The sequence below is a fragment of the Sciurus carolinensis genome, chromosome 11, assembly GCF_902686445.1.
Source record: "Sciurus carolinensis chromosome 11, mSciCar1.2, whole genome shotgun sequence".
NCBI classification, from domain to species: domain Eukaryota; kingdom Metazoa; phylum Chordata; class Mammalia; order Rodentia; family Sciuridae; genus Sciurus; species Sciurus carolinensis.
The window spans coordinates 69,905,845-69,977,933 of NC_062223.1; the positions used below are offsets into that span (position 1 = coordinate 69,905,845).

General features: G+C 38.0%; 1 protein-coding gene and 1 pseudogene across 2 annotated transcripts; both read left to right on the forward strand.

Annotated features, from left to right (window-relative positions):
• The first annotated feature begins 7,169 nt into the window (after positions 1-7,169).
• Positions 7,170-34,605, forward strand: LOC124958023 (interferon-induced very large GTPase 1-like). 2 transcript variants are annotated; one of them, XM_047515667.1, is made up of 2 exons: positions 7,170-7,280; positions 26,651-34,605. In XM_047515667.1, exon 2 carries the CDS (start codon positions 26,653-26,655, stop codon positions 33,937-33,939), a length of 7,287 nt encoding a protein of 2,428 aa, XP_047371623.1. In that variant the 5' UTR covers positions 7,170-7,280; positions 26,651-26,652; the 3' UTR covers positions 33,940-34,605. The 2 variants fall into 2 exon arrangements, with proteins under 2 accessions (XP_047371623.1, XP_047371625.1); XM_047515669.1 differs by lacking the exon at positions 7,170-7,280 and adding an exon at positions 7,425-7,539.
• Positions 34,606-58,207: 23,602 nt separating this feature from the next.
• LOC124959513 (serine/threonine/tyrosine-interacting protein-like) lies at positions 58,208-62,490 on the forward strand (annotated as a pseudogene).
• The last annotated feature ends 9,599 nt before the right edge of the window (positions 62,491-72,089 follow it).

Here is a 72,089-nt window from a genome sequence, read left to right on the forward strand (position 1 = left end):
GGATTCAGTGGGTAGGTGAGTTGCATGAAATACTGGGATTCAGTGGGTAGGTGAACTGAAGCCAGGGTGAAGGAATCAAACTGGTTTGATGGAGTAAGATTGCCTGAGTTCCTGTGGCTCCTGTGGCTCCTGTGGCTCCTGGGTGCTGCTGGGACCAGCACCACTTACCTGCTGCCTCTCTTGCAGATTTGATTTCTCATTCCTCAACCACTCAGAGGTCAGTTGGAACACACTGGAAAGGGAAGTGGCTGTTTTCAAGTTCAGTACATAAGGAGATCACCTACAATTTTTTTTCTTAAGTAACAATTTATAACATCAAGACGACAGGAGACTGCTCCATACCACCAGGAGCACACCAGGAAAAGATTCAGAGAGAGGAAAAGGAAACTTTTTTTTCCAATCACTTTGAAAAGAAAGCCATTCTAAAAAGTTTCTTTAAAAGAATAAAAGGGACTATTTTGCCATGGGGCACTGTTCAAGAGATAGAGACTACTTACTAGAAGCACTGGATCCTTTCCCACCTCTCTCTTTTCTTTTTTATCAACTAGAGTCAGAAACTAAGGACTTTGGCTTCAGGCCTGTAAAAGCTCAAAATGAAAGAAATCATATGTTAAATCACCAAACAAATAAATAAACAAATAAAGTAAGAAAAAGAAATGAGAAAAGGGGGAAAAGAAAGAGAAACAGACTATTGCTTTAGGTTTCATAAGTCCAAAGTGCAGAAAAAAGGGGAACTTTAAGTACTGAGGAAGCACCAGGTCCCATAACATCATGCTAGACTTAGAATACATGTTGATTCATAAGCAAAGCTGTAGATCAGGAGTGGGGGGAGGGGAAATAAAAGTAAATAAATTATATATGATATTTATTATAAATATATAATAAATTGATAACTTTTATATATATTTTCCATAATTTGAATCAACTGGAAATTTGAAATGCATAGGTTAATTTATATACTAAAGAATTTATATACCAAAAGCATAGGAAGGGAATTCAGTGTACCTTCCAATGTAACATTAACATTTGTTAAAATGTACCAATTGACAAAATTTGTGGACGTAATGCTGAGGTCAAAACTTCTGGCTATACCTGAGGATCCCTCTACATTTAAACACTCAGCATCAATCAATCTTGAGAAGATAAATAATGTTTTAAAATGACTGTATCTCCCTCTAACTCCAGCCTTGCCTGTTGTTCTCGTCCTCATATGCCTATTGCTATAAAATAACCCATGTTTATCATAAAAACTCTGACACAGAAAAGAAATTAAAATTAAAGTAAGTTTGGGGCCTTTGCAAATTGTCATGTTGAAATGGTATTCCACAAGCTCCAAGTTGATAATGTGGCCTGTGGTAAATTAAACAGGGCCTAAATAATTAAAATTTATTATATAAACCCTACTTAAGGGGCAATTACTGACTTTTCTCCATTTAACAGCCCAAACTGTTCTCCATTTCTAATTTAAGAAAAAAACAAAACAAAACACATGCAATGATACATTTCTAAAACTTTAACACTGTCATTCATTAGGACCCACAGCTAATTTGTAATATTATTAAAACTTCTGATTGTATTTTACTGACAACTGGTAAATATTTTGCTCCTATACTATGGTTACCATGTTCTGTGCAAAGCTGGTTTCATACCTCCCAGTTTACCCCCACCTTTGAAGGACACAGTGCACTATGCAGGCTGCCAGGGGGTTATTCGGCAGCTTTGTCATCACACATGATCTTTGCAGACATGATCTTAACATAATCATGTTTTGGATGTGATTCACCTTGTCCAAGAGCAGTGAGATGACATTGCATTGAGGACCTCCTCCTCTAAGAAGATTCATTTAACATATATATTAAATACATGTATGCTAAGTTAAGGTCTCCCTGGGCAATTTAGCAAGATCCTTTCTCAAAGTAAAAAAAGAATCAATGGACTGGGATAATAGCTCAAAAGTATAGTGGCCCTGGGTTTATTCTCCAGTACTCCTCCCACCCCCCAAAAAAAAATACACACATTAATACACTAATTAATTAAATATTAAAATGAAATAGTATGTTGGATGGCATCAATTCCTATAGAGAAAAATATGGCAAAGGGGATGATGAATTACTCTTGGAGGATCACGGCTTCATAGTTTGTCTTTAGGGCAGACTTCTTTGAGTGGGGATATACAAGGGAAGTTTGGATGACAGTGATCAGTGAACCATAGGGAGAGCTGTGAAAGGCAATTTTCAAACAAAGACAGCAAGAATGATGACCTTCAAAGGGGGAGTGCCCAGGGTGACTGAGGACAGCTAGGAAGCTAGTGTGGCTGTAGCACAACAGGAAGGGAGGAGATGTCAGAGAGAAAGTAGGGACAGAGCAGGTGTGATGGCCTAGGGCCTTGGGGGCATTATAGGGAGCATGACTTTTGCTAAGAGTGAAATGGAAAAATCTTGGGGGTCTGCATTGCAGAGCAATAACATCCTACCAATTTAGAAGGATCAATTAGGCTACCATATGAAGAATAAGCTGAGAGGATGGGGGCTTAGATTAGAATTGCAAAACAGAGAAATGAGCTAGAACACTGTGTAACAATCCAGGAAGGAGACCATGGCAGCTTGGGTAAGGGAGGTGGTTAGTGCTGCATATGGTACAATTTATCAGAATCAGCATGTATTTTGAATATACAGCATTTTGATGGTAGTGCCATCAGGATCTGTTTGAATAGAATACATAAATAATATCTCCATCCAGATTTGTGATTTTGAAGGTTCATGAATATCTCTAAAATGATATCACAAATTCCATGAACTACAAGTCTTATTTGACTAAACATAAAATCCCTGAATCAGTTTCTTCCTCAAATTGGGTCCCACCCTACTGGGGCATTTATGGTGATTATTAATCTCTTTATTGCCCTCCATAAACACCAGTGGTGTCAGAAGGGAGGGGAGTCCCCTGGAGAACCAACAAAGACCATAACTGGTGCCACATGGCCTGTAGTTTTTCCTCTAAGCCCATCCCTATCACTGACTTCCATGGTGGCCACTCTGTAGAGTTCAGCCATGTTACAGTCTCCCTGCACTCTCTGCAAAGGGAGCTGCCCTAAGTTCTCACCGACTATGTATTCTCTACAGTTATTCCTTCAGATTTCTACTGGTTGGATATTTAGCTTGCATTTTACAGCAATTACTACAATAGATTATCTGAAAGATAATAATTATCTAGAAAAGTACAGGAGTTTCTCCCCTTGACTTTGTGGTAAAAGCTTGCTTGAATTCCATCTTCTGTTTTTCATAATGAGGTTCAATATCGCCACACGAGGCTGAGACTGAGTTTATAATAGAGTGTCCTCTTCTTTGAATGGAAAGGAGACATGAAGGGAATTTTTGAGCACCTATTTCAGGTGTGCCACTGGAATCATCTAATTTGATCAACAAAACTGACAGGAAACCTGAATAAACCCTCTAGTTTCACTTTCTTTTATTAATTAACCAATTGATAAAATATTACCAATTTTTCAAGATCACATAGGGAAACAATACATTCCCACTAGTTTATTATAGAGAACACCTCTGCCTTGTAGGTCAAACTGATAACAGTTACCTAAGTTATTTTCTGGAACTTGGAGGTAGCTAAAATATGTCTAAACAGACCTTCTGTTCATCCTTGCACAGTGTGAGAGAGGAGCCCTATTTGCTAGGATGGCAACACTTGATAATTTGCTCAGAAATTCATGCTTTCTGAGTGAAAGTGCACAAGGTGGGCATATTATTGGACAGCTGAAATAGATAATATTCCAAATATACACAGCACGGGATATTATCTTCCTCTGTACTTCCTCTGGCAAGCTGGAGCCTACTGACTACAGCTGACCCTGCACTGAGAGGTGGGGAGAGAAGCCCACAGAAGGCAGGCACTGATGCCTCCCTGACTTTCCCTGAGTTGTCTGACTTTTGTCCCTCTCCTCCTTTTTTTCTTTGTTGTCAAGTGTTGCCTACTGGATTTCAAGAGGTTAATGAAGTCCCTTAAAAAAGTAACCTCTTAGACAACATTTGAGCCTGCTTTAAGGAAAAGACTAGTGGTAAATTCCAGGCAAGAAAGAACCAGTAATCTTAGCTGCCCTTTACTCTTTAACCAATGGAGTGGGAATGGACTGGCCCAATCCACCAAGCTGTCAGGCAGAGCCAGGCGAGGGCTGGAAATAGGGTGTCGATAGTGAGGCACTTGGAGTACAAAGTTGAGCAAATACTCTCAGTTTCCCTTGCCCCCCCAGATGCCTCTCTTACCTCACCCTAGTCCTACCTATGTGGTCCTGGGTCATGTGACTTACTTGAGGTTCCCTGGGAATGTTTTGGTGAATTTTCTTTCCTTCAATGCATCATAAAGAGGCCAGATTTTTTTCAAATGGAACTTGGTAGGTGACTGACAAGGGAAAGAAAGAAGAAATAACAAGACACAGGCACATCTAGAGAAAACAGCTTAAAAAAACTGTGTCAAAATTTATGTTAAAAATAAGCCTTTTGGGGAATTGAGATGAGACTCGTAAATGAAACTGAAAGTCTGTTTTCAGTGTTGGGAGTGGGCCAGAATTTCAGGACACAGCCAACAGTGGAATGGAGGATTTTACCCACTTCATCAATTGAGACACACTTGCTGAGATCCTACCGTGCACAGGAAGTGAACTCTCACTGTGAAGAAGGCTGGGATCAGACATGGACTATCACCTGCAGACTCCTAGCATAGCAATAGAGAAAACAGACACCTGTTAGAGCCTCAGCACAAGACAACCCCCCAAGAGCTGTGTAGGGACAATGGGAAAAAATCCCCTCTGACCTCTCAAGAACAACTGGAAAAATACAGACAAAGATTAAACAGGAGAAAAGGCATATGAATTTATTTTCATGCGAAATGAGAAAATTCCAGCATGGGGTACGATCACATTATGCACAAACTTACATATCTCCTTTTATATGGGGGAGGAAGAGGTTGGGACAGGTAGAAAGTCTTGAGAGCTCATAAATTATTCTTAGTGGAGAAGGTGGTCTCCAGGACTGTCTCTTAGAATTTTGAATGAGCTCAAGGGATAGAATCCTGTAAGGAAATTTTATGCAAATGTAGTTTTATTTCTCAGTCCTCATTTTGAGATAGATAATGGGAATTCAAGGTGGCTATAAAAAGGAATCATTCCCTTTTGCACTTTGGTTTTCTATTTATTTATTGTCGCGTCCCCTCTGCCCGCAGAGAGAGACACGGCAAACGTCTGAAGCTTTGGAAGTTTATTGTGCACAGTTTCTTTCCTACGCTTCTCTTACCCCTAGCTTCTGCGCACTCTCATCTTCCCTTTTCCCAGCTCCTTCCAGCTTCCAACTCTGCTCCAGTCTCCGCCGCCGCTTCTTCCGCTTCTTCCGCTTCTTCCGTCCCTTCCTCAGCTTCTGCCCTTCCTCAGCTTCTCTTCCCTACTCTCCCACCCACCAGGCTTATATACACTTCAACCAATCAGGGGAGAGTACACGAGATAAACGGGGACAGCTGCAGGCACAGGATGGGTACACGAGGGGGGGGCATGCTCTAATCACATCGTTAACTAGCCAATCATTGGAATTCGCTGGTTGTTTACTGTATAGCTGGCCGCTTTTGGCTCAGCGTCAGGCGCCATCTTGACCATGTCTAAGGCCGGGGGCTCTAGAAACCCCGACAATTTATTTATTTATTTTTAAATTTTTTACAGACTACATTTTGATTCGTTGTATACAAATGGGGTACATCATTTCATTTCCATGGTTGTACATGACTTTGATCTTAATGAAGATAAAAAGAATTCCAGAGAGAGCTTCACCTTTTACCTCAAATTGCATAGCATGCCAAAAAATGCCATCTTTCAGGAATGCCATTCTCTGAGCCTCAAAAACTCTAAGATCCTGGCAGTCCTTGGGAAAGTCTCAGAGGTTCAGATTAAACTCCTAGAATATCGTAGCTGGAGGGACCCTTCCCAGTAATTCCTCTTGTGACATTTGATCTTCAAGTCAATTCTGTGCTGGGGAAAAAGAATTCATATTTGAACATGTACTTCAGGCCAAGCATTAGGTGAGAGTCACCTATGTCATCTCCTTTTGTCCTCACGGCTGTTATTGACTTAGATAATAGTACTGTCACTAGCAAATTCATCCACCATTTGACTGTTTCTCATTACTTAGGTTGCTTTCCTCCTACATACACGTAGTGTAAAGGAAGCTTTAAAAACTTAAAGCTTCATTTTCCTCCAAAAGTTTTAATATGTTTAGTCAACAGAATGAGCTCACGACATACATACTGTGAGGTAAAAAATGCATACAAATTATTAATGTGCTTAAGCATAGCATCCATACTAAAGTATGCGACTGAAAGAGGGCAAGATGGGTGAACTTTATGCAGAGCTAAACAAAGGGATGAGAACCTGGACCTCTGGGAGGGAGGTTGACATGAGTGCTTGAAGGGCAGATAAGGAGAAACAAGCGAGCCACTCTTATCACCTTGATAGGCAGGTGGAGTTTCCCAGTGACCTGGTGTCAGAATCCCAATCTTTTCTTTTTGTGAAAAGATCTTTCTCAGGTAGGAAGGGAGTATCAGATAGAAAATCATTTACCTGAATCCATGGTATACTTTACTAGTGCAGTTAGATATAGATTTCTGTTTACTAAAGGAAAACTTTCCAAAGGCCTTCCTTTGTCTGAGATTAGGAGTCTCTCTGAATAACCAATTCAAACTAAGAAAAATAAATATATATTTGGAGTTAAATATTTTGAATCCCTCACTAGTAACTGTTGGATCCTGGGCTCAAACATTGACAACTACTAAAACTTTTGATCATGAAGAAATGACATGCTCCCCCCAAAAGGGAGAAGATCAGTCTTATTGGTAAGACAGTGTGTCAGCAGCCTCATACCCTCTGTGTTCCTCAGGTCAATTCATTTAACTAGTCATTGTCATCCCCAAAGACAACTGAGGAAACCAGCTCAGATACAGTAGTTTCCTCATTCAATTGTCACATATTGCTTGAACATTCACATTTTTCATGTTCTTTGTATGGAACTAAAGAAATAAACATGAATAAGAGAGAACCTCCCACAACCGGAAGGAGAAGGGGGAGGTGGCCTGCTCTGAGGTTAATTTCAGTCTCTTCTCTCACAAAAGAAACCAGAACTAACTGCAGCTGTGAATCCTCTGCCTCCCACACCTGGGTAGGGAACCTGCTCTTGGTGGTGCGCTTTTCTCTGGAGCAACCTGAAGACAGGCTCTTGGACTTAAGGAGACAAGTAGGTGAATAAGAAGTGAAGAAATGGGGTAGACAGGGAGAGATAACCACAGACCATGTTGTTTCTGAAATCCAGATGGGAAACTGCAGCTGGAGATCCTTGATTAGGTTTCCAGATCTGAGGGCAATAATGACTCCCTGGGCTCTTGGTTCTGCCCTCTAAATCATCCCTCCTTTTTCATAAAACGTAGTAAATGCTCACAGTTGAGCAGTTTTAGCAGCTTGCTTCCTGCCAGTAGAATTTGAGGATGTGGTTGAAGGTATGTAACAGCCTCCTTTCATTTTGCACTCACTGTGTCTCAGTTCAAGCTGGCAGGCTTTCTGTTTACTAATAATATGGGTCTTAGAGATCAGATACAAGTCCTTGTTCCCTGATGTTGAAGATTAAACACCTGAGAAATGTTGAGGCAAGGGTAGGAAGGAAATTTTATTTACAAAAGTGATAGAGTCAGACTTCTCCTAAGGGAAAATGGCCCCAGAGCTAGGTGTCCCCAGGACGGAATGCGTCTTGCCCCTTATAGACCCCAGAACCCCCTTTTAATCACTGCCTTCTCTTTCTTCCCCATGTATGTGCCTGGAAGCAGGGAAGAGGGGGTTAATTATTAGCCACCCAGAGTTCCCAGGACTTGATTGCAGAGGTTAACAACCCATTGTTCTCTGTGTAATAACCTGCCCTTATCCCCTCTGTACCCCCTCATTCATAACCTACACTGAGTGTCTGACCTTCGCTCCCTGCTTCAGTTTGCTGACAAATGTGACATATCCTGTCCATTCAGGTGAGGCAAAGTTGCAGGCAGATTGCTTTCTGACAAAGAAAGCATGTGTGTGTGGGAATCAGCACCATGGGCTCATATTATAGAATTATTCTCTTAACCTGGTGTTCCCACCATTCTCATCTATCTGTGCCCTTGCACTAATATTCTCAAGAACTTGTGATATATGTCACTGGAGCCTCACTCCATTAGACTCAAGTCACATCGATAGGTGACCTTCAGGTAGACTCTCCTATACATTTGTCTTGTGCTATATTTTAAGAATGGTGGGGGCTGGGGAGATAGCTCAGTCGGTAGAGTGCTTGCCTTGTAAGCACAAGGCCCTGGGTTCGATACCCAGCACCCCCCCCAAAAAAAATAGCATCTGAAAGAATGGTGTCCTAAGGCTTCCTCTGAGACTTCTGGTTTGATTGTTAGCACTGTGCCAGACTCTTATTCTCTTGAAAGAGTTCTTTACGTACCTGATTACTCGAACCTTTTGATATTTGTGAGGTTTTAGCAAAATATTGTACGATCAATCATACCTATTTCCAAAAGCATAATCCATTTTCCTCATGCCATTCAAACAATGAAGTCATGATTTTGAGAAAAAGGAAAATGAATTTTTATTGCTTTGCTGGCAAAGGAGAAGGTCAGAGGATTTTTGTCTTAGAGTTTGTGATTCTTCCCATCAGAAACAACAAAGGGCTTTTTAAAGAGGTGATGCAAAGGTTACATTTTAGGTGTTCCTTGTCAGGGGTCATAATTCACTTTGACCTAAAATATAGCCATTTCTTAGGTCTTCTGTTTCCATTCCTAAAGTCTGAATTACTTCATTCCTGTGTATGTGTGTTGAAGGATAGATAACTTGGCTTAGGATGGGAAGAAGGGTAATCTTGTTTCCCCAGTGTTATGAAGGGGGAGAAGGAGAAGAGAAAGAAAAAAAAAAAAGTCAGTTTAAAAATAAGCCTCAGTGGCAGAGAATCAAGGGTTATGTTCAAAGCATGAAGTGGACCACTGTTTCATAACTAGCAGAGCTTCATGACCAAATATCTCAATTTTAATGTTTTCTGCCTTTTGGAGAAAATGAGAAATTCAACATTATGCAGTCCTGATGTCTTCTAGTTTAACAATTCCTTCTTTAAATTATCTCTCTGTTCACATTTCATTAAAACTAACAAGAAGAAATCAGGAGACATCTTCAACATTTTGCCTTAGAGGAACCTTACCTCCATAATCAATTTTATCACTTATTAGTTCCACTGTATACATAACCCCTGGACACAATTTTTCCAGGCTTTCTGCTACACATAACAAGAATCTTCTTTCTCCTGGTTCTGATGCCACGTTCTTCTCTTTTCTTCTAAGTCCTCACTATAGCCACTTCAGAGTCTAGGTTTCTGTTCATTGTCTATCCAAGGTAATTTCAACTTTCTCTATCATGCTCCTCAAAATTCTTCTGGTCTCCAGGCACTTACCTGACTCCAAATATGTTGCCATGTTTCTAGGTATTTGTTACAGCAATGCCCAACTTCTTGGTGCCAAAAGCACGTATTTTATAATGCTTTGTAACAAGTTATCAGAACTTAGTATCTTAACACAGTAACTGTCTGTTTATCTATTTATCAATCATCATCTCTTTCAGGAGCCCAGTGCTTAACTGAGTCCTCTGCTCAGGGTCTCACAAGACTGCCATACAGGAGAGAACTGAGTTATGTTTCCTACTAGAGAAAAAATCTATACCTGTTGACACAATTCAATCTTTTGCTGTTGTAGGATAGTTCACTTAGGTTTTTCCTCCTTTCTTAGATATTATTATTTCTTTGGATTTGGAGTTTCTTGTTGGACATGTGGCTTGTTCTACAATATGTAGAATGGCTTGTTCCACTAGAAAATCATTCTAAATTCTATCTCTAGCCATTTGTCCAAATTTTCTTTTAGGAAACCTGATAAAGGAACTCTTTGGAATAATCCTCATCTTCCACTAGCTTTTGTATTCCACTCCCACAATGCTTCATGACATCCCTACAATTTACTACTCTAGTCCAGAAATCCAGTTTCCTGCCATTTCTTCACAAAGTTATTGTCCTTTCCTAAAAAGTATGAAAGCATCTTGCTTTATTCATTTCTTCAGCTTTCACATTTTTTGTGAAAATACTAGGCCCATATAAACTTAGTAAAACTTGTATGCTTTTTAATTATTAATCAGTCTTGTATTAATTTGGTTCCTAGATGGAGCCAAAGACCTCACAAAAGAAGTGAGAGGTTCTCTCTTAGCAGGAAGGACCTCTCAAGGAAAAACTGTCCTAAACCTCTTTGAAACAATAACTGCTCTAAATCCTGCTCCTCCTTACTTCCTCTTGGGTTTTATTTCCTGTATTTTGAACATCTGACTTTACTAGTTGTTTCACTTTAAACAAGAAAACATGCTCAAGTCTTTTGGTTCTATTTAAATGCAGATTGTATTCTGGTTCCTCTATATATTTTTGCCTTCATTATTTTTCTAATATTGCCAGATTTCTTGCCTTATAATTTATATTAACAGAGACCAGAAAATTAATCCTTATACATATTCACATATTAGATAGTAGAAATAAGAATAATATTCATTGTTGCTATTATTTCTAGTCAGACAGAAATTTCTCTGTAAATGTAAAGGCTAAATCTCCATCTTTCTATGGGTTCATATCTAGAGATTTTTCATTAAAACACATTTTAAGACAACACTGGGATTTTGTTAAACAACATGAAATGAAGTAGGTCTTATGAATGCTTATAATTTTTTAATTTGTTATTTTTAAAGATACATGACAGTTGAATGTAGTTTGACTTATTAAATACATGGAGTATAACTTGTTGTAATTAGGATCCCATTCTTGTAGATTTACATGATGTGAAGTTTTGCTGGTGGTGTATTCATGTATGAACACAGGAAAGTTATATCTGATTAATTCTACTATCTTTTCTATTTCCATTCCCCTCCCTTCCCTTTGTCCAATCCAATGAACTTCTATACTTCCCACCCGACTTGTATGTTAGCATCACACATATCAGAGAGAACAACATTTGGTTTTGGGGGTTTGGCTTATTTCACTTAGAATGATAGTCCCAAGATCCATCCATTTACTGGCAGTAGTCATAAAGTCATTTTTTTTGTGAATGAGTAATATTCCATTATGTATAAATACCACATTTTCTTAATTCATTCATCTGCTGAGGGCACCAAGGCTGGTTCAATAGCTTACCCATTATGAATTGTGCTGCTAAAAAAATTAATGTAACTTCATCACTTTAGTATGCTGATTTTTAATCCTTTGGGAATATGCTGAGGAGTGGGATAACTTGGTCAAATGGTGGTTCCATTCCAAGTTTTCTAAGGAATATCCATACTGCTTTCCAGAGTGGTTGCCCCAATTTGCATTCCCACCAGCAATGTATGAGTGTACCATCCCCACATCCTCACCAACATTATTACTTGTTTTCTTGATAATTGCCATTCTGACTGGAATGAGATGGAATCTCAGTGTACTTTTAATTTTTATTTCTCTAATTGCTAGAGATGTTGAACATTTTTTCATATATTTGTTGATCATTCATGTTTAATTTTTTCTGAAGTACCTGTTCAGTTCCTTGGCCAATTTATTGATTGGGTTATTTGGTTTTCTTTTCTTTCTTTCTTTCTTTCTTTTTTTTTTTTTTGAGTTAAGTTTTTTGAGTCCTTTTTATTATTTTAATTTTTTTCAAATATATTTTTAGTCATAGTTGGAGACAATACCTTAATTTTTTTTATTTGATGCTGAGGATCAAACCCACTGCCTCACACCTGCTAGGCAAGCCCTCTACCACTCAGCTACAAACCCAGCCCTTTGAGTTCTTTATATAACCTGGAGATTAATACTCTACCTGAGGTACAAGTGGTAAAGATTTTCTCCCATTCTGTAGGCTCTCTATTCACATTGTCGAATGTTTCCTTTGCTGTGAAGAAGAATTTTTGTTTGATACTATGCCATTAATTGGTTTTTGACTTTACTTGCTGTGCTTTAGGAGTCTGTTGAGGAAGTTTGTTCATAAGCCAACATGATAGAGTTGGGCCTACATTTTCTTCTAGTAGGTGCAGGGTCAGTAGTCTAATGCCTAGGTAGGTCCTTAATCCATTTTGAGTTGAGCTTTGGGCAGGGTAAGAGATAGGGGTTCGATTTCATTCTGCTGCATGTGGATTTCTAGTTTTTCTAGCACCATTTGTTAAAGAGGCTATCTCTTCTTCAATGTATGTTTATGGTGCCTTTTTCTAGTGCAAGATAACTGTATTTATGTGACTTTGTCTCTGTGTCTTCTATTTGTTCCATTGGTCTTCATGTCTGCTTTTGTGCCAATATCATGCTGCTTTTTGTTACTATAGTTCTGTACTACGATTTAAGGTCTGGTATTGTGATGCCTTCTGCTTCACTTTTCTTGCGAAGAAGTGCTTTATGAATTCTGAAACTTTTATTTCTCCAAATGAATTTCTTGACTGCTTTTTCTATTTCTGTGAAGAATTTCATTGGAATTTTAATAGGAATTACTATCTATATAGCACTTTCATTAGTATGGCTATTTTGACAATGTTAATTCTGCCTATGGAAGAACATGACATACCTTTCCTTTATCTAAGGTCTTCTTCAATGTCTTTCTTTAGTGTTCTGCAATTTTCATTGTAGAGATCTTTCACCTATTTTATTAGATTGATTCAAAAGTACTTTATTTTATTTGAGGCTATTGTGAATGGGATAGTCTTCCCAAGTTCTCTTACAGCTGATTGATCATTGGTTAATAGGAATGCAATTGACTTATGGGTGTTAATTTTATATCCTGCTACTTTACTTTTTTCATTTCTGACATCTAGAAGATTTCTGGTGGAGTTTTTTGGGACTTCAAATACAGTATCATGACCTTGCTATTCATAGCAATATTTTGAGCCCTTCTATTCCTGTTCATATATTTTAATTTCTTTCTTTAGCCTAATTACCCTGGCTAGAGTATCAAGGACTATGTCGAATAGTAGTGGTGAAAGAGGGTATCTATGTCTTATTCCAGTATTTAGAGGGAATGCTTTCAGTTTATCTATATTTACAATTATGTGGACCTTGGGTTTAATGGATATAGCTTTTACAATGTTGAGATATATTTCTACTATCCCTAGTTGTTCTAATGTTTTGAACATGAGTGGATGCTGAATTTTGTCAAATGCTTTTCCTGTATGTATTATTGAGGTAATCATATAATTCTTATCTGTAAGTCTATTGATGTGGTGAATTGATTTTACTGATTTCCATATGTCAAAACAACTTTGTATCCCTTGGGTGAATTCAATTTGATCATTGTGCACTATCTTTTTAATATGTTTTGTATGCAGTTGCAGTCTTTTATTAAGAATTTTTGCATATATGTTCATCAGGGATATTGGCCTGAAGTTTTCTTTCCTTGATGTGTCTTTGTCTGATTTTGGTATCAGGGCGATACTAACTTCATAGAATGAGTTTGGAAGTGTTTCCCCCTTTCATATTTCACAGAAAAATTTAAGGAATATTGTTGTTAGTTCTTCTTTGTAGGTCTAGTAAACTAGGAAAAACAATTGAAGAAAAATCCTAGCAGAATTTTTCCATTATTTAATGGTTCATGAAATATTTTCTACTTTTCCTTTGTAGCTCAGAAAGAAAGTTGGTTTCTAGCAGAGGTCAACTGCTTCCCTAGGAAGAAATATTTCTCCACAGCAGATGATTGCCTTTAGGGAAAATCCAGGAGAAACTCCAGAAGAAAGAGAGCAATCATCACAGCTGTATCTGACAGTTCCCTCTGCCCCATAGTTCCAAATACCATTTAACCCAAGCTGGGGAGGGCTTCCTGGATCATCGGTTCTTGTTCTTCTCCCAGGGAAAAATAAATAAATAAATAAATATATAATAATAAATATTATACATTATGATATATAGAACATATATGTAATATACATATATATGTATATGTATATATAACATATATATATGTATATATAACAAAGGACTAACAAATGTTGGAAAGGGCATGCAGAAAGTGAAAGTTTCATACATCATTGGCAGAAGGTAGAATAGTACAATGTCGTATAAAGTAATCTATAGATTTCTTAAAAAGATAAATGTTAAATTATGATATGACCTAGAAATTCTACTGAGAGGTGTATACACCCCCCAAAAATTAAAAATACTTTTACACAAGTGTCCATAGTGCTACTATTCACAGTAGCCAAAAGGATGGATATAATACGAATGCTTATCAATTGATGTATAAATAAGATGTGGTACACTCATACAATGGAACATGACGAACCATAAAAGGGTGTGGTGATGTATCCTCAGTGTGGATGAACCTTGAAGACATTATGCAAGGTGAAAGGAAGCATACAGAACAAGTGAAATATTATATCATTCCTTTATAAGAAATATTCAAACTACATAAATTCATAGAGACTGAAGGCAGATTGGTGGTTATCAAGACCTAGGGAAGCTGGGGAGGGAGAGTGCTATATATCACTTGCCTTAGGGTTGGTCAGACTACAGCTATAATTCTTCCACAGAAACTTCAACTAGAAACAGGGAAAGAAGCAGAAGTCCAGAGACAGAAAACTTTGCAGAACACATTCTTCAACTCTTGAAAGTGCTCAGTCTTTACTAGCCACTGTTTGTTGTTCTCAGGACTGAAAGCTGAGTAACACAGAGTCTCTGCTTCCTGAGATCACAGATGGTGGTCTAAGGGAAGCAGACAACACCATGAAGTTTCCAATCAGTGGTGTGTAGTCAATGTTTAACACTCAGGAAAAGAAAACTGATGTGGAATTTTGTCATTGCTGGGGATCAAACCCAGGGCCTTGTGCATGCTAGTTAAGTACTCTACCAGTGAGCTATACTCCCAGTCCAAAATTTCAATGTAATATTAATTTGCATTTCCCAATAACTAATGCAATTATGCATATTTTAATGTGCTTGTTGGCCATTTGTATGTTTTCTTAGGAGAAATATCTATGCAATTATATGCTCATTTTAAAAATTGGGCTGCTTTTCTTTATGGTAATGAGTTATAAGACTTCATTTTATATTCCGTGCATTAAATCAATATCGTACATAGGGACTGTCAAATATTTTCTTCCATTCTTTGAATTGACTTTTAATTTTCTTGATCATGTGCTTTGAAGCATACAGGTGTTTAATTTTGATGCTGTCTTCTTTCTCTCTTTTCTCTTTTGTGACTTTTGCTTTTGGTACCATTTTAAAAAACACTCCCAAATCTCAGATCATAAAGATTTACCTTTTTAATAAGTATTTTACCTCTTAAATTTTTGTCTTTGATCCATCTGGAGTTAATTTTCATATATTATGGGAGTTAGGGTTTTACATGTAGATATCTAGTTGTCTTAACACCACTTGTGAAAAAGATTTTTCTTCCCATTGAATTATTTTGGCACCCTGTTGCCGCCTGCAGCAACGAGTCAGCGGAAAGGAATTGGAGGCGGACTGGGAATGACCAACTTCTTCTTTTTTTTTTTTTATTATTATATACAAATGGGATACATGTTGTTTCTCTATTTGTACATACAGTCAAGGCATACCATTTGTGTAATCATATGTTTACATAGGACAATGATGTTTGATTATTTTTTTCCTCCCCCCCATCCCTCCCACCCCTCTTTTCCCTCTATACAGTTCTTCTTTCCTTCATTCTTACCGCTCTCCTTATCCCTAACCCTAAAACTAAAGCTAACCCCTCCCACCCCCCATTATATGTCCTCATCTGCTTATCAGCGAGATCATTCGTCCTTTAGTTTTTTGAGATTGGCTTATCTCACTTAGCATGATATTCTCCAATTTCATCCATTTGCCTGCAAATGCCATAATTTTATCATTCTTCATTGCGGAGTAGTATTCCATTGTATATATATGCCACAGTTTCTTTATCCATTCATCAACTGAAGGGCATCTAGGTTGGTTCCACAATCTGGCTATGGTGAATTGAGCAGCAATGAACATTGATGTGGCTATATCTCTGTAGTATGCTGATTGTAAGTCCTTTGGGTATAGGCCAAGGAGTGGGATAGCTGGGTCAAATGGTGTTTCCATTCCAAGCTTTCTGAGGAATCTCCACACTGCTTTCCAGAGTGGCTGCACTAATTTGCAACCCCACCAGCAATGTATGAGTGTTCCTTTTTCACCACATCCTCGCCAACACCTATTGTTGCTTATATTCTTGATAATCACCATTCTAATTGGGGTGAGATGGAATCTTAGGGTAGTTTTGATTTGCATTTCCCTTATTACTAGGGATGTTGAACATTTTTTCATATATCTGTTGATTACTTGTACATCTTCTGTGAAGTGTCTGTTCATTTCCTTAGACCATTTGTTGATTGGATTATTTATATTCTTGGTGTAGAGTTTTTTGAGTTCTTTATAGATTCTGGAAATTAGCGCACTATCTGAAGTATGGTTGGCAAAGATATTCTCCCACTCTGTAGGCTCTCTCTTCACATTGCTGATAGTTTCCTTTGCTGAGAGAAAGCTTTTTAGTTTGAATCTACCCCAGTTGTTGATTCTTGCTTTTATTTCTTCTGCTATGGGAGTCCTGTTAAGGAAGTCTGATCCTAAGCCAACAAGTTGAAGATTTGGACCTACATTTTCTTCTATAAGATGCAGGGTCTCTGGTCTGATTCTGAGGTCCTTGATCCATTTTGAGTTGAGTTTTGTGTAGGGTGAGAGATAGGGGTTTAATTTCATTCTATTGCATATGGTTTTCCAGTTTTCCCAGCACCATTTGTTGAAGAGGCTATATTTTCTCCATTGCATATTTTTGTAACCTTTGTCTAGTATGAGGAAATTGTATTTATTTGGGTTTGTGTCCATGTCCTCTATTCTGTACCATTGATCTACCTGTCTATTTTGGTACCAATACCATGCCGTTTTGTTACTATTGCTTTGTAGTAGAGTTGAAGATCTGGTATTGCAATACCCCCTGCTTCACTCTTGCTACTGAGGATTGCTTTAGCTACTCTAGGTTTTTTATTCTTCCAGATGAATTCCACGATTGCTTGCTCTATTTCTTTAAGGTACATCATTGGGATTTTAATTGGAATTGCATTGAATCTCTATAGCACTTTTGGTAGTATGACCATTTTGACAATATTAATTCTGCCTATCCAGGAACATGGGAGATCTTTCCATCTTCTAAGGTTTTCTTTAATTTCTTTCTTTAGTGTTCTGTAGTTCTCATTGTAGAGGTCTTTCACCTCTTTTGTGAGATTGATTCCCAAGTATTTTATTTTTTTCGATGCTATTGTGAATGGGGTAGTTTTCCTAATTTCTCTTTCTGAAGATTCATCACTTAGGTATAAAAATGCATTGGATTTATGAGAATTGATCTTGTGACCTGCTACTTTACTGAATTCACTTATGAGTTCTAAAAGTTTTCTGGTGGAATTTCCAGGTTCCTCTAAATATATAATCATGTCATCAGCAAACAGGGATAGTTTGAGTTCTTCTTTTCCTATTCGTATCCCTTTAATTTCTTTGGTTTGTCTAATTGCTCTGGCTAGAGTCTCAAGGACGATGTTGAATAGAAGCGGTGAAAGAGGGCATCCCTGCCTTGTTCCAGTTTTTAGGGGGAACGCTTTCAGTTTTTCACCATTTAGAATGATATTAGCCATGGGCTTAGCGTAGATGGCCTTCATAATGTTAAGGAATGTTCCCACTACCCCAATTTTTTCTAGTGTTTTGAGCATGAAGGGATGCTGTATTTTATCGAATGCTTTTTCTGAATCTATTGAAATAATCATGTGATTCTTAACTTTAAGTCTGTTGATATGGTGAATGACATTTATTGATTTCCGAATGTTGAACCAACCTTGCATCCCTGGGATAAAACCCACTTGATCGTGGTGCACTATCTTTTTAATATATATTTGCATGCGATTTGCTAAAATTTTGTTGAGAATTTTTGTGTTGATGTTCATTAAGGATATTGGTCTGAAATTTTCTTTCCTCGGTGTGTCTCTGTCTGGTTTAGGTATCAGGGTGATATTGGCTTCATAGAATGAGTTTGGGAGGGTTCCCTCCTCTTCTATTTCATGGAATAGTTTGAGGAGTATTGGAGTGAGCTCTTCTTTAAAGGTTTTGTAGAACTCGGCTGAGAACCCATCTGGTCCTGGACTTTTCTTTGTTGGTAGGCTTTTGATGACCTCTTCTATTTCATTGCTTGAAATTGGTTTATTTAAGTTGTGTATGTCCTCCTCGTTCAGTTTAGGCAATTCATATGTCTCTAGAAATTTGTTGATGTCTTTGAGGTTTTCTGTTTTGTTGGAGTATAGATTTTCAAAATAGCTTCTAATTATGTTTTGTATTTCAGTCGTGTCTGTTGTGATGTTTCCTTGTTCATTCCGAATTTTAGTAATTTGAGTTTTCTCCCTCTTTTCTCTTTGTTAGTGTGGCTAAGGGTTTATCAATTTTATTTATTTTTTCAAAGAACCAACTATTTATTTTGTTAATTTTTCCAATTGTTTCTTTTGTTTCGATTTCGTTGATTTCGGCTCTGATTTTAACTATTTCCTGTCTTCTACTACTTTTGGTATTGGTCTGCTCTTCTTTTTGTAGCGCTTTGAGCTGTAATGTTAACTCGTTTATTTGTTGATTTCTACTTCTTTTTTTGAATGCGCCCCATGAAATAAATCTTTCTCTAAGTACTGCTTTCATAGTGTCCCAGGATTCTGATATGATGTGTCTTTGTTCTCGTTTACTTCTAAGAATTTTTTTATTTCCCTCCTGATGTCTTCTGTTATCCATTCATCATATAATAGTGTATTATTTAATCTCCAGGTATTGGAGAAGTTTCTGTTTTTTATTCTGTCATTTATTTCTAATTCAATCCATTATGACCTGATAGAGTACAAGGTAGTATCTCTATCTTCTTGTATTTGCTAACAGTAGCTTTGTGGCATAAAATATGGTCTATTTTAGAGAAGGATCCATGTGCTGTTGAGAAGAAAGTGTATTCGTTCTTTGTTGGATGGTATATTCTATATATATCTGTTAAGTCTAAATTGTTGATTGTGTTGTTGATATCTATAGTTTCTTTATTCAATTTTTGTTTGGAAGATCTGACCAGTGGTGAGAGAGGTGTGTTAAAATTGCCTAGTATTATTGTGTTGTGGTCTATTTGATTTCTGGAATTGAGAAGGATTTGTTTGATGTACGTGGATGAGCCAATGTTCGGGGCATAGATATTTATGATTGTTATGTCTTGCTGATTTATGCTTCCCTTAAGCAGCATGTAATGTCCTTCTTTATCCATTCTGACTAGTTTTGGTTTGAAGTCCACATTATCTGAAATGTGGATGGATACTCCAGCTTTTTTGCTATGTCCATGTGCATGGTATGTTTTTCCCCATCCTTTCACCTTTAGTCTGTGGGTGTCTCTTTCTATGAGATGAGTCTCTTGCAGGCAGCATATTGTTGGATTTTTCTTTTTAATCCAATCTGCCAGTCTATGTCTTTTGATTGATGAGTTCAGGCCATTAACATTCAGGGTTATTTTTGTGATATGATTTGTATTCCCAGTCAATTGACTCATATTTGTTTTTGACATGATTTGGTTTCTCCTTTATTTGGCTATTCCTTTAGGCTAGCGCCTCCTGTTGCTGATTTGCATCGTTGTTTTTCATCTGTTCCTCATGGAATATTTTGCTGAGAATGTTCTGTAATGCTGGCTTTCTTTTTGTAAATTCCTTTAGCTTTTGTTTATCATGGAAGGATCTTATTTCATCGTCAAATTTGAAGGTAAGTTTTGCTGGGTATAAGATTCTTGGTTGGCATCCGTTTTCTTTCAGGGCTTGGTATATGTTGTTCCAGGCCCTTCTACCTTTTAGGGTCTGGATTGAAAAATCTGCTGATATTCTTATTGGTTTCCCTCTGAATGTAATTTGATTCTTTTCTCTCGTGGCCTTTAAAATTCTGTCTTTATTTTGTATGTTAGGTATTCTCATAATAATGTGCCTTGGTGTGGGTCTGTTGTAATTTTGTATGTTTGGAGTTCTATAAGCCTCTTGTACTTGGTTTTCCATTTCATTCTTCAGATTTGGGAAATTTTCTGATATTATTTCATTGAATAGATTGTTCATTCCTTTGGTTTGTTTCTCTAAGCCTTCCTCAATCCCAATAATTCTTAAATTTGGCCTTTTCATGATATCCCATAATTCTTGTAGATTCTGTTCATGATTTCTTACCATCTTTTCTGTTTGGCCAACTTTGCTTTCAAGATTAAATAATTTTTCTTCAATGTCTGAGGTTCTGTCTTCCAGGTGTTCTATCCTATTGGTTATGCTTTCTATGGAGTTTTTAACTTGGTTTATTGTTTCCTTCATTTCAAGTATTTCAGTTTGTTTTTTTTTCAGTATCTCTAACTCTTTATTGAAATGATCTCTTGCTTCCCGTATTTGGTCTTTTAACTGTTGATTGGTGCGATCATTAATGCCTGCATTTGCTCTTTCATCTCCTCCTTCAATGCCTGCATTTGCTCTTTCATCTCCTCATTTGCTTCCCTGATCGTTTTAATTACGTACATTCTGAACTCCCTTTCTGACATTTCTTCTGCTGTGCTGTCATTGGGTTTTATTGATGTAGTATCTAGGTTTGTTTGGGACATTTTCTTCCCTTGTTTTCTCATATTGGTCAGCTGTCAGTGGGACCCTGAGATATTGCAGATTTCCGCTATTGGCTTATAGTGTCCCGGTAGATTTCCAGTGTATCACCTCCCAGCCTTCAGTAGCCTGATGTCTTGGAGAAATTTGATAATGCAGTGCATTCGAAGAAAGCTGCCCCTAGCCCCCTACTGGTTTTAGGGTTTGGAGCTGGCTCTGTGTGGAAAGGCTCTCACTGGGGGCCTGCACTTGGCAGCTGGCCGTGTGGGAGGAGCCCACCGCCGGAGTGTGGAAGGCTACCTGGGGAAGACTCTAGCTGCCCTGCCCTGCTCTGATAAGCCACCCCTATCTGTGCCTGCCACCCGTGCCGAGCTTTACCCAGTGGGCAGACTCACCTGTGGCTCTATTTCAGTCCGAGTCTCTCAATGCCTCCCCTTCTTAACTCCTGGGTTCTGGAGCGACTGGGGATGCAGTCACCCTCTAGGCCGCCATCTTGGATCGCCCCGTGGAAAGAGCCTGCGGCCCGAGTGGGCAGAGCCGCCTGAAGAGGTCTCTGGCTGCCCTGCCCTGATCCCAGAGGCTGCTTGCGGATCGAAGCTCTCCATTGGTTCGGGTTCTTGTGGCTGGCTCTACATAGAAAGCCTCTCACTGGGCGGTCTGGGCCGAGAAGCTAGCCTTGAAAGGCACCTCCCACCGCAGGAGTCCAGGCTGCTTGGGGAAGTCTCTGGCTGCCCTACCCTGGTCCCTGAAGCTACTTGCGGGCCGGAGTATGCTGGGAGAACGCTGCACTGGCTCTGGGACTTGGAGCTTGTTCTGGTCAGAAGGGCTCTCACTAGGGGGCCTGCTCCGAGAACCTGGAGAAGCTGGCTGTGTGGGCGGGGCCCACCCCCGGAGTGCGCAGGGCTGCCTGTGGAAGACTCTAGCTGCCCTGCCCTGCTCTGATAAGCCACTTCTATCTGGGCCTGCCACCCGGGCTGAGCTTTACCCAGTGGGCAGACTCACCCATGGCTCTATTTCAATCGGAGTCTCTCAATGCCTCCCCTTCTTAACTCCTGGGTTCTGGAGCGACTGGGGTACAGTCATCCTCTAGGCCGCCATCTTGGATCGCCCTGTGGAAAGCGCCTGCCCCAACTTCTTTATTTTACTTTTTGGGGATGCTTCCTTGCTTGCTTCTCTTTGCAGGTCTTGCAGGCTGAAGCGTGGGCTGAAGTGCCGGTCTCCCTTCGGCGCCCCAGCCCGACGTTTTCTGGGTCTTCCTCGTCCTATGCCTCACGCTGGCTCCAGATTTTTCGGGCGCCGTGCAAGCTCAGCCGGGTTGCTTGCCGGGCAAAGGCGGGGGAGGAGGCGTCACACGCCAGCAGGTGGGCACGTCCTCCTGCGCACGCCTGCGCGGCCTCCTCCCCAAACCTGCAAGGGTGTCTCTACAGCACCCTGTCAAAAACACTTGGCTCTACCAATATGATTTACTTTCTGATCTCTTCATTCCATTTCACTGATCTATATGTCCATTCTCATGCCAGTACCACACTATTATGATATCTGTGGTTTTGTTGTTTTGAAATTAAGAAACCCGAATCTGTATGAATTCATTAACTACGTTCTTCATTTTCAGTCTGTTTTCAGTTAGTTGAGGTCTTCTGCTATTCCACATGAATTTATCTTGCTTCTAATCTCTACAAAAAAAATGCCATTGAGTGACATCTCTGTCTGAATTTGGTATCAAGCCAATGTTGGCTCTATCAAATGAGTAAGAAAGTATTTCTTTCTCCTTCTTTTTTAGGACAATTTGCTGAATATTGGTGATAATTCTTTTAGTGAAGCCATCTGGTCATAAGTAATTTGTTGAATTACATATTTTCACAATATCCTTCTAAACTCCATTTAATTTTATCACTGTAAAGTTGGTAGTGATGGCCACAGTGTCATATCTTGCTTTGGTCATATGAGCCCCCTCATTTCTTGTCTTTTTTTTGTTTTGTTTCATAAAGCTAAATTTTGGTTGTGTTGATTTTCTCTACTGTCATTCTCTATTGAATTCATCTCCATGCTAATCTTTATTATTTTCTTCCTTCTGCATTCTTTGGGTTGTTACTCTTCTGTTTCTAGTTCCTTAAGGGGTGGATATGTCTCATTGATTTGAGATCTTTCAATGTTTATAATTTAGGAATGCACGAGTGTAAGTGTCACTTCATCTTATAAGTTTTGGCATGTTACATTTTAATTTCCAATCATCTTAAAGTATTTTCTATTTTCAATGTAATTTGTACTTTAAAAATTCCTTTTCTATTAGTGCATCATAGTTCTAAATAATATTGGGGTTTATTTTGAGATAATCATACAGGCATGGAATATAATTTCCTCCACTACAGTCACCAGTACTTCTCCTTTCCCTCCACTCCTCCATCCCCATTTCCCTTCCTCTACTGGTCTTCCTTCTATTTATTTTTAGTTTTTTTTTTTTTTTTAATTAGTGCTTTGTAGTTTTAAAGGTGAAATTTACTTTGATATATTCATGTATGTACATAGCATATTTTGGTCAATTTCATTCCACAGTTCTCTTTGCCCTTCCCTCTTCACCCTTCCTCAATCACCTTTCTCTGCTCCACTGATATTGCTTCTCATTTTCATAAGATTCCCTCTATTTTTCCCCCTTACTTTGGTCTAGCTTGTACATATGAGAGAAAACATTCCACCTTTGATGTTCTGAGTCTGGCTTATTTCACTCACCATGATAGTCTCCAGTTCCATACATTTACCAGAAAATTTACTTTATGGCTAAGTAAAATTTCATTGTGTACACACCACCTATACACAATGTCTTTATTCTTTCATCTTGATGCAGATTCAATAATGAAGACAAAGTTTTGAGAAAAAAGAAAAAGTGTTTTGTTATCAAAGGATAAATGCAGGAGATTCACATCACACAGGCAACCATTCTAACTGCCAGTGGAAACAAAGAGCTTTAAAAGGAAGGCATACAAGGGCAGTTTTTCTAAGTATTATTATCAGTAGACCTTTGTTCTGGTTTCGAGTACAGTTTCTTTATTCTCATGGACAATGAGTGGAAGGGCAATAACTCAGCTTAGCACAGGAAGAATGTTAATCCTGCTTCCCCCATAGTTGGGGAAGAAAAGAAGAGGAAGAAAAACAGGTTACTTTAAAAAATAAGGCTCTAGTGGTCAAACAAGATTTATAGTGAATATATATATAGTGAATATGAATATATACATAGTGAATATAAATGTACAGTGAATGCATAAATTGGACCCTAGTGACTTAAAATGAACCCTATTATTATTGACTAACAGTTCTAAAGTCTGGAATGTCCAAAATTAAGGTACAGACATATGAACAGAGCCTTCTTGCTGTGTTAGCACATACAGAAAGCAAGAGTGCAAAAAGACCAAAGAGGGTTGAAATCATTCATTCATAATAGAGTTAGTCCCATCCATGAGCGTGCAGTCTTCATGCCAAAATCATCTCTCAAGGGTAACACTTTGCTAAATTGTACAGTTCAACAATCGTTTTGGAGGGTACAAACATTCAAATCACAGTGGATGAGAAGATGATTAATCCAATGAAGACAAGGAAAGAAAAATCTAATAGACAGTGTGTAGGGGGTGAAGAGAAATAAGAGTAGAGAGAGTTTTAACATCAAGAATACAAATAACAATAATTGCTAGTGGGGATGTGAAGGAAAATATGGTACACTTGTACATTCTTTCTGGGACTACAAATTGATACATCTACTTTAGAAAGTAGTCTGGAGAGTCCTACAAAGACTAGCAATGGAACAACTATATGACTCCACTATACCACATTTATCCAAAATGCCTAAAACCAGAATATTTAAATACAAGCATGCCAATGTTCATAGCAGTGATAGTCATGGTAGCCAAGTTATTGAATCAGGCTATGTGTCAACAGGCAAATGGGTAAAGAAAATATGGCATATATACACCATGAAGTTTTACTCAGTCATAAAGAATAATGAAATTATGTCATTTGCTGATGAATGGTTGAACTAGAGATTATGCTAAGTGAAATAAGCCAGCCTCAGAAAGACGAAGGTTGAATGTTTTCTCTCATTGGAGGAAGCTAGAGAGAGAGGAAAAGGAAAGGAATAAAAAAAGGCATTTCATGAAAATAGAAAGGAGAACAATATAGTAGAAGAAGGGGATCAAGAGGAAGGAAAGAGGGAATGGCATGGAGAAATATTAGAGAACAAAATCTATGAAACTATGCTACAACTGGGTGTGACTATACCACAAAGAATTTCAATTTTATACATTATACTAATTAAAATCACAATAACAGCAATCACTATATTAATAGAAGGGAGAACAGTAGAGCAGAGCAAGTGGATCAGTAGAGGAGTGGTGGGAAAGAAAGGTATCACAGAATGAGGTTGATCAAATTATGTTATGTGTATGTTTGTATGTGGCATAATGAATCCCACTTTTATGTATAAATATAATGTACCAATAAAAGTTTTAAAAATCAAAAAATTAACTGAAATCCAGGTGCAGTGGCATACACCTGTGATCCCAGTAGTTCGGGAGGCTAAGGCAGGAGGATTGCAATTTCAAAGCCAGGCTCAGCGGAAGTGAGGCACTAAGAAACTCAGTGAGACACTGTATCTAAATAAAATAAAATGTAAGACCCGGGATGTGGCTCAGTGGGCAAGTATCGTGAGTTCAATCTCTGGCCTTCCCCTCCACCAAAAAAAAAAAAAAAAAAAAAGATAGGTGCTGCAATATGGATAAACCTTGAAAACATTTTGCTGAGGGAAATAAACTAATCACAAAGGACCAAATATTGTATAATTCTATTTATATGAAATGTCCAGAATAGGAAATTCCATAGAGATAGAGTAGATTAGTGATTGCCAAGGACTGGGGTGAGGAGGGAATGAAGTGACTGCTAATGAGTAAGGGGTTTCATTTTGGGGTGATGCAAATGCTCTTGAATTATATAGTACTAGTGATTGTGAATATATGACAAAACATTGAATTGTACTCTTTTAAATGTGAAATTTATGCTATGTGGAATTAAACCTATTAGAAAAATAAACAATAAATCTTTTTGAAAAGGAAAAAAGAGGATAAATAAATTTGTATTTGTAGGCAGATAGGTGTATGGGACACACATTGAGCAAGTATGCTAATGACATCAAATAGCACAGGAATTATAGGATGAAGTAAAACTTAATAATGCCTAAAATTGGAAGAAATGAAATCACATTCTCATCTTCCATCTAAGGATATTCACTGAAGATGAAATTGGTGCAAAACACTAAAGAAACCCTTGATTAAAAAGAATATGGGGGTCTGTATATATGACCATGAATGACATCCATATATAGATAATTCTTCATGTCATGGAAAGATGATATTAACTAGGTATGGATGAAATGCAGGAAATGAGTTACACACATGCATCAGGTTAGAAGTTCATTTAAAAAGACAAGACAGCAAATAAGCATTGAATAACTTAAGAAGAAGTAACAGAGAGGTAGGAATGAAGCAAATCAAAGAAAAAATATAGAATAAAGCAAGACAAATGGTGATATTGCTCTAGTTTAAAAAATAAGCATCAAACTGACAAACTCGTGGATATTCTCAAACTCCATGCTCGGCCTCATACTTTCCATTCAACTGAGTTTGTGTAGTAAATGCCCAAATCAGTATATTAAGTTGCAATTGACTATGGTAAATGAAAAAGCAATTTTTTTGACAACGCCCACAATGATACTTAGTACAAACACAGAAAGGATTTGATGAAAAATATATTTTAGTATAAGTAGACAGGGAAGAAAAAGTCTTGGAGACTTGTATCACTAATACATTCTCTCTTTTGATCATGAGGCAAACATTTCCTAGAGTTAGGACACTATCAATTCTAACTCGGTGTGTGTATTTCACACAGGCATGGACACAACAGAACACACCTGTGATAAACCTCTGCTTAGAGGCAAAAGGAGGCAAGAACTCCAAGAGATGCTGAGAGATATAGGACTGGATGTTGGGTACTGGTTGCCCAAGCTGCAGGAAAACCTTGTTATGACCTGTCCTCAAGCCTTACAATACTTAACAGAAAAAGATCTCCAGAAGCTGAAATCCCAGGTGCGACATCCATGGGAGAAAAGGGCTCTGGAGAAGCTGGTTGACCTGTCGCACTCAAATAGTCCTCCAGAGTTACAGGAGTCACCAGTGGAGATGATAAAGAGAAAGCAGAAGCAGGCAGAACAATTGCTGCAGGAACTGGGAGACTTCCTATTAGAAGGGAGGGAGAGGCAGGAAGAGGCAGTAGAGAGAAAAGAAGCAGAGCTGAGGCAAGCCATGGAGATCCCTGAAGAGTACTGGCCAATGCCTGAAAAGCCCTTAAGGGAAGTCATGGAAATCATGCAGAGACAACTCAGTCCCATGGAGCAGACATTGTCCCACAGGCAAAACCTCCCAGATGGAGATCTAATAAGATGGGCATCTGGAGGGCTGGCTCTGCAAGGGATTTACAAAACGTGCCACCAAATGGACCTGATGCAGCAGAGAGAGGAGCTACTCAGTGTCCCCAAGGAGTTCTCACTCTTTGGCTCTCAGCAGGCGACACAAATGGAAACAAAACAATTTATATCATTTGAAGAAGAATCCATGTTCATCCAGACAATAGAAAAGATGGGCTTCAGTGTAACTACCTCTGCCAATGGTGGAGGTTGGGGAATTCAACTACAGATTGGAATGAATAAAAGCAAGCATTCAGAATCCAAGGAAACACAACAAACAAGTTCTGAGGGTACATATTTCTGCTCAACCAAGTTCTACTATGCCCCTCTGGCCTCTTGCTACTTTCGCATCAATGAGCTTCAGTTATCCAAGCCTGCTCTTCAGGAACTGAAATACATTGAAGACCTCTTGGATCAGATGGCAGACACAGATAACTTCCCCTTGTTGAGGCACAGGACTGAAAATTTCTTCCACAGGTTTGGCTCTCATGTAAACCAAGGCCCTCTGCACCTGGGAGGAATCTATTGGTGGAAGGCTGTTTCAGAGGGATTCCAAAGTGACCAGCTGACTGATGTGAAGCAGCAGGCAGCAAAGGCCCTGGATACTTACATAAGGGGGAGCTACAGTGGCTTTCCAGTAAAAGTTGCTGGGGCTATGGATGTGTCACACTCACCTTCTGAAACAGCCTCTCAAAGCCAAATTTTACAAAATTTTCAAACCAAAATCCAGTTATCTGTGGTCCAGACAGGTGGCCCACCAGAAGCAGATGGCCTTGTCCAGTGGAAAGCTGGCCTTGTTTCTAGCAATCAAACCTGGTGTGTCATTGACCGGGGACTTCAACTGGTACCCATTTGGGACATCATCCTCTCTAGTCACAGAAGTGATTTTCAAGATCCCCTTAAGATAGCTAACTGTCTGAAAGACAACTACACTGCTCTGACTGGTCTCAGTGCCCAGATCCAGGAGGGAGCAGAATTGTTGAGTGCTGGGCAGGAGGCTAGAGTTTTCCTAGATGAGGTAAAATCCTGGGAGGTATCTGATCCTGAAGAGCAACTTCAGAAACTGATAGATGTCATGAACAAACTGAGTCAAAAAATAAATGGTTATGACACCTGGATTAACATATGCCTCACAGACTGGGATCTGCAGAATTTTCTAGTAAATACTGTCAATTTTAGCAAAAATTCTTCCAGACATAAAATTAAATTTGTTAAATCACAGTTGCGCAGCATTCTGTATCCCCACATCTACAAAGTGACAAATTTTCCTCAGGCTCACTCCATCATGCAATGGATCTTCCAGTCGGAGTCAGAGCTAGAGCAACTCAATATCTCCCAATTTTCTCAGTTCATTGAAATCTTAAAGGAAACCAAGAATGAACTCTTTGAGGTGAATGTAAGATGTGAAATCCAAGAAACAGGGGAAGAAGCTCAAAGAAAGGCCACCTATGAGGTCTGCTTAGCTCTCAGCAACTTCTTGAATCACCTCCAAGCAACAGAGCAGTCAGACACACAGCTCTTGCTACTTTCCATTGCAGCTGGTGCAGGATATCAGGTGGGAAGCAATATTTTTCGACATCTCCTGGGGCATGATGAGTTAGACTTTCTGCTGGATGAAATGCAAACCGCCTACAATAAATACCAGGAGCTCAAAAATATTTCCAGCTATAGGGCCCATGCATTCCTGGTGCTCACAGGTCTGACAGCCACAGCTGGAGTAACAGCTCTTTCTGCAGAAGAGAAGACACAGCGCATGGAGTTTATCAGAAAACATATGGGACAACTGTTCTCTAAAGAAGTTGTACATGTCCTCACTAAACTTGGGGCAGATCATGATTGGGAAAACCTAGAAAGAGACCTGAGATTGCTCATTGATGGAGATTATGAAGCTACCATCTCCTCTTTGAAAATGGATGATGTTAAAAGACAGCTACAGAGTCTTCTCCATGAAAGGAAACAGCCCCATGAACCAGATATTAATGCAAATAACACAAGTGAAGTAATAGAAAATGGAGCCTTTCTAGACTTACTCCAGCGACTTGGCCTAGAACATTACTACCCAAAAAGGATGAGTAGAGCTAACTTCCATGTGATCTACAAGAGTTCTGTGTCCAACACCCAGCCCAAATCTGAACAAGAACTTTCCTTCTATTTCCTTCAGAAGTTATTGATGCTGGATTATGGATTGAGACACCTGGTCTTCAAAGATGATAGAAACATAGAATACCAAGTCCCTCCAAGTGCCTCCAATCAGGAAAATGAGGCTGATCCATATGAAGAGTTTTTCAAAGATGATGATAATCTCACTAATCCTTTGACCACTGAGTCCAGGTCCCACATTCACCCCATGGATATCCAGATGGCCATCTTTCACTGTGCAGATAATTTTGCCAGACAATATATTTTGACCAAACTATCCATCTGTCAATTTGCCCTGCCACTCCTGGTGCCAAATCCCTGCACTTCTCAAATTGAATTCTCTCTCTGGCCTCTCAGACAAATTAGGAGAAGTTGGCAGCAAGCAAGCAAATCACCACCAGGGAAGAACAGTCACAAGAATCAGCAGATGTGTCGTGTCTCCACCCCCATTGTGTCCTTCATAAGAGTTGGTAATGGACTGTCTGCTTCCAAATCTCAGATCATGAACTGTCTTCTCAGTGAACGCAAACATGATGTGTTCTTCCACCGCCACTGCAGAGAAAGCAGCAAGAACTGCCTCTTGATGGGGGGTGTGGTGGAAATCTGCTGGTTCTGCCCTAGCGGGGAAGAGGAGGACAGGTTTGACAGCTGTGTGACCTTCATCAATCTTCATGGAGGTGCAAAGGAGCATAAAAGGCAGCTCGCCTTCCTGAAGGAGGTCTCTTCTCTCATCGTGGTCCTCATGTCAGCTTCTGATGACAATGAAGAAAACCAAAAAATAGTCCGTGACCTGTGGCAGTCGTCAAGATCATTGATCTGCTTGCTTGATGACAAAGAAAAATTCAAAGCCAATAACTCTGGTAGGAGAGTGAAAATGGGCCTAAGGAGTAGAAATGAGGCAGAATTGACAGAGGAGCTCACAGCTACCATCAGACGTTTGCTAGAGTGCTCCAGCACTGCTCTCAGCATGGAGGACTGTTCTTGTATAGCTCGCCAGCAAGGATTTCTCATTGATGAAGACCAGAGAGATTGCAAGGAAGCCAAAGAAAAGGCTGAGACTATCATGGACCTACTAAAAGAAACAGAGTTGTCTCGGATGAAGGAAATTTTTCTACCCCTTCAAGGACAACTGTGGCATCTTTGGTGTAAGAAGGACAAAGAACTACATCATTTGAGAGAAAAAGGTAATAGAAGCATTGAGCAACACAAGAGTGAAGTTGAGATAGATAAACAAATAATAAGACATCGACAATTGACAAGAGCCTTTCCTCTCAATAATTTAATGGGATCTCTGCTTCAGATTCTCCATGAGTATTCAGAAACTCACACCACACTTTACTTCTTGCAGTGGCTGAGTGTGTTTTTAGATAGCCTGACTGCAGAGCATTTGGAAAACTTGCGTGAAAAACTAATATATTTGTGGTCAAATGTACACACAGAAAAGCAAAAATCCCCAAACAACAACTCCTTGAAACTCTGGCAAAATAAAATAGAAGCCATCTCTACTGAGATTAATGACTGTACCTTGGGAATTGAGCAATTTCTCAGAGAGGTTGGCCAGATCTATGAAGCTCTGGAAGAAACTTCCTCCAAAGGAGACACAATTTTTCTCTCCCTTCCCCAAATTGCTGCAGACCTGATGATATCTGGAGTTCCCATAGAGCTGATGGATGGAGATGCTTCCTATGTGCCCCTAAAGTGGGTGGCAGCTGTTTTTGAAATGCTCTCTGAGAAACTTGGAGACAAGAGGCTCTTTGTTCTGTCTATCCTTGGCCTGCAGAGCTCAGGGAAGTCCACACTGATGAATGCTCTTTTTGGGCTGCAGTTCTCTGTCAGTGCAGGCAGGTGTACCAAGGGAGCCTACATGCAGCTCCTGAAGGTCGATGAGGCATCAGCAGAGGAACTTGGCTTTGACTTTGTGCTGGTTGTAGACACGGAAGGACTTCGGGCCCCAGAACTCAGCCACAAATCCCAGAATAGGGACAATGAGTTAGCCACCTTTGTCATTGGACTTGCAAACATGACTCTGATCAATATATTTGGGGAGAATCCATCAGAAATGCAAGATATCCTACAGATAGCTGTCCAAGCCTTTCTGAGGATGAAACAAGTGAAAATCTTCCCAACTTGCATATTTGTGCATCAGAATGTGGGAGAAGTTACAGCTAAAGACCAAACTATGGAAGGACGAAGACAATTAGAGCAGAAGCTAGATGAAATGGCAGTAATAGCTGCTAAACAAGAAGAGTGCTCACAGGTAACACGCTTTGGTGACGTCATCAAGTTTGATGCTAATACTCACGTGTACTACTTTGCTCACCTCTGGGATGGCAATCCCCCCATGGCCCCTCCCAATCCTCGCTACAGCCACAATGTCCAGGAACTGAAAAGTAGAATCCTTTTGATTGCCAAACAGGAATCCAGGGGAAGCATCCTGAAGATATCAGATGTAAAATTCAGAGTTCAAGATTTGTGGAGAGCCCTGGTAAGTGAGAACTTTATTTTCAGTTTCAGGAACACCCGAGAGGTCATGGCCATGAGCAAACTGGAAACCATGTATAATCACTGGACCTGGGAGCTCAGGAGTCATATGCTAGACTTGCAGAACCAGCTTCACAATCAGATTCAGAATGGAAAAATTCTGACAATTACAGCAGGCATAATTGTGGTTCCAGTTATAGGGAAATATGAAACTATCATGCTAGAATTTGAAAAATATTTTAACGAAGACCCAGATCGTGAAATACTGGTTCAATGGAAAGCAAATTTTGAAAATAAATTGTTACTCCTTAAGGAGTCCCTTATTTTAGACACCAGAAGAAAAGTCAATGAACTTATTAGTCTCAGAAAAAGCCAAGAAAGACTGGATAAGAAAAAAGAAGATTATGAAAATCAAATATTAGAGAGGAGCCAAATCTTGGCTTTAAGTGTAAAAGGGAAAGAATTTAGTGATGAAGAGTTACATGATAAATTCAATGAACTTTGGAAAAAATGGGTCTATGAAGTATCTTCAACTTCCCCTCAGTTCATAGAGCCTAACATTGATGTGGATGCTGAGAACATCCTTTTGGATTATTTCAAAAAGGAGAAAAACATAATAGAAAAATTAAAGGGAAACTCTGGAGAGGATTTTCAAATTGAATATGGAAAACATGTCCAAATGAGTAAGGAATATTTGTTTCACAAAAAGAATTTAGAGACCTCTGATGAAGAGTCCATTAATCTGACTACTCACCGCATTTTTTCAAGGTTTGATGAATCTATTAAGAGCATTTTGAGACAACAACGTGATTATGATCAACATGACTTCCATGAAATTGTGAGAATAATAGAAGAGGAAGTGAAATCTGCACCCACTAAGGAAAGATATGTATTTACCAGCAAATACACCATTGAATTATCTTTGTGTTTATTCCAAAGAGCATCAAAACATTTTAAGGAAATGCACAGGGCATTCAAGACAGCACATGATCCTGTAAACTATCTAGAATGCAAGAAAGATGATTTTTTCATGAGTTTCAAGATCTCCTGCCAAGGAGCAACCTCTATCACGTCTTTTGTTGATTTTCTGTGCCACAAGCTCACACCAGCTGTCTCTGCCACCATATGGGAGAAAATGATCATTAAAATAACTGGGGACATGAGAGTTACCTGCCCTGCATTCAATGGAAACAGGTCGAACCTGGAGAAACACATTCTCATCTCTCTAGCAGAAGAAGAAAATTTTGACAATTATTGGCAATATATTCATAATCCAGAATCATTCTTTAGGGATTACATTGAAAACCATGTTAAAACATACTATTTGGGCAAAGGTGGGGAAAAAATAAAAACATTTTTCAAAATCAGTTTAGATGACATCAAGCATGCCATCCTCTCTGCCATTCATGAATCCACAGCAGTAGCTAAAGATGCAAGCAGCACTGCTTCTGGGTGGCTGGATTTATTCTGTGATCACCTGGGGAATGACTTGATTTTCCCACGAAGAGACTTGGTAAGCATTGAGCACCAGGAAATAAAAGATATGGAGTTCCTCAAAGAAGCCATGAGTGTAGCTTTGGATCCCACAATGAAGAAGGTAGAACAAAATTATTCAAGTAGGAGCATAGATGAAATGGTTCCTGAAATTGTGAAAATCCTCTTGGAACATCTCTGTGGCTGCTGGAAGCAGTGTCCCTTCTGTAAAGCAATATGTACAAACACAGTTCCTAAACATGATGGAGACCACAGTGTTCCATTTCATCGTCTTCGGGCTGTCATTGGAAGTAACTGGTATAATACAGACAACTTTGTCATTGATTGCTGTTCTAGTTTAGTAGCAAGTGATAGTTTGTTTACTTTTAGAGATGACTGTAATATTCCTTATAAGGACTATCGGCAGGCAGGAGGGAAATTTGCCACATGGAGCATCACCCCAGACTCATCCACACAGCCATACTGGAAATGGTTTGTCTCTCACTTCAGAACAAACCTGGAAGAAAAATATCAGCTAAAATTTATAAATAGAGGTCAAATTCCTGAAGAATGGGCAAAAATCACAAAGCAGTATGTGCTTGATGTGTTGAAAAAGCAGTAATCCTCAGTGAACACTTAAGAATCTTAGCATCTGAACAAAAATCAGAGTATATGACCAATCTTAAAACAAATCCTCCTTATAACTAGAACTTTAAATAGTCCACTTAGTGAATGAAAGGTGTAAAAATAGATTACCATTTGGGGAGTTTAAGTTCCTGTAAATGGACTTCATTTTTCTCTTCCTCAATTGTGTCTGGGTTAGAAGGAAATTGCTAAAATAGCATCATATGACAAAATCAAATAAATCAATATTTAAAATGTCCCTGTCCTTTTTATCGGCACCCAAATAGACATGTAGACCAATGGTACAAAATAGAAGACACAGAGACAAACCCACATAAATACAATTATCTCATACTAGACAAAGTTGCCAGAAATATACATTGGAAAAAAGATAGCCTTTTCAACAAATGGTGCTGGGAAAACTGGAAATCCATATGCAACAAAATGAAATTAAACCTCTATCTCTCACCCTGAACAAAAGTCAACTCAAAGGGATTCAAACACTTAGGAACTAGAATAGCGACCCTGTGCCTAATGGAAGGAAAAGTAGGCCCAAATCTTCATCATGTTGGCACAAAACCTGACTTCCTTAACAAGACTCCTAAAGAGCAAGAAATAAAAGGAAGAATCAATAAATGAGATGGATTCAAACTAAAAAGCTTCTTCTCAGCAAAGGAAACAATCAATAATGTGAAGAGAGAGCCTAGAGTGGGAGGAAATCTTTATTACACATACCTCAGATAAAGCACTAATCTCCAGGGTATATAAAGAACTCAAAAAAGCCAAATAACTAAATTAATAAATGGGCTAAGGAACTGAGCAGAGACTTCACAGAAGAAGATATACAATCAATCAACAAACATGAAAAAGTGTTCATCGTCTCTAGCAATTAGAGAAATGCAAATTAAAACTACTCTAAGATTTCATCTCACTCCAGTCAGAATGGAAATTTCAGGAATCCAAGCAACAGTAAGTGTTGGCAATGATGAGTGAAAGAAGGTACACTCATACATTGCTAGTGGGATTGCAAATTGTGCAACACCTCTGGAAAGCAGTATGGAGATTCCTCAGAAAATGTGGAAAGGAACCACCATTTGACTCAACTATCCCACTCCTTGGCATATTCCCAGAGGAATTAAACACAGCATACTGCAGTGATGAAGCACATCAATGTTTATATCAGCTCAATTCACAATAGATAAGGTCTGAAACCAACCTAATTGTCCCTTAACAGATGAATGAATAAAGAAACTGTGGTACATATACACACCAGTATATTACTCAGCCTTAAAGAAGAATGAAACTATGGCATTTGCACGTAAATGGATGGAGCTGGAGAATATCAAGCTAAGTGAAATAAGCCACTCCTAAAAAACCAAAGACCAAGTATTTTTTCTGATCAGTGGATGCTGATCCATAATGTGGGGGAGTGTTAGGGAAGAATGAAGGAACTTTGGATTATGCAGAGGGGAGTGAAGGAGAGGTGGGGAGGTGAGGATGGGAAGGACAGTACAATGAGACAGACATTATTATCATGTATACATATATGATTGCATGACCAGTTTGACTCTGCACCATGTACAGTCAGAGGAATGAGAAGTTATGCTCCATTTGTGTACAACATGTCAAAATGGATTCCACTGTCATATATAACTAATTATAACAAATTTATAAAAACTGAAAAAGTAAATAATATCCTATGTCCTACTTAGAAATAATATTCTGAATATTTTTTAAAAATCTGTGATATCTCAGAGAAACTCATCTTTACACAAGAAGTTGAAAATCATTATGTGTCTCTACAAATTTCTCTAGAGTAACTTCATGGCAGTTGAACCAATGTACAGGTCTTGAAACTAGTAATGGACTTTAACTCCTTCTGTGAACATTTTTCACTCTTGCAGTTCATGAATAAAATTTACTAACTTTTAAATGCAAATGCATCCATGGATAGTTCATGATTCCCATGTATAATGCTATTTATGTGTATTTTGTTTTATCAAAGAAACAAACCAAGACTTGAGCAGGAGAGAGCCTTCATCAATTCAGGAAATATTATCAAGCAAACATGGGAAATAGAATGCAAAAACAGTTTTCCTCATTTAGCCATCAACTCTCCTCTTTTTGGAATTTTGACACTTCCCCGTTCATGCTACAAAAACTTGAGTTATTCATAGTGCTTAGGTCTTCAAATCCTGGTGTCATGTACCTAAGAAGGATTAACTCCTGAAACAAAATTTATGAAAGTCATATAAATCAGTTTGAATTATGTCTGTGGACAAGATCAAATTTGATTAAACCGTTAGTGATCATATACACTCCCCCTTAAGGAAAAAATATCAAAAAAAATATAGCTTTTAAAAATATCATAATTGTAATGTATAAAGCCGCCCACCTCTCCTGTTACAGGAATTTTTGGCCTCCCAACCACTTGTCAATCTGCGCTCCGCCTGCCTCTTCCGTTACAGGAATTTCCGGCCTCCCCACTACCTATCAATCTGCGCTCTGCCCGCCTCTTATGTTACAGGAAATTCCGGCTTACGCTGCCAGCATTTTCCTGCTTCCCACATTAGGTCCTAACATGCTATTGGTTCATCAGTCAGCTTGCAAGAATTCTCCTCTGCTATGGTTCCTTCCAGCCCGAGAGATTCCAATATCTGGGAGAAGCCATATGCCATCTTCCTCTTTTGCCCTTCTTTTCGCCCTGAGCGGACGTGTTAATCATCCGCATAAATAAAGTCTCTTGCGTGAGACCTCGTGTCTGCAGAGCATTTTTTTCTGGGAACTATTGGTGAGCCACAACTGAGACAAGTGAGCAAGTTGCAGTTCAGCAGGATCACTCAGCAGTGGCTACCACTGTGGATCCCAACCTGAGCTGCATTTTTCCCCTAACCACTCTGGTGCCGAAACCCGGGATGGGTCCTTCCGCTAACTAAGCAAGCAGAATCCCATCCAATAGCCCCAGTGCCCACGGATAGAGGCTCACCTTCCATTTACCTGGATGCCCAGTTTTCTGCATGCAACACCGGACTCCAAATTGGTGAGTTCCCGTTAGGCAGGTCCCCTGACCACTTAAACACATCTTGGCTTATCTGAGAAGCAGCCGTTGAATATCTGGGGCTCTCAAGACTGACGAGGTGTGGGGGTGCCTCCAACCATGACTTTCAAAGTTACTGTTGGTCCCTATAGTTGGTCCTATTTGCTGGGTGGATTCCTGATTTTATGGTGCTGAGATTCTATCTCAGGGTTTGAGGCTCATCTTATATTTTTTTGTCTCGCTCGAAATCCTGGCCAGGTTCTCAAACTCTCTTGGCTAATGCCTGGTAGACACTGGTACTGTGTGATGACCAGACCTATGTACTAAACCCTCATTGCCTAACACGTGGTCGTGGGACGCCATTGATCACTAACTTAGGCGGGTCTCAGTCTTCACACATAGGATCTAGGACTTCCACCCCAGCAAACTCGCCCCTGAGATGTTTATTAAACAATCTCAAACACCTTCACCTGTTCCCTGAATTAGAGCTAAACTGTCCTTTAGATAGTAAATCAGAATGGTCTATTTATGACACCCTAAATTCTAGCTTTATACTAGGTATAATTATATGCATAATTATACTAGTTATAATTAAGTACATATGTGGGCAACCTGGTGAATGGAAAGAGACTTTCCCCCTTCATGTTTTTTCTTTCTTTCATGCTAAACCTAATCTCTGCTCTCTTCAAAAACCCAAACACGTTCTCTTGGCTTCTTCTCCCCCTTTTAATCCTTCTTTCTCTTCTGAGTTTGATCCAGCTGATGAGTCATCTCCTTACAGGCCTCCTAATGCAGAAGCCCCCGTTCATTCCTCTCCTTTGCCTCATTCTGTTTCTCCTTCTGCTCCTCCATTCAGCCCACCAAGCCCCTCCACCACAAGGTCTTGTGCACACATTCTAGCTCCTTTACGGGAGGTGACTGGCGCAGAGGGAGTAAAACTTGAACACGTTCGTTCTCTTGGCTTATTCCTTATTTTCAAGTTTTTCTTTCTAACTTCTTGGCTTTCCCTGCAGGCTCAAGCCCTCCAAACCTATAAGCCCCTTTCAGATTCAGATCTCAGTCAAGGGTTACATTGTTACATTGAAATGTAAATGAAGAAAGGCCGCAGTGGGAGACCAGTTTCAAACACAAGAAAAAAAAAAGTATCCATTTTAAATTTCTCCTGGGCTACAACTCAGAATACTTTTCTCCCTTTCAACTTTTCTCTCCTCATTTTCTCATGCTTTAATTAATAACCATTATCATTTTTCTTCTAGGACTTTTGTTTTTCTCAACTGCTGTATTTTTGAGCTCACAATTTTGATCCTTCATACCTAGGTTAATGATTTTTGATCAGTTCCTTTTATCCAACTCTAGAGTTATTTTTGAACATCCATTACATTGCAATGGAGATAAATATTACAAGGCCTTTGCTTTGTGTTAAATATAAGCGCACATAAAAATTAAAATTTTAAAAATGGATACAAATATTTTTAATTCACGTGATTTAATGAGGTTCAATTTAAATTGGGTAAGCTAATAGAAGTAAAATGTCCTTAAAATTATCTCACAAGTCTCTAAGTGGTCAAACTAATAAAATGTTGATGTTTATAAAATGTCTAACATCAATTTTTCTAGGACTTTTTTTCAACAGGAAAGAGACGGCAAATACTGTTGGCACACTTGTCTGATACCTTGGTTTTTCTACAATAAGATGAGTGATTACTCAAACGTGTTTGTTAAAGACATCTGATTAATTTATAAAGCTATTCCATGGAGTAACATACTTAAAAACATTATTCTTTGTGTATTAATTGTGTTCATATTTTCCAGGTATACAAGCCTTTAAAGCAGAAAATTTATCAAGCTGCTGTTCTCCAAATTAAACTTGTCTGTAATGGTAAACCTATCATTTAATGTTCTATTATAGGACCTGTCATCAATAGGGTATATGTAAAATAACATTTAAGAAAGAGTGTAATGTGCAGTAGCAAAAATGGGACAACAGTGACTGAAATTGGGGTCTCTGATGACCTCATGGCTGTGGCATGCCTGGTGCCTGGGAGTGCTCCTATGCAAGGGCACAAGATGCCTAACTACTGTGGCAGTACATTGATCTCAGGCACTCAGCTCTTGGGCAGGAAGGACAGCTCCCTTCTCTGGTTCCTGCCCACCTTACAGTAACTTTGGAACCTAACATTGCACACATAACTCTTTAGATCTGCATTTCCATCAGAACAGAACTCCATCTGAGCTCAGCTTAATCTTCAAAATCTGTGTTTATAACCCTTTATTTTCTAATACTCCTTTGTCCCTCACTGAAAAGCCCCATGTTACCTGAGATAAGGCTCTGCCTCACCACCCTGCTACACATTACAATGACTCCAAAGTAAGCCTGAGTTTAACTCATTTAAAGTTGTGTTCAAGTCTGATGTTTGTTGTACTGTGATCTCAAACGGGAACTCAGCCAAAATTCAAGATAGCTATTGCACAAACTGAATGTTTTACTGTTGATGATTCCATTTTGTATTTTCCTTGTAAACTCTAATTGTTGCCTGATCAATATTTTGCAGAAGTACTGCTTCAAGAGCGAACACCATAAATTAACTTGGAATAGTAACCCATCACCTATAGAACAGATAATGTAAACCCCAATTAGATAAAAGGGGGTAAATAATTGTAAAGTTATAGACATTAAAGCTAAAGCCCAGTACTCTTACTTTATGACTGGTGAGAATGACTTGCTTGATGGTTAAGATCAAACTTAGAGATTGAGATTAAATATAGAGGTCAAGAAAAGTCCATATTTGGGTCTTGCCCTCAAAGTCAGCCTGAACCCAGGGAACAAGAGGATTTCTCCAAGGAGCTTTGCAACTCTGGGTCACACAACCTCCTGACCAAGGAGATTGATGAGGCCACTAGAGGAAAAGCCACTCAGTACACCTGCTGCAGAGGAGGGTCATGGAAAAAGGGTGACATCCCTAATGCTTCCAAGGGGAGCCACCTCATCGAGAAGACCCTGCCTAACCAAATGGCACTAATGGAGCTAAAAAAAAACTGCTCTTAAGTTCTCTATGGGTAACCCCTGTGGAAACTCAGCTGACTCTTTAACAGATAGGAACAGGTCACTTTGACCAGCTTGATCTTAAACACCTAGCAAAGCAGTTAAAACCAAAATATAGCCATTCTTGGGCATTTAAAAATAATGATAACTATCAAGAGAAACTGCCAGAGTCAGAAGTTTTTAGTCAGTTTAAGGCCTACAGACACAGGTAGGCTTAATCTATGTTTGCTAGTATCTCTACTGAATATTGTGTTTACATTCCTGATAACCTAGACAATGTTAAAACTCCCAAATACAGGCCTTGTCCTCTCCAGCCTTTGCTAGGTCTTGTTATGGGAACAACTTCTCAGTTCTTCCACCCCCTGGTGAGGAATTATTGACTGCTGTCATCTTTATAATATGCATTAGCATGTTCAAGATCCTGCAACATGCATATTGTATCAATCTCATTTCAGTACTCATGTCTTTTTGTTCTTCTCTCATAGAAGCACCCCTCCCCAGATGCCTTTACGACCTGCTATTCCCCAACTGGACTTCTACCATGAACCCATCAATTGACCCGATTTCTAAAAAGGGAACTCCAAACTGCTTGCCCCACGCTGCCCACTTCCAGCTCGAAGAAGCCAGATCGGTCATCACCCCTTTTCCCTACAGCAGTGAAGGAGTTCCTAGTATTAGAGGGGTAAATGAAGTCAGAATTGGGGACAGGCAGTTAGTGTAGAAATAGGGGATCCGTCAAATCGAGGAAATGAAGTCCATGAAAATCATCTGCCTTTGGAAGTCTGGAAGGAGAATAAACTTTTTACATCTCACCTGCAAAACCAACCCCAGTCACCTAGGCAGGAAGGAGAGAGAAGGTTTCAAAAAGAACTGGAGAGCAAGATTTTCTTATAAAAAAAGAAATGGGGGAATGTAATGTATAAAGCTGCCTGCCTCTCCCGTTACAGGAATTTCCGGTCTCCCAACCACTTGTCAATCTGCGCTCTGCCCGCCTCTCCTGTTACAGGAAATTCTGGCTTACACTGCCGCCATTTTCCTGCTTCCCACATTAGGTCCTAACATGCTATTGGTTCATCAGTCAGCTTACAAGAATTCTCCTCCGCTATTGGTTCCTTCCAGCCCGAGAGATTCCAATATCTGGGAGAAGCCATATGCCATCTTCCTCTTTTGCCCCTACTTTTCGCCCTGAGCGGACGTGTTAATCATCCACATAAATAAAGTCTCTTGTGTGAGACCTCGTGTCTGCGGAGCATTTTTTTCTGGGAACTATTGGAGAACCACAACTGAGACAAGTGAGCAAGTGGCAGTTCAGCAGGATCGCTCAGCGATGGCTACCGCCGCGGATCCCAACCTGAGCTGCATTTTTCCCCTTACAATAATAATTAAACTTATTGGGTTCTCATATTTCAGTAAGAAATTTATTTTTCATGTATACAAATGTAAAGGAGTCCTTATCTCTAAGACATATTTGTGACTCTTAATACTGTTTGAGTCCTAATGATCAGAATAATATTGAAAAAAACTCCAAAGTCAACATAGGGCCTGAGAAGAGAAGGAAATCACCTTTCTGTAAACCTATCCCTTGTGCTTAGTTCTCAAATTCAATAATTGAAAGGGATTCTGATGCAAAGAAGAAAATTTCCTCATTTTACACATAAAGGTATCCTTTGGTTTCTATTACTGCTACAGTCTCTTCCTGTTCCACAGGTAGTAAAAAGAGAACCCAAGGGACAGCAGATAAACAACTTGGATCTTTAGAGCTGAAAGATAGGAATGCTGACTTTGTCCGCTCTGTCTGCCATAGGGCTACAAATATATTATCAGTTTCAGAACAAATGGATTACAACCTACAGATGTTTTCTGTTTGTTTGTTGTAGTGCTGTGGATTAAATGCTGGCATTGCACACATGAGGAAGTACATTATTAGTCAACTGCAGCTGTTTTTTTTTTTTTTTTTTTTTTTCCCCCTGAGATGGAGTTTCATTAAGACGCAACTTGCAATCCTCCTTCTTCAGCCTCTGAAGTAACTGGGATTAAAGGTATTTGTTACCATGATGACTTTCAGAAGTCCTAGAAAAGAAACTTTAGAAAGGATATAAGTGAACAGAATGGTTTTCCCTTTTTTTCCTAAGAAATAGAAGCAGGCAGGAAAGTGAGTAGCAGAAGCATAAGACAGTTACTAGAGAAGCAACTCAATAGTCAGTAATAGTTAGAAAACAGAAAACTGATGCATTTTAAGAAAGGAAGACTATTGAAAAGAACAAGAAAAAACATTTAACATTTTTTTTCCATTTGGACTTTGAGTTGGGAGTTGGAGGGGGTCAAGGAAAGAAACATAGGTCTTGCAAATTCATTCCTTAGAGATGGAGGAAACAAATTGAGTGACAACAAAGAGAGTGCCTTGGTCCTTTGTGCTCCAGGTTGGAATTATTCCTGGAAGTTAAAATTTCATAATCCTATCTCATTGTAAGATATCCATGGGTGCAAGTAGAGATTCTCCCCTTCCATCCACTTAGTTAAATCTATAAATTTTACCCCAAATCTTTCCTGCCTCAATGCCCAGTTTAATCACATGACTTCTGGTTGAAGCAAGTTTAATCATGACTTCTGGTTGAAGCAAGATGAAAATTTCAGGCCTTTCACCACCAGGTGGCGATAATGTGCCTAATGAGGTTAAAGACTTCCAAAATATTTCAAGCAAGTAATATTAATACTTAGAGTCAGAAAATGCTTTGTTGTGGGGGGAATGTACAATGTGTTACAGGATGCTTGTCTGCATCTCTATAATTTATCACCAGATGTTGGCCCCTCTGAGCAGACGGGGTACCGAAAAGAACTCCAGCATTGCCAAATATCTCTGAAACCTTTGTATTCCTCCAAATGAGATCCACTGTGAAATGAACCCCTAAAGAATTTTGAATAGGAGAAAAAGAATCAAATGTTGATGAAAAATTTTTAATTTTATTTTTAATAAATGACACGAATTTTTGACAAAATTAAAAAATTTGGAAAAATGATAAAATGACAAATACCACCTTCCATGAATATTTTCACAACCACCCCAACCACCATGCATGTGGACATGAGGTTGAATATGTGTAACTTTTCACTCAGGACAATGTATAGTACACACACTCCTTTAATCTCCACATAGCTATGGATATATTTCTAGGTCCTCAGTTTGAACATCTACATAAGATTCCTTTGAATGTAATCATTCAGAATCCTGTCCTATGCAAGGGAAGTTCCTAGTTTTTGTTACTATAAATAATGCTACAATTGTTTTAGCATCTTTGAAAACATACTTTGGCAAGGCATGAGTTTGACACTGTTTCACACTCAATGTGGGCCACGTATCTAGAATTTTGCCAGTCCCTAGATCTTTACAGAATGAACTAGACATAGATTTTCTTCCAAAGAGATATACAAGCTGATAGAAAGAATATGAAAGCAGGACAGAATAAAATGTGATCAGTGACATTAAAATTTAAGTTGCAAATATTGGCATGAGATAAATGGAGAAGTGATTGGAGGTCACGGATGCTCTCCTAGACATGTATCTAGAAAAAGGTAATATAAAAACTTGGCAGCTTCTACTTCAATGATGGTACGTATAGCAACCATTTATATAAAGCCTATTTCCTTTGTTCCCTGTAAGTAGGCCAGGACCAGATTTTGCTTCCATATATGTCCTGTATTTATCATATGGGTTTGCTCTTAATGAACCTTCAGTAACTTCACATTTAATGGAAGTATTTATGGGAAATTTTCTTCTCTGGTTACAAGGTAAAAGAGAGAGAAAGGAAATCACATAAGAGAAGACAGCAATGGATACAAGTTCAAATTCCCTCCAGTTTCCTAAACTCAAAGGCAAGTCAGGAAACAGGGAGGTAAAGGAGAGGAGATAGGAAGCAAAAGGAAAAGTTGATGTGCAGTTCTCGGATCCACCCTTCTTTCTTCTGATTTCAAGGAGAAATCTCAGTGACTTTACAGAAGACTTAAACTAAAGATGATGTATAGAAATATTTTACTCTCCTTATTACAGACTAATCTGATATGTCTCCCAGGTCCTTTTCCATTGGTAGGAGGAAATAAAAACATTTAAGTTTCAACCTAGTTCAAAATTAAACCATTCTGACCATTTAAATAGGAAATATTTACTCTCTATCAGATAAGATGATGGTTAATCAAGCAATGGTTAATCTTCTCCTTTTCCTATTTCTTTACTCATTATTTTCTGGAAAGAATGGGGCTTATCTAAATGTTTTTCTGGCACTGAGAAGATGTTTTTTATGGTGTAGCTTTTGCTGGCTTCTCATGGTACAGCATCACCATCAGCTGGCCCTTGGAACACAGTTCTCTGTGCACATTCTGCAAGACCTCGCTGCTGAGTTGGCTAGTTAAATGTCTCTCTGTATTTGACAGAGACAACACTCTGAGCTGATCTAACTAAACCAAAGATTCTGCTGACTCTAGAACTCTGATTTTATTGCCACATCCTCCATCCCTCAGATTGGTGTGGGTCACCACCACATGTTTGGGTCAAGTCACACTGCCATGATAGGGCAAGGGCAGCCAATTAAGTTTCATTTCAACACCCATACCACATAAAACGCAGGGCATTTTTTTGAAATTAACCCCCAGGTCTCCTTCTACCTGAACACGATGAGCTATATTTGTATGAATGAATTCTAAAATTGATACATGGTAAAATCCATTTTAGATTTCAAAAGCCTAATATTATTTCAGTCCTATTATTCTCTACTTCTGTAAAAACCTTCTTTTCTCCTTCGAGACAAATGAATTCTTGGATGGACTATGGGGAAACACAAATCATGCCATCTGCATCCACATCCACATCTTCAATTCGTTGTGTCTGATGAATACAGAAACTGTGCTCTGTCCAACTCACCTTCAGGCCTTTGCCAGGAGACTTCTGAGGTCTGAAGATTAGAGAGAGGGACTGGGAGGCCACTGCTTCATCATGGCAGCTGATACTGGCCTTGAGTTCTCACAGGAGCACACTTACTCTCAAATCACTTCCCGTTTGGGAAGTTTGGCCATTCGTTCAATACACGTTCAGAGGGTAACTATGTGAAATGTACTTTGGCAGACACAATGTGTACTCCATGATAGCTTCCTTTTTGTGTAGCAGCAAACTACCACAACTTGGCTTGAAACAACAAATGACTCTTCCAGTTCTGGAGGCCAAAGTCCAAAATTGGGTCTTCTGGAACTGAAAACAAGGTATTGGCAAGACTTTATTGCATCTGGTTGCCCTAGGAGAAAATCCATTTCCTTGCCTTTTTCAGCTTATAGAAACTGATTGCATTCCTAGACTCATGACCATCTTCAAAGTCAGCAGGAGCTAATCAAGTTGTTCTCATGCTCTATTACTCACTCTGACCCTGCTGTTTCCCTCTCGTGCTATAGCTATACAGACAGCACAATATTGGTGCAGGTATGAATGAATCACTTAGTATGAAGTTCAGTATGTAGTCTAGAATGAGATTCACACCTATATGAAAATTTGATGTATCAAAAGATTGATATCACAAATGCATAGGGAAGTCATAGAAACCAACTATAAACAAATAGAAGTTTTTCTGGCTTTCTTGGTCAATATATGGGAGTGGGAGAACTGATTAATCCCATGAAAATAAACAAAAGGAGATTCTTCCCTCATATTATACATGAAAGTATGTAACGAGTAGATCAAAATTTAAATAGGAAGGAAAAATTATGAACATTTTAGAACATAATGTAGAAAAATATTCCCTCATTAGAAAATATTTATAAAATACAAAACATCCCTCAGGAAAAAACCAATAGAATTTGCTTCATAAAAAAAAATCAATGAATTGTATTCATTTGAAAACACCATAACAAAGAGATACAAAATAAACTGAGAAGATATTGCTACCTATATAACTGATGAACAATTAGCATGAAAAGATTGCAGGAATCAATAAAATTAAACAACCTAGTGGGAAAAAGTTTTGAACAGTTAATTCAAAGAAAATGAAACTCGAATGGTACATAAATCTCAAAAAGGCACTCAAGACAACTAGCACTTCAGACTAGGAAAAGTGAGCTTACAATCACATTTAGTTTTGCTACCCTTAGATTTGCATGAATATTATATACTGGATGATATCCAATGTTGGAAAAATAATGCAGTGATGGGATAATCTCATTAGATATTTTCTTTTTCTTTTTTTTTTATTGTAAACAAATGGGATACATGTTGTTTCTCTGTCTGTACATGACGTAAAGGCATACCATTTGTGTAATCATAAATTTACATAGGGTAATGTTGTTTGATTCATTCTGCCATTTTTTCCCTTCCCCCCCACCCCTCCCACCCCTCCCCTCCCTCTATACAGTCCTTCCTTCCTCCATTCCTGCCCCCCTCCCTAAACCCAACTCCAACCCCAACACTAACCCCTCCCAACCCCCATAATGTGTCATCATCCACTTATTAGCGATATCATTCTTCCTTTGGTTTTTTGAGATTGGCTTATCTCACTTAGCATGATATTCTCCAGTTTCATCCATTTGCCTGCAAATGCCATAAATTTATCATTCTTTATGGCTGAGTAATATTCCATTGTATATATATATACCACATTTTCTTTATCCATTCATCAACTGAAGGACATCTAGGTTGGTTCCACAATCTGGCTATTGTGAACTGAGCAGCTATGAACATCGATGTGGCTGTATCTCTGTAATATGCTGATTTTAAGTCCTTTGGGTATAGACCAAGGAGTAGGATAGCTGGGTCAAATGGTGGTTCCATTCCAAGATTTCTAAGGAGTCTCCATACTGCTTTCCAGAGTGGCTGTACTAATTTGCAGCCCCATCAGCAATGTATGAGTGTACCTTTCTCCCCACATCCTCGCCAACACCTGTTGTTGCTTGTATTCTTGATAATCGCCATTCTAATTGGGGTGAGATGGAATCTTAGGGTGGTTTTGATTTGCATTTCTCTTATTACTAGAGATGTTGAACATTTTTCCATATGTTTGTTGATTGCTTGTAGATCTTCTTCTGTGAAGTGTCTATTCATTTCCTTAGCCCATTTGTCAATTGGATTATTTGCATTCTTGGTGTAGAGTTTTTTGAGTTCTTTATAGATTCTGGAGATTAGTACTCTATCTGAAGTATGATTGGCAAAGATTTTCTCCCACTCTGTAGGCTCTTTCTTCGCATTGCTGATAGTTTCCTTTGCTGAGAGAAAGCTTTTTAGTTTGAATCTATCCCAGTTATTATTTCTTGCTTTTATTTCTTGTGCTATGGGAGTCCTGTTGAGGAAGTCTGGTCCTAAGCCGACATGTTGAAGCTCTGGACCTACTTTTTCTTCTATAAGATGCAAGGTCTCTGGTCTGATTCCGAGATCCTTAATCCATTTTGAGTTTAGTTTCGTGCATGGTGAGAGATATGGGTTTAGTTTCATTCTGTTGCATATGGATTTCCAATTCTCCCAGCACCATTTGTTGAAGAGGCTATCTTTTCTCCATTGCATATTTTTGGCCCCTTTGTCTAGTATGAGAAAATTGTATTTATTTGGGTTTTTGTCCATGTCCTCTTTTCTGTACCATTGATCCACCTTTCTATTTTGGTACCAATACCATGCCGTTTTTGTTACTATTGCTTTGTAGTAGAGTTGAAGATCTGGTATTGCGATACCCCCTGCTTCACTCTTTCTGCCAAGGATTGCTTTAGCTATTCTGGGTTTTTTATTCTTCCAGATGAATTTCATAATTACTTGCTCTATTTCTGTAAGGTACATCATTGGGATTTTAATTGGAATTGCATTGAATCTGTATAGCACTTTTGGTAGTATGGCCATTTTGACAATATTAATTCTTCCTATGCAAGAACATGGGAGAGCTTTCCATCTTCTAAGGTTTTCTTTAATTTCTTTCTTTAGTGTTCTGTAGTTCTCATTGTAGAGGTCTTTCACCTCTTTTGTGAGATTGATTCCCAAATATTTTATTTTTTTCGAAGCTATTGTGAATGGGGTAGTGTTCCTAATTTCTCTTTCTGAAGATTCATCGCTTATGTATAAAAAGGCCTTAGATTTATGTGCATTGATCTTATATCCCGCTACTTTACTGAATTCACTTATGAGATCTAAAAGTTTTCTGGTGGAATTTCCTGGTTCTTCTAAGTATATAATCATGTCATCAGCGAACAGGGATAGTTTGAGTTCTTCTTTTCCTATTCGTATCCCTTTAATTTCTTTGGTTTGTCTAATTGCTCTGGCTAGAGTTTCAAGGACGATGTTGAATAGAAGTGGTGAAAGAGGGCATCCCTGCCTTGTTCCAGTTTTTAGGGGGAATGCTTTCAGTTTTTCACCATTTAGAAATGATATTGGCCATGGGCTTAGCATAGATAGCCTTTACAATGTTAAGGAATGTTCCCACTATCCCTATTTTTTCTAGTGTTTTGAGCATGAAGGGATGCTGTATTTTATCAAATGCTTTTTCTGCATCTATTGAAATAATCATGTGATTCTTGACTTTAAGTCTATTGATATGGTGAATTACACTTATTGATTTCCTGATGTTGAACCAACCTTGCATCCCTGGGATGAAACCCACTTGATCATGGCGCACTATCTTTTTAATATGTTTTTGTATGCGATTTGCTAAAATTTTGTTTAGAATTTTTGCATCGATGTTCATTAAGGATATTGGTCTGAAATTTACTTTCCTTGATGTGTCTCTGTCTGGTTTAGGAATCAGGGTAATATTGACTTCATAGAATGAGTTTGGGAGAGTTCCCTCCTCTTCTATTTTCTGGAATACTTTGAGAAGTATTGGAATGAGCTCTTCTTTAAAGGTTTTGTAGAACTCGACTGAGAACCCGTCTGGTCCTGGACTTTTCTTTGTTGGTAGGCTTTTGATGATTTCTTCTATTTCATTACTTGAAATTGGTCTATTTAAATTGTGTATGTCCTCCTCGTTCAGTTTAGGCAATTCATATGTCTGTAGAAACCTGTTGATGTCTTCGAAATTTTCTATTTTGTTGGAGTATAGGTTTTCAAAATAGCTTCTAATTATGTTTTGTATTTCAGTTGTGTCTGTTGTGATATTTCCTTGTTCATTCCGAATTTTAGTGATTTGGGTTTTCTCTCGTCTTCTCTTTGTTAGTGTGGCTAAAGGTTTATCAATTTTGTTTATTTTTTCAAAGAACCAACTATTTATTTTGTCAATTTTTTGTATTGTTTCTTTCATTTCAATTTCGTTGATTTCAGCTCTGAGTTTAACTATTTCCTGTCTTCTACTACTTTTGGTGTTGGTCTGTTCTTCTTTTTCTAGGGCTTTGAGCTGTAGTGTTAGGTCATTTATTTGTTGAGTTTTACTTCTTTTATTAAATGCGCTCCATGAAATAAATCTTCCTCTAAGTACTGCTTTCATAGTGTCCCAGAAATTTTGATATGATGTTTCTTTGTTCTCCTAATTCCTTCCTAATATCTTCTGTTATCCATTCATCATATAGTAGCATATTGTTTAATCTCCAGGTGTTGGAGTAGTTTCTGTTTTTTACTCTTTCATTTATTTCTAACTTCAATCCATTATGATCTGATAGAATACAAGGTAGTGTCTCTATCTTCTTGTATTTGCTGACATTAGCTTTGTGGCATAATATATGGTCTATTTTAGAGAAGGATCCATGTGCTGCTGAGAAGAAAGTGTATTCGCTCTTGGTTGGATGGTATATTCTATAAATGTCTGTTACGTCTAAATCATTCATTGTGTTATTCAGATCTATGGTTTCTTTGTTCAATTTTTGTTTGGAAGATCTGTCCAGTGGTGAAAGAGGCGTGTTGAAATCACCTAGTATTATTGTGTTATGGTCTATTTGGTTTCTAAAATTGAGAAGGATTTGTTTGACATACATGGATGAGCCACTGTTTGGGACATAGATGTTTATGATTGTTATATCTTGCTGATTTATGCTTCCCTTAAGCAGTATGAAATGTCCTTCTTTATCCCTTCTGACTAACATTGGCTTGAAGTCCACATTATCTGAAATGAGGATAGATACTCCAGATTTTTTGCTGAGTCCATGTGCATGGTATGTTTTTCCCCATCCTTTCACCTTTCATCTATGGGTATCTCTTTCTATGAGGTGAGTCTCTTGCAGGCAACATATTGTTGGATCTTTCTTTTTAATCCAATCTGCCAGTCTATGTCTTTTGATTGATGAGTTCAGACCATTAACATTCAGGGTTATTATTGAGATATGATTTGTATTCCCAGTCATTTGGTTCATATTTAAAATTTTTGACACATCTTGGTTCCTCCTTTATTTGACAGTTCCTTTAGGATAATTCCTCCCTTTGCTGATTTTCTTCTTTGTTTTTTATCTCTTCCTCATGAAATATTTTGCTGAGAATGTTCTGTAATGCTGGCTTTCTTTTTGTAAATTCCTTTAGCTTTTGTTTATCATGGAAAGATTTTATTTCATCGTCAAATTTGAAGGTAAGTTTTGCTGGGTATAAGATTCTTGGTTGGCATCCATTTTCTTTCAGAGCTTGAAAAATGTTGTTCCAGGCCCTTCTAGCTTTTAGGGTCTGGACTGAAAAATCTGCTGATATCCGTATTGGCTTCCCCCTGAATGTAATTTGGTTCTTTTCTCTCACAGCCTTTAAAATTCTGTCTTTATTTTGTATGTTAGGTATTTTCATTATCATGTTCCTTGGTATGGGTCTGTTGTAATTTTGTGTATTTGGAGTCCTATAAGCCTCTTGGACTTGATTTTCTATTTCATTCTTCAGATTTGGGAAATTTTTTGATATTATTTCATTGAATAGATTGTTCATTCCTTTGGTTTGTTTCTCTAAGCCTTCCTCAATCCCAATAATTCTCAAATTTGGCCTTTTCATGATATCCCATAGTTCTTGGAGATTCTGTTCATGATTTCTCACCATCTTCTCTGTTTGTTCAACTTTGTTTTCGAGGTTAAATATTTTGTCTTCAATATCTGAAGTTCTGTCTTCCAGGTGTTCTATCCTATTGGTTGTGCTTTCTATGGAGTTCTTAATTTGGTTTATTGTTTCCTTCATTTCAAGGATTTCTGTTTGATTTTTTTTCAATATCTCTAACTCTTTATTGAAATGATCTTTTGCTTCCTGAATTTGCTCTGTTAACTGTCGATTGGTGCGATCGTTCAATGCCTGCATTTGCTCTTTCATCTCATCGTTTGCTTCCCTAATCATTTTAATTATGTACATTCTGAACTCCCTTTCTGTCATTTCTTCTGCCATACTGTCATTGGATTTTATTGATGTAACATCTAGATTTGTTTGGGGCATTTTCTTCCCTTGTTTTCTTATATTGTTCAGGAATCAGTGGGTCATTAAGATATTGCAGATTTCCTCTATTGACTTATAATGTCCCTGAAGATTGCTAGTATATCCCCTCTTATCCTTCAGTAGCCTGAAGTCTTGGAGGAAGTTGATAATGCAGAGTTCCACGAAGAAGCTGCCTCTCTAGGGGTGGTGACCCTCAGGTGGGGTATATTCCCTGCTAGTGGGCAGAGGTGCCTCCACTTGTTGACCAATGGTCATCCAATGGGGAACTAGACTGAGGGCTGAGGCAAGGCCTGTTTTTGCCTGTGTCTCTGGTTTTACCGTCCCTGTGGGAAAACCTCCCCCGGCCAGGAAGACTCACTCGGCGGGGACATCTCGCTGGTCAGTTCCCCTCCTAGAGGTTCCCCTCAATCTACAACTACCGCCTGGGCTGGGCTGTCTTCCTCTGCAACGATCCCAGGGACCCGGACCTACGTCCTGGGCCTGGGAGCCTCACCCTTCGCAGGCGAGTCTCCTTAGGCTGCCTCTCCCAGAGAATCTGCCTGCAGCCCTGGAAACTTCGCTCCTCCTCTAGGCGTGTCTCTGTGTGGCTCTTCCAGCAAGAAGCCACCTAGCTCCTGGGTCCCTGCTCTGCACCAATCGCCTGGCTATGCAGCCCCTCCTCTGAGCCACCACCTGGAGCCCCGTACAATAACTCCAAGACCCAGAGACCCGCCACACACCTCCTCCTCCCGACAGCTGCCCGGTTTCCGACGCAGTCACTAGGAGTTCAAGCAACTCACTTCGGTTCTCCTCCTCCTGCCAACAGCCTGTAGCCCTAGGCAGTCACTCCGAGTCCAAGTGACCCGCCCTGTTCCTCCTCTTCCTCAGGGTAGCCCCCCGGGTGTTCAGGAGCAGTTGCTCCGAGACCAAGCGACCCACTGCGCTCCTCCTCCAGGCAGGCCACTGGTGTTCAGGAGCGGTCGCTTTGAGTCCAACAACTCACCACTTGTCACCTCCTCTGAGCAGCCACCCGGAGCTCTGATGCAGTCACTCCTAGACCAAGCGTCCCACCGCTCTCCTCCTCCAGGCAGGCCACCGGTGTTCTGGAGCAGTCGTTCTGAGTTCAAACAGCTCGCCACACAGCTCCTCCTCTGGCAACTGCCTGTGGCTCTGATGCAGTCACTCCTAGGTCAAGCAACCCGCCGCTCTCCTCCTCTTCCTCCGGGCAACCTCCCGGTGTTCTGGAGCGCTCGCTCTGAGTTCAAACAGCTCACCACGAAGCTCCTCCTCTGGCAACTGCCTGTGTCTTTGATGCAGTCCCTCCTAGACCAAGCGACCCGCCGGGCTTCTCCTCTTCTTCCGGGCAACCCCTCGGTGTTCAGAAGTGGTCGTTCTGGGTCTAAACAGCTCGCCACGCAGCTCCTCCTCAGGCAGCCGCCCGGAGCCCCAGTGGTTGCTCCGAGTCCAAGCGCTGTGCTGAGCCGCCTCCTCTACGATGATCCCAGTTGTCCGTGTTTACCGCTCCAGTGGGAGGGAGGGGCGTCTGGCCGAGCAACTCTACTTCACAAAGTTCCCTGTGTTCCGGGGTTACTGCCCCATCCGGGACGCCTCCCCAATGGGAGAGACTCACCCAGCGGCTTTGAGTTGGTCCCAAGTCTCTCACTATCTCTTCTTTTGAATCTTGAGTCCTGGAGCGACGTGAAATGCAGCCGCCCTCTAGTCCGCCATCTTGGCCCCCCTCATTTGATATTTTCTGATAAATGTGAACATGGGCTAACCCTGAACCCAGTAATTCTATTCTTAAGTGTATGCCTCAAATAACTCACACATGAACAGAAGACAGGAAAACAATTTTTATAGTAAAACTTTTAATAACAAAACCAAACAAAACAGAAAAACAAATTCTCAAATTCTCAACAAAGGTAAAATGAAAAATAACTCTAGTATATTTATAGGTTTGTTTGCTATTTAATATAACAATAATTAATTTCAACCACAATAAACAACATGGATAAAACGTTGGCCCATAATTTTTGTTCTCAAAAATCATTCACAGAATACTATAAGTAGTGTGACTCCATTCATATGAAGTAAAACCTATGCACATGTAAATAGCCCATATTGATCAATACAAATATGGATGATAGAATTCTAAAGGAGAACACATGTATGACTCACAAAACACACAGTCAAGGTCACTTTGAGTAGAGAGGTATGTGTATAACTTTGGGGAGAGAAATGCAAGCCAAATAAATAGTAATGTAATGTTATTTTTCTTAAATTGGATTGTGGGTCCATGGCTTTTATGAAATTGGCTTCTTATATATTTATACATATACACACACATTTATTTCCTCTTCATTAAATGTAATTTTTAAATAAAGGAGCATTTTTGCATTTCAAAAATAATTCTTCTCTTAGCAACTTATTTCTTTGCTGTATCATTTTTTGTCTCTCATTCATAAATTGCATCTGACAAGAACCCTCATGGTGACATGGGAAAATGAAAATACAGAGAACTTTAAAGTGGTGTGTAGTCATTTAATACATACAGTGAATAGAACTTCAGGTGTCTACATGAGCCAATTATACTCCTTTATGTAACTCAGTGTAAGGAAAGTGTCCTTTAAGGATTGAAAATGACAGTATACAAACTTGAGAATCTTATATTTACTTATCTTTTTTATTTTTACAGGCTGCATTTTGATTCATTGTACACAAATGGGGTACATCATTTTGTTTCTGTGGTTGTGCACAATGTAGAGTTCCTCCATTCTTCTCTCACCCCCTGCCCACTCCTCCTCCATTATATATCATCATCCACTTATCAGGAAAAACATTTGGCCTTTGGTTTTTGGGATTGGCTCATATTTAGGTATCTTTTTAAAGGAAAACTAGATAAGGTTGAGACTAAATAAGTAAGCATAGAAAGCACTTTGCTAGTTCTTTCAAAGTTAACTTCATTTTTCTCTTACATTTTAAGCATCTATGATAATTCATAGATGATGGTAATCTTTAAGTTTAAAATTATAATATCCCAATGATGTCAACCTAATAGGCACACAAGAAATACCCTTGGATCATGGTAAGAAGGACTTTCTTTGTGTTAATCTTTCAAGCAGGCTACTCATGTGTTTAATTTGACAGGAAATCGATGACTTGACCTCTTCATGGATTCTAGAATGTGGTAAGCTTATCTGACCTCAAAGGCACGTTGAAAATCAATTTAGAATTTTATCTTCAATCAGGTGAATGCACTACATTGAAAATGAAGACACATCTGACTGTCTTTTTAAAGACTTAATCCAATTTAAAAACCAAACAAATTGGAATCTGGACTGGGTAGTGAAAGAGGAGCCCCTGAGATAACAAGAGTTAACGGGAATCTCTCTCTCTCTCTCTCTCATAAACAGCTGAGGAGAATGGAAGCAATTCTTTCCTAGCACCCTTTTACTTAGGCTATGGGAAAAGTCTGAAAATAATATCCAAAAATATATTCAGGAACTAGCCATGTAAAAGATTTTTCCTAGAAAGTATTTCAAATTCCTTAAGATACATGTTCCAATTTTATGCTCTGGCCATATTGACATTTTGGAGTATGCTAATTTTTGCTTGTTTCTTAAGCATTTATAAATAGGAGATGTTGTTTTGTTTGTTTGTTTTGTTTTGTTCCTGGCTGGGAATGTAGCTCACTGGTAGAGAACTTTCTTAAATTGCATGAGGCCCTGTGTTTGATCCCCATAAGTATGAAAAAAAATATTTTAAAAATTCTATTAAAAACATCATAGTGATGAAACTATGACACTTTATTTCTTTGCTTGCCTGTTTTAGTTTTGCATTACTTGATTTTAGATGAAAACCCAAATTCAAATGAGTTATGAAAATACCAGCTTTCTAAAAATGTCACTTAAAAAATTGAAGAATTTTCTCCCTTCAAAGGAGAATATGCTAAGGTTTTTACAAAGCTCATCTGAGAAATTTTCAAAGCTTGATTACTTTGTCCCGTCCTAGAACTTATGTTTGGGTTGCTATATTTGTTAGTTTTCTTGATTGTTAATTCAAACATGCATTAGTCATGCACCTGTTTACCCCTGGAGTCAAATCACTGACATTTCCCATGTTTACCTCAGTTTAAATGAACTACTGTAATTAGATTTAGATTTTGACTGAACATATATTTGGAAGATTTCCAAGACTTGAGATCACTAGATAACAGTTAAATAATGATTTTTCAACATGGAAAACAGCAAACTAGCCTGTGAATTAAAAGAAAATGAAACTGGGGGACATATTTTTTTCATTCTAGTTGAAGATTTTGAAAGAATAAAAAAGCATTTTATCATTTTGCTTTCATTTTAACTTGGAGCCCTAGTCATTCAAAGACTCCCAGTTGGATCAGGGCATAGTGGCACAGGATTGTGATAACAGCTACTCCAGAAATGAGGCAGGAGGATCAAAGTTCAAAGACAAAAGATAGCAGAGTGAAACAGACATTATTACCTCATGTACATGTATGACTGCATGACCGATGTGATCCTGCAATAAGTACAGTCAGAAAAATGAAAGATTTTACTCTACGTGACCTAACAAAATGTATAAATGCTTTCTACTGTCATGTACAACTATGAGAATGAATAAAACAAAAAATTTAAAAAACGTTCAAAACCAGCCTGGGAAACATAATGAGACTCTGTCTCAAAAATACAAATGAAAATAAAAGTGCTGGGTATGTAGCTCAATGGAAGAACACTTGACTAACATGAGTGAGGCCCTGGGTTCAACACCCAAAACAGAAAACAAACAAACAAACAAAACTCAGTCAACAGCACTCAATAGCAATTGTAGTTAATGATCAGCTCATGAGGATGAAGGCAGCTTGGGTGTCTTGGGCTAACTTTTATGGTGGAACTACTTCAACCTATAATTGTTCTATACAGTTCCTCACATAATTTTTTCTTTCAATGACTTAGGTAATCTGCTTTGTTCCACTTCATTCCTCATATTTCTTATGCAAGATTTTAAGTTTTTTATTCATGACAACAAAAGAGTTACAGTGATCTTGTTTATTTGTAGGATATAACATGGTTCTAATCATGTCAGAAATGAATTAATTTAATCAAGGAAAAGATATATTGTAAAGCTTTTAGACCCATATGTTATATATGTATAAGTTTTATATGTTATATATATATGTATATATATATAAAATCATGCTTAACAAGTTCAGATTGTAAAAATATGTGACCATTAGGTCATATTTACACAAACATGTCCAACATTAAACTATTCCTGTGTACATTAGGATATAAGCAACAATTTATAGTGGGAAAAAGATGAATCATGATGATTCTTAGGACTGTGAAGTATCCCGTATCTTCCTCTATATTTGTAGGAAAAAATCTACTTTTAATAAAGTTGATCATGACCAAATCAGACTCTTCTAACTTTAAGATATTCCAAATATAAGGTTCTTCCTATCAATAAGCAGACTTTTCTTATTTGACTGACACCTGACACTTCTATCCTCTAATGTAGAATGTGTTTAAAATACTAAAAATACTGGTAAAGGTAAATCAATTTAGATTCCTTGTCTGAAAGATTCTCTTTAGATTGTAGGGCCAGCATTACGAAACAAGGGAAACACAGCAATTAAAAAAATGTTCAAATTAATTTTGTCATTAATTATTGTGTTTCAACATTGAAGGCACTATATTAATGGATAAAATTTCTCTTTTTCATTTTAACAACTGAAGTTTATATATTTCAACAGATAATCTTAAGAACTCTAATAATTTTTGTTCAATAGATAGAGATTACTCCAAATGCACTTTTATCAAAATTATTAAGTAAAGAGTGCCTTTAAATGATCTTTAATTTCTTCATAATATTAATACACATGGTAAGGTATGCATGGATATTGAACAAATGACAGTATATGAAATTCAGCAAATGGTTTCTAGTTTTTATTTTTATTATTTATTTTTATTATTTTATTTTATTATTTGTTCTAATTAGTTACACATGACAGCAGAATGCATTTTGACTCATTGTACGCAAATGGAGCACAACTTTTCATTTCTCTGTACATGATACAGTCACACCATTTGTGTGATCATAAATGTACATAGGGTAATAATGTCCATCTGATTAAACCATATTTCCCCCACATACCACGTCCCCTCCCCTCACTCCCCTCTGCCCAAACAAAAGTTCCTTCATTCTTCTCTCACCCTTCCCCATAATGGATCAGCATCCACATATCAGAAAATATTTGGCTTATAGTTTTTTGGGTTTGGCTTATTTCACTTAACATGATATTCTCTAGACCCATCCATTTAGCTGCAAATGCCATTGTTTTATTCTCTAAGACTGAGTAATATTCCATTGTGTACATATACCACAGTTTCTTTATCCCATTCATCTATTGAAGGGCATGTAAGTTGGTTCCACAGTTTAGGTATTGTGAATTGAGCTGCTGTAAACCTTGATGTGGCTGCATCACTATAGTATGCTGATTTTAAGTCCTTTGGGTATAGACTGAGGTGTGGAATAGCTGGGTCAAATGGTGATTCCATTCCAAGTTTTCTAAGGAATCTTCATACTGCTTTCCACAGTGGCACCAATTTTCAGTCCCAGCAGCAGCATGGAAGTCTAGAAGGAACCACACAGTCAACCTCGTCCCGATTGTCACCACAGCTGCCACTAGAGTCACTACCACCCTCTAGTCGGCATGTGCTAATTGTGAGCAGTGACCAAAGGACAACCCTCCCCTCCACACACCCTCCTTCCTTTCACCACCAATGCCAGCCCTGCCTGAGGCATGGGTCAGAAGTGTAGGTCACCCTCTCATCTCACCCGCCCGTCCATGGTTCCTGACCATGGAGGACACAAAACTGGAGTTCTCCTCCCTCCCCCAGTGCAAAGGAGATTAGTGCTTTATCTGAGGTACATGTGATATAGATTTTTCCTCCCATTCTGTAGGCTCTATCTTCACATTTTTGATTGTTTTCTTTGCCGAGAAGAAACTTTTTAGTTTGAATCCAACCCATTTATTGATTCTTGCTTTTATTTTTGTGCTTTAGGAGTCTTGTTAAGGAAGTCTGGTCCTAAGCTGACATGATGAAGATTTGGACCTATTTATTCTTCTATTAGGCACAGGGTGTCTGGTCTAATTCTTAGGTCCTTTATCCACTTTGAACTGACTTTTTGTGCAGGGTGAAAGATATGTTTAATTTCATTTTGTCGCATATAGATTTCCAATTTTCCCAGCACTATTTATTGAAGAGGCTATCTTTTCTCCAGTGAATATTTTTGGCATCTATATCTAGTATGAGATAACTGCATTTTTGTGGTTTTGGTCTCTGTGTCTCTTCTATTCTGCACCGTTGGTCTACCTGTCCATTTTGGTGCCAATACCATGCTGTTTTTGTTACTATAGCTTTGCAGTATAGTTTAAGGTCTGGTATTGTGATGCCTCCTGCTTCATTCTTCTTGTTAATGATAGTTTGGTTATTCTGGATCTCTTATTTTTCCAAATGAATTTTATGATTGCTTTTTCTTGTTCTATGAGGAATGTCATTGGGATTTTTATAGGAATTGCATTGAATCTTTGTAACACTTTTGATAGTATGGCTATTTTGACAATATTAATTCTGCCTATCCAAGAACATGGGAGAATTTCCATCTTCTAAGGTTTTCTTCAGTTTCTTTCTTTAGTGTTCTGTAGTTTTCATTGTAGAGGTCTTTCACCTCTCTTCTCAGATTGATTCTCAAGTATTTTATTTTATTTTTTTGAGGCTATTGTGAATGGGGTATTTTCCTAATTTCTCTTTCAGAGGATTCACCAGTGATGTATAGAAATGCATATGATTTACGGGTGTTGATTTTATATCCTGCTACTTTGCTGAATTCATTTATTAGATCTAGAAGTTTTCTGGTGGAATTTTTTGGATCTTCTAGATATAGAATCCTGTCATTGGCAAATAGTGATAGTTTGAGTTCTTTTCCTATTCATATCCCTTTAATTTCTTTCATCTCTCTAATTACTCTGGCTAGAGTACCAAGAACTATGTTGAATAGAATTGGTGAAAGAGGACAACTCTGTTCCAGTTTTTAGAGGGAATTCTTCTAATCTTTCTCCATTTAGAATGATGTTGATGTAGACAGGTTTTACAATGTTGAGGTATGTTCCTACCATCCCTAGTTTTTCTAGCGTTTTGAACATGGAGGAGTGCTGTATTTTGTCAAACGTTTTTACTTCATCTCTTGAGATGATCATGATTCTTGTTTTTAAATCTATTGGTATGATGAATTATGTTTATTGATTTCCATATATTGAACCAAACCTGCATCCCTGAGATGAACCCCACTTGATTGTGGTGCACTATCTTTTTAGTATGATTTTATATGCAATTTGCCAGAATTTTATTGAGAATTTTTGCATCTATGTTCATCAGGGATATTGGTCTGACGTTTTCTTCCCCTGATATGTCTTTCTCTGGTTTTGGTATCAGGGTGATATTAGCCTCATACAATGAATTTGGAAGCGTTCCCTCTTTTCTGTATCATAGAATAATATGAGGAGTATTGGTGTTAATTCTTCTTTGAAGGTCTTGTAGAACTTGACTGAGAAGCCATCTGGTCCTGGGCTTTTCTTGGTTCATCCACTTTTGATAGCATTTTCTATTTCATTACTTGAAATTGTTTTGTTTGAATCATGTATGACTTTCTATTTTAGTTTAGGTAGGTCGTATGTCTCTAGAAATTTGTCAATGTCTTTGACATTTTTTGTTTTGTCGAAGTATAAATTTTCAAAACAGTTTCTAATTATCTTCTGTATTTCAGTTGTGTCCATTTTGATGTTTCCTTCTTCATGATGTATTTTAGAAATTTGGGTTTTCTCTCTTTTTCTCTTTGTTAGTGGGGCTAGGGGTTTATTGATTTTATTTACCACATGCACCTCAGATAGAGCAGTAATCTCCAGGTTACATATAAAGAGCTCAAAAAACTTAACACCAAAAAAGAAAAAAACTATCAATAAATGGGCTAAGGAACTTAACAGACACTACACAAGAAAGAAATACAATCATCAACAAAGATATAAAAAAATTTCATCATCTCTAGAAATTAGAGAAATCCAAATCAAAACTAACCTAAGATTTCATCTCACTCCAAGCAGAATGGCAATTATCAAGAACACAAGCAATGATAATTGTTGGGGTGGATGTGTGGAAAAAGGTACACTCAAACATTGCTGGTGGGGCTGCACATTGTTGCAACCCCTCTGGAAAACAGTATGGAAATTCCTCAGATAACCTGGAATGGAACCACCATTTAACTCATTTATCCCACTCCTTGGTTTATACCCCAAGGACTTAAAATCAGCATATTGCAGTGACACGGCCACATCAATGTTTATAGCAACTCAATTCACAATAGCTGAAGTACGGAACTAACCTAGATGCCCTTTGTCATATGAATAGATAAAGAAACTGTGGTACATATACACAATAGAATATTACTCAAACTTAAAAAAGAATGAAATTCTGGCATTTGCAGATATATGGATGTAGCTGGAGAATATCATGCTAAGGGACATAATCCAAATACCACAAACTAAAGTCTGAATATTTTCTCTGATAAGTGGGTGTTAATCCATAATGTGTTGGAGAATGAAGGAAGTTTGGATTGTGCAGATAGGAGTGAAGGAAAGGGAATGGGTGTGAGGATAGGAAGGATGGTGGAATGAGATGGACATTATTACCCTATATAGATGTATGAATATGCTACTAGTGTGACTCTACACCATGTACAGCCAGAAGAAGGAGAAGTTGTGCTCCCCTTGTGTACAACGCATCAGAGTGCATTCTACTCTCATGTATAACTCATTAGAACAAATTTAAAAATTAAAAAAAACTACAGTGATGTAGCCACATCAATGTTTATAGCAGCTCATCTCACAATAGCTAAATTATGGAACCAACCTAGGTGCCTTTCAATAGATGAATGGATAAAGAAAATGTGATACATACACACACACACATATATATATATACATATATACATATATATCATAGATACATATATATATATATATATGAGATGAGATATTACTCAACTTTAAAGGCAAAAGAAATTATGGCATTTTCTGGTAAATGGATGAAGCTGGAGAATATCATGGTATGCAAAATAAGTCAAACCCAAAAAACCCAAGACTAAATGTTTTCTCTGATATGTGGATACTAATTCACAATAAGTGGGGTTGCTAGGGAAGAATAGAGTTACTTTTATTAGGTAGAGAGGAGTGAAGGGAGGGGAAGGGGTATGGGGGTAGGTAGGATAGTAGAGTGAAACAGACATTATTTCCTCAGGTATATATATGACTGCATGACTGATGTGATCCTGTAATATGTACAATAAGAAAAATGAGAAATTACGTTTCATTTATGTATGATTTACCAAAATGTATACATGCATTCCACTGTCATCTACAACTAATTAGAACAAAAAAAATTTTTTTTAAATAAATAAACCCTATCCACACACACGCCCCCCCCAAGAAAAAAAATGCCAAGGAGTGGAGGTACCCTATGAGAGGAGAAATGCAGGAAAGTTAACCTGGAAAGTTCTTAGGTCCATATTCTTCTAGGATGAAAAGCCAGGTATGAACTTTAGGTTAGGTTCACTAAGAGACTTTAAAAACCCACGTTTCTTGGCTACATATACTGCAGAAACATGGAATAACCCATATAATTTGCATAAGACAAATTATAAGCAATCTTTATTAACCAAACTTTCAACAATTATTTAGATATTTAGTCTTGGCTCTTGGCAGATAATCCAGTTGAAAATATCATGGTTTTTATTTTCCTATGACTGAGGAATTTATTGATGTCAGCTTATAAACTGCAGGGAAAGTTCTTGTCGTGGACGTGCAGGGATCTCCAGAAGTGCTGCCTGTGTTACTGCAGACGTCATGGAACACTGGAGTAAAGTGCAGAGATACTGCTTTTTTTTTAGAAATATTAACAATACAGATGATGTGACCACTCCAGACTCCAGGTGCTTACCTGTCCACTCTGGTGCCACAGGCAGTTTGAAGAGAACACACAAAGATGATGGTTTTGGAACCATGCAAGTGACAACTGAACAGAATGACTGACTCAAGAGGAACATAATAGAGGGGGTGAATTTCCATTTGGAAAGGAGAAAAATACTAGAAATAACAATAATAATGTAAAATGGTAAGAACACAAGTAGTTTCCTTTCAATTTGCTGTTGCTTCCAGACACGTTTCTTGTTGAGCAACATTTTAAGAAGTTGTTGGACTTCTGCAGTAGATGGCACTGATAGTCTTACTCTTTTTGTTTTTAAACACTTTATCATAAACCAAAAATTTGGACTTGAAAAGAGATATTATTGCAATAATGTACTTTTCATTCTTAAAATTTATTTGTATGATATTTATTTGTATGTTATTACTTTAAAGAAAATGCAAGTTAGGGGGTTCTAAATAGAATATAAAATTTGTTCTAAATAGAATATGATACACCAGTATAGCATTATTTTTTTCTGTAAATGAAGTCCTCCAAAAAGAAAGTGCCTTGCATCATTTTTGAAAAAAAAAATTAAATCCTCATGACCTCTAAATCAGTATGCAGAACACTAAAGAGTTCTTAATCTTTTTCTGTATTTTTGTTTTTAAACTTTTATAAATTATCTTAAATGAAATGGATGAGGCTTAATGAAAAGTTTACTAAGTTATTTGAAATATGGAACATTTATCCCATTTTATGTGGTCTTAATGATTCTGTGAGATTATTCCAGCTCAGACAGAAGCTTTCCTTTGAAGATGAATTTTTGGGGGGAATGTGATTTGCATGTGTTTTTAGTGGTTTTTGAATTAGGGACTCAATCTGTTCTGCAAATTGAGTTAATCCAAACATCACCATGTAATTTGCATTAGCAGTCACATTATGAATCTTTAGTTCTTCATATTTTAATTTATATGTACAATAGTTGTTTGAGGAAAAATATTTTTGCAATTTTAAGTATGATGTGAGGGAAGTTTTTAACTTTTTATAGTTCATGACCTTAGAGGTAGCACAAACGAAACTGTGTATCTCAATTTTCTCAGTACTCTCTTGTAGTGCTTTACTGATGGGAATGAAATCTGTGCATTACCATAGTACCAATAGCAGTATGCAAGGTGACTTATTACACCAAGCTACTTTCTTTCTTTCTTCCCTATGACGTAATAAGACAGAAAAAAATCATTTATCCAGCATAGTGAAACAGTGAAAATTTATTGAAATTAATATGTTAATTAAGAGTTAAGTCCTATTGAATCATTTGGTATTCTTCCAATTTTCCATCTTCTCTCCTGTCTTACCACTCTGAAAATAGCATATTGCTAATCCCATCCTGGTCCAGTGTCCTACTGTGTGATTATGACATTTGGTGTAGAGATCTAGGGAAGCCAAGATTGCATTTGATGTTCAAAAAATTCCAGCTTTCCTGTAGGTAGATCATTATTGAACAGGTCAGCAAACATCTCTTGCAATCTCCATCAATAATCTATGATGCCTCATTCAGTAGAAACAGCTTGAAATAATCTTCATAAAAGCAAATTTAGGTTTTAAAATGAGGCAGTTGAGGGTTTTTAAAAATCTTTTAAAATTTATTTTATAAAAATGCATATCCTCTCTGGCTGTCTGGTAAAAATAGTAATTTGGCTGATGATACTAATTTGTAGTTGGTAATTTTTCTCTTTTTCTCACCACAATCATTTCTATGTTGTCACTAAAGACATATACTAAAGATGATATACTAATGATAGTCTCAAACACTATAAAACAGGACTCTCGTCATCTTGCATACAATGTTAATGGGGCAAAACATGAGGTTTACCCTTTCCTGTAGGAACATTGAAAGTCCCCCCAACACCTTAGATCTGTTTATCCACTTAATGTTCAATTAGCTTTTCTGTAACTCTACCTATTCTTTGTTCTATTTGGTCTCATTTCTGTACTGCTTTTATTTCAAGTGATGTTTTGTGATAGATCATTATGATTAACTTAATCATGATTTATTTTTTAGAGTATTTGAACAATGCATTTGAGGACCCAATTTTAACTTTAAACATGTAACATTAAATACATAATCCAGGCACAGAACTTAAAGTGAAATTGCATCAAAATATAGGCAAACTGCATTTCTATCCATTTGAAAGTGTGACACTTAAATACTGAAAATATTCAAACTGGAATGGCAGTGTTCTTATCTTCTAATTTCAGTTAATTGGTCATGTTAATTTGTTATCCATTAGATATTTGAAACATAGTTATTTTTCTTTATTTATATACACTCTGTGATGGAAATGTTAGACTGGTAGTTTTTGCTATCAATTCTCAACCACTTAACTTTTAGAGCAAAATACTCATTTCAGGGAGATTTTTGTACTTAGAGTCTGAGTTAGAAGTAACGTCAGAAAATGTTCAAGCATGTCATTTAAGAAAATATTAGGTTCTTAATTTTCTTATTACCATGATAATTTAAGGGAATTAGAAGTATTTAACTGCAATCTTGAATTATAAATTTAAGATGTATCTACCAGGATCTTGGGAAGTCAAGGAGCAGTTCCCTGGTGGACTGCTTTTTAAATAGTTGGCTGAATCCATAATTTCATAACATAGCTTCCCTTCAATGTTTACTTTACCTTTGTCTATTCATTGATAAGAACATATTAGAAAGTCGCTAAGAATTACTAAAATATTTTAATTTATTTTTTCTTGATTGTAAAAGTAAGATTCTAGGGTATTTGAATGCTGGATTTTCTTTGTTTTTCCCATCCATGGCAGCATTTAAAAAAAAAAAAACTCACTCAAGATATCCAGATTTATATATTAGCTCCTTCTCACAGGGAGTTGCTATACCTCATAGTTCAAAGTGTATTCTATAGATCAGTAACATACTGACATGTAATTGAAATTTACTATACAGCAATTATGATTGAAGAAGAAAACATTACAGTGTCTGTTTACCTTTGTATAAGCAATTGCTTTCATTACTCTGCTTTTAATATTTGTACTTGGATAAAATGCTTATGTATGTATAGGAATGTTATAGTGCAAAATGCTGCTAGCCTAGGCACGAAGTTTTAAACTTACTTTGTGAAGACTAGTGGTTGTATTAAAACTGTTGTGCCATTTTACCTCAAAAAAAAAAAAAAAAAAAAAAAAGAAAGAAAGAAAGAGAGAGAGAGAGACCCTATCTTGGTAAACTATGTTAGCCACTGATCTTTCATTCTATGTGCTTCAGGCCTCATTCACCTGGCTTTCATTCAAAGAATTGTTGGTCAGTCCTCCCAGGTTCTGCTTCAAAGTGATGTACTTTAAAATGTCAAAGAATTAGCACAAACCTTGAGTGCTTGCAAATTCACATATTCTTTTTTTCCTCTATTTCTAGAAATATGTCACTATCTAATTTAATTAGCAGGAAAATTCGCAAATTTATAGGTGTTATCTTTTTCTTTACCTATTCTTACAATTTAAAAATCACTATGAGAGAAAAGGAAGTAAATATCAGAATGAAGAACCATAGGAAATAAATATCATAAATTTTCCATAACATGCAACCCAGGATAGGTTAAAGCGAAGGACTGGGGGCAATAGTGTTTGGCGTTCTAACACTCACTGGAGAAAAGTATGTAGTGGTGCCTACCTTACTAACTCCTACTAACTCAGAACATGAAGTAGCACCCAAGGCATGAAAAAAAAAAAAAAAAAAAAAGAAAAGAAAAAGAAAAACCCAAAATTAAGAGGTTGCTGTAGGGACTATACCTACATCCATTTATCAATTCAAATCTTGATAGATCTATATGTATTCCTCTATATCTATTTGTCCATTTTTTAAGGAAAATACTTCTGAAATAAATATCATTATAAATGCATATTGTAGGGGCGAGCTCTAAACAGAATGCTCTTGCCAAAATACTTTGCAAACTCTGCTTGCTTTCACTTTCTATCAATAATAATAGGTTATCATTCTGTACTTTTGCATAAAATACCTTTATCATTTGTTTAGTTTTGTTCTGTTTGTTTGCTTCCATTTGAAGTCCCAATATAATAAAAATGAAAGTGAACAAGCATTTACCTGATGATCAGGAAATAATCAGTTAGGTATTTTTCATATTTATTGGTTATTGGCATGTTTGGTGTATTTGTGTCTTTGCTCTTTAGGAAGTAACTAGAATTACTACTCATTCTTGTTTATACGCAAATTGTTTTATTAAAATGTGTGTCATAAAACTTATGACAAATTAAGAATGGTCACTCATCTAATGTAGCAATTTTGTTTGCAATATAAGAATGTTATTGATTGCTTTTTGGTTAATTCATGGATTTTTAATATTATACTTTAAAGCATCTTACTTAAACCTATGATTAAATACAGACTCACACAAGTTTCTTTCATTACTTTTCTTGCTTTTAAAGTGCTGGCATCTGGATATATTCAAGGACTAAAGAAACTATGGTCGTAATGAATGAAAAAATGTGGAATCTCAGTAGATAAATGGAAACTATAAAACAAGAACCAAATGGAAATTCTAGAATTGCATATGATGGCATGCATCCACAGTCCCAGCTACTAAGGAAGCTGAAGTAGGAGGGTATCCTCAGTCTAAGAGTTTGCTTGCAGTCAGTTTCTATTGACTTCTTTTCTCCTGATTATTGCTCAGATTTTATTTTCCTTTTTTGTAATTTTTTATTTTTTGACTAGGCTAGTCCTTTACCAGAGAGCTGCATAACCATCCCAGTCGAGTATTTGTTAAATTGTACACTAGCTGTCTCCTTAATGCATTGTAGAGATGCTGGATTTAGTTATGTTCCTCTGAAGGGGGTTGGATTTTGTTTTTATCAAGTAGGCTGGGTTCACATTTCAAATTGTACCTGGAGTCTCCAAATTCCACCTGCTGCTTTTTTCAGACTGCCTAGTCTTTCCCACAATGTGTAACACGGTGGGCAGCCAAGGACTTAAGTGGATCGAATGCACATATTTGGAACCTTGCCTGCCTCTGTGACTCTGTCTCAGGATTTTCCTCCTGCTCCTTTCCCCAGCCCTGACCTCTGTCCCACGTCATCTCCAGCCTGCAGCTTTCTGTGGTGCTGGGATGCCCAGGCTGAGGAGCCCCTGAAGCAGAGAGCCCCAGTGTGTGCCTCGCTGCTCACCCTCATCCTTCAGGGTTGGCCGGCTTCCGGTTGCACGTGGCTACTGTCCAGCACCTTCCAATAGCGGCCCTTGAGGTTTTGCCCTGGTCCTCTGCAGGGCACGTCTGCCCTGAAGCTACTGAACTGTTCCTGGAGCCAGGTTTCTGCTGTAAGTTTACCAGTTTTTGTGATTCGACCATCATTGTTTTAATGTTCATTTCCCTGATTACTCGTGAGGTTCGCTAGTTAATTTCCCCCAATCTGGTGGGTAGGAAGCGTGTTTATCATTGTTCTAATTTACTTTGGTCTCGCTACTGCGATGTTGACTGCTTCTGCATGTATGATCAGCCACCTGTGCTTTCTCTTCTGGGAAACGCCTTTGCAGTTCTTTTGTTGGTTTTTTCTTATTGATATGCAGGAATTCTCCAAACACTCTGCACACTGAATCTTTCCCTGCTATCTGGAAAATATTTTCTCTCTGTGGATGGTCTTTCTATTTTCAGAACAAAAGTTCTTAGTTTTTAATTTAATCAAACATCAGATTTTTCTTTATTAAAAAAAAATAAAGTGCTGGCATCTGACTCTCTACCTTCAGTAGTCAATGAGGCATTCTTCACATTTGAGAGTAGCTTAGATTCTAGCTTTGTGTTCAGTGTGTTTCTTGTTCTTGTTCTTTTCTTAAACAAGAATTCTCAAAGATATAAAGAGGTTATATATTAAGTATGAAATATGAAAAAACTCACCAGTTTAATTTGCAAAATATATGTGTATATTTTGTATTTGTATTATATGAGTCCCCTCTTCAAGACATAAATTTGTTTTTTCTTCTTCTTTACAAATATGGTTTTCATTTTCTACCTATCCCTGATTTCTTTCTTTTCTCCTTCTGTATTTATTCTTTTTATTTTGCTTCCCATTTACCTTTCTTCTTTCTTAATTTTATTGGAATCATTTATTGACTTTTTAGGTAATTCTATATTTTTATTGATGCTGGCATGGAAGTTGCGAATTTTTCATGGTTTTTGCTTTATTTCTGCATTGGTTATGCATTTATTTGTTATTTTAGTGTCACTTGTTCTCTTATTTCTACACAATGTGGGTGGGATTGAGTCTGACAATTCAGGCACTGTGGGTGCATGCTCTGCCATTTAATTAACCTCCAGGTTTGGCTAAGGGAGAATGCTCCTTAACCTATCCATTACCCAACCCCACTCAAACCTAGATGTACATTTCAAATTAAAGAATTGAAGAAAAAAAAGAACTATAAGCAATGATCCAGCCACACGAAAACATGACTGAAGGGGTGGTTCTGATGACCTACTTCTGGATATTCTCTCCAGTCACTACAATGGAGAAAAATGACAACACTGTGCAGACCCTACACCCATGAGGGACCTAGCATATTTTATTCTCATACCCTGCAGACAGTATATTTTTGACAAGTCTAGAGTAGTAGCTTCAAAGCTTGCATCTCATATAATCTACTGTCTACAGCATACCAACTAACCTACCACAGGGAACCCAATCTTGGGAGACCCACAGAGGAAGTTGGAACTTCAGGCTCTAATACACTCAAAGTCATGTGAAAATCCAACAATCATACCCAGAGAAGACAAAGGAAAAATACACTCTTAAGACCATTTGAAATTATATCATATGCAACAAAATTGACTCCAACACAAAATTACTCTAAAGTGTGATCACTACACATTGGTTAAGGGGTAGAAGTATTAGAAGTTCTGGGCTTGAGAATAAAATCAGATACAAGTTTCATTATTTGGAGAATCATAAAAGCCTTTCCTTAAAATTGGTTTTGTGGCTATGGACTTTTACCATGAATGTGAGAACTTTAAAAAAAAAAATCCATACTTGCTTTATAAGATAGAGTTTGGTATGTTCCTCCAGAACAAATGTGACCTTTATCTAGGGAAATTATGTGAGTAGGGAATATACAGGGTCCCACCCAAAGGTGGTCCTTTCTTAGTGCTTGCTAGTGTTTGTGCTATTTCATGAAGCTGCAAACTGCTGTCATCTAGTGTTGCCTTTGAGATTTTTCTGAAATTGTGGTAGCTATAGACAACTATCTGAGCTGCTGGGCAACCTGAAACCAAAGGAGGGTAGATATAGGGATAATGAGTGTGTATCCCTCAGTAGTGTCTCCCACAGAGGGGCACGATTTGAGCATATACTCCCCTTATGACAGGTGTCTTGTTTCAGTGACTGAGTTCTTGGTAGTGGTCATTGGCAGTTCTGGTGCCAAGCCAGAGTGGTCAAGGTGAATTTTGTAGGTGTTAGAGATACAGGCCACCAGTCTCCAGGGGAGCAGTTGTTTCTCCTCAGTACCAGTTGCATGAAACTTTGGGATTCAGTGGGTAGGTGAACTGGAGTCAGGGTAAAGGGATCAAAATTGCTTTGATGGAGTAAGATTGCCTGAGTTCCTGTGGCTCCTGGGTGCTGCTGGGACCAGCACCACTTACCTGCTGCCTCTCTTACAGATTTGATTTCTCACTCCTCAACCACTCAGAGGTCAGTTGGAACACACTGGAAAGGGAAGTGACTGCTTGTGAGGCCAGCACATGAGGAGGTCAACCAAAATTTGGTTTTCCAGTAATAATCTGTAACATCAAAACAATAAGAGGATGCTCCATACCACCAGGAGCACATCAGAAAAAGATTCAGAGAGAGGCAAAGGAAACTTTATTTTTCTGTTGCCTCAGAATGAAAGCCATTTCAAAGAGCATATTTAAAAGAAAAGTAAACAGGGACTATCTCACCATGAGGCACTGTCCAAGAGATAGAGGCTACTTCCTAGAAGCCCTGGGCCTCTATCCATCCTTCTCTTTTTCTCTTATCAACCAGAGTCAGAAACTAAGAACTCTGGCTTCAGGCCTCAGAAAGCTCCACCCCCCCCCCACCAAAAGAATTAAATAAAAAAGCAAATGAATGAACAAATAAATTTAAAAAGAGAGAAAACAAATTTAAAAAAAAGAGACAGAAGAGAAAGAGAAACAGACTATTGCTTTAGGTTTTACAAGTCCCAGGGGAAGATAAAAGAACTTTAAGTACTGAAGAAGCACCAGGTCCCATAATGTGTTAGCCTTAGAATACTTGTTTATTCATAAGCAAAGCCCTAGATGTAGGGGAGAGAGAAAGGGGAAATAAAAGTAAAGAAATAAGTTATATACATGATAACATGATATTTATCATAAATATTTGAATCAATTAGAAATTGGAAATTCATACATTAATTTATATACTGAAGAATTCTTATAACAAAAAGATGGAATGAAAATTGGCCCCTGTGCCTCTACAACACAGGTTCCAGTGCAACTTTAACATTTATTAAAATGTACTAATGGACAAAATTTCATGGACTTAAGGCCGAGGTCAAAACTTCTGGCTATACCTGAGGATCCCTCTAACTTTAAACACTCTGCCTCTATGATCTTGAGAAGGTAACTAAATATTTTTTTAAAAAATAACTAACCTTGTCTGTTTTTCTCATAGTCATATGCCCATCACTGTAAAAATCCCCTGTTTAAAATAGATGCCCTGACATGAAAAATAAATTGAAATTAAAGTTTGAGGCATTTATAAATTGTCATGATGAACTAGAACTCCATAAGCTCTAAGATGATACTTAATGTGGCCCATTGTAAACTAAACAGAGCCTAAACAATTAAAATTTATTATAAAAATCCTACTTAAGGGGCAATTACCTCCTCTTCTCCTCCACTTAACAGCCCAAACTTTTATCCATTCCTAATTAAAGAAGAAAACAACAAAGATCTTCTAATGATGCATTACTACTCCCTTAACACTCATCCCTCCATTATTACCCACAGAAAATGTTTAAAATTATTACAACTATTGATGTATCAAGTTGAGCTATGTGAATATTTTGGTCCTGTAGAAATGGCTAAATGTTTTGGGCAAAGCCTGTTTCACAGTCTCCCAACTGCAGTTTGCCTCCACCTTTGAAGGACACAGTGTACCTGTCCAGGCTGCCAGGGGGCTATTCCACAGCTTTATGGTCACATGTGTAATCTTAATCTTTGCAGATATTAATAAACATTCACCTTTTCCAGGAGCAGTGTGATGACATTGCATCGAGGACCTCTTCATCCTCCTCTAAGGAGATTCATTTAATAAATGTATTAAACACATGTATCCCAGGTTTGAGGCCTGCCTGAGCAATTTATCAAGAACTTGTCTCAAACAGAAAATGCAAAAAAGAGCCTGGGAATGTAGCTCAGAAACAGAGTACTATTGGGTTCAGACCTCAGTCCTGCAAACATACTAATTAATTAATTAAAAAATTAATTACCTAATGTAAAAGTAAAGTAGTATGTTGGATGGCATCAATTTCTATGGAGAAAAATATGGCAAAATAAAGGGGATGATGCATGCTGGACATGGAGGATCGTGGTTTCATATTGTGTCTTTAGGGCAGACTTCTTTGAGGGGGATATATGAAGAGAGTTTGGATGAGTGATCAGTGAACCACAGGGAGAGCTGTGAAAGGCAATTTTCAAACACAGGCAGCAAGACC

What these genes read in the sequence shown, in the direction of transcription:
- LOC124958023 (XM_047515667.1), top strand. Translation starts at nt 26,653, where the DNA reads ATGGACACAACAGAACACACCTGTGATAAACCTCTGCTTAGAGGCAAA.